Source organism: Phocoena sinus, chromosome 4 (genome assembly GCF_008692025.1).
Source record: "Phocoena sinus isolate mPhoSin1 chromosome 4, mPhoSin1.pri, whole genome shotgun sequence".
Taxonomy (NCBI): domain Eukaryota; kingdom Metazoa; phylum Chordata; class Mammalia; order Artiodactyla; family Phocoenidae; genus Phocoena; species Phocoena sinus.
Window position 1 is genome coordinate 54,242,995 of NC_045766.1, and position 72,089 is coordinate 54,315,083.

The 72,089-nt window shown below is 38.8% G+C and overlaps 1 protein-coding gene across 1 annotated transcript; it reads right to left on the minus strand.

The window, feature by feature from the left end:
* Nucleotides 1-21,738: 21,738 nt before the first annotated feature.
* Nucleotides 21,739-60,237, minus strand: LOC116752614 (acyl-protein thioesterase 2-like). Its single transcript, XM_032629393.1, is given in 4 exon segments — nucleotides 21,739-22,056; nucleotides 22,058-22,659; nucleotides 26,072-26,156; nucleotides 60,097-60,237. Coding segments are annotated over 4 exon segments (1,146 nt in total).
* Nucleotides 60,238-72,089: the final 11,852 nt, after the last annotated feature.

The following is a 72,089-nucleotide window of genomic DNA, read 5'->3' on the forward strand; positions in this document are numbered from 1 at the left end:
TACGAGTTCAGTTTGGAAAGATAAGGTCAAGAGCCATGCCATAAATTTCACTGCCTGACACATCACTGGGGTCATCATTTCAAATGTCAGGGATCCTATGATAGAAAAAGATATAACCATAGACGAATGCCTATTGAGTATGCAATAAAAGTTAGCCTTTGATTTTTTTTTTTAACTTTTGCTTGTGCAGTTTGCCTCTTTATTCGCTAAAGTTTCATTTTGGTGTGATGGAAATAATCCAAAATTAGATGATGGTGATGGTTGGCCAACTCAGCAAATATACTAAAAACCATTGAGTTAGACACTTTAAATGGGTGAAACTCTGATATTTAAATTAAATCTCAACAAAGCTGTAAAGACATGGAGTATAAAAAATAACTTCTTGTTAACTGAGATTTCTGGGAAGCAATAGAGAATAACAAAAAGTGAGAACTTTATAATCTGAGAAACCAGGATATACATTTTGATAGCCATTTACAGCTGAGTGACACTTAACAGCTCTGTCACTTGACATTGGCAAGTTATTTGACCATTCTGGGACCATTTTTCTCATCGTTGCAATGAGGGTTAGTACTCTTCTGGCAGTGGTGCTGCTAGGACTGCATGAGAATATAAATGTAAATGTGCCGGCACAGTCCATGACAGCCGTTCAGTAAACAACAGCTATCATTTTAATTTTATTATTATTTGTAAAACAACAGCACTCATCTATTAAGGCTAATGCAAAGCAGCGTGACAAACTTTTATGGTTTTGAGTGTAGAAACCATAAACTGGAGCACGTCAGCTTTGGTCAGGTCAGAGCTTGCAGTCTGGCCCTGGGGCCACTGTCCAAGTCTTGCCCACCAGTAACACTCCTGTTACTCCTACTCAGACCTGCACATATACAAGCATTCAAACAAAATCATTTCTTGAATAATTCAGCCAGGGGTGTGACACTGGACAAAACCTCGTTATTTTCACTCGCTCTACGGCAAATTTGATATTTGTCACAGAAAATATACCTGACAGACTTGCTTTCCAGGTCAGCAGAGACTTCCATACTCATACAGACTCTGCTACCTTGCATTATTTACTTAAGGAAGTGAGGCAAAGGAAAAGAAGCTAAATTCAGAAACTGAAATTTCCCATGAAGAACAAAAGCTAGCCACTAAATTCACAGGGCCTACATGCTACAGGAAAAAAAAAGAAAAATGCCAATTACTGATGAACTTGAGGAAACTTGCAATATTCTGTCAAAATAAAGCCTGCGATTTTGATTAATTGCTGTATTTCATTTTACTCTATAGGTTTGGCTTTTTATAATAAACACACAAAAATCACCATAATGTAGCAAAAATATTTAAAATTTTAGTATGGCTCTGGCGATATTTTGAAAGGTGTTTCAAACTATAAATTATGAGTGTTTCTTGCATAGTGTTTCTTTCATAGAGGTTCTCTAGTCCACCCCACACAACCACCTAGTGGATAAGTTATTGTTTTCACCATTTTCACCCACTTTTTGTTAATGAGGAATCAGACTCAAAGAGGAAAAGTAACTTACCTAAAGTCACACAGCTAATAAGTGACAGAGACAAGACTCCAGCTCAAATCTTCTGATTGGTGCTATTTTCCCAGAATAATCTCTAGAGGTATTGAGATTTCACATCACATGTCCACTGAATCTCAATATATGGGATTATAAAATTTAAATATGAGGGAAAATCTATGTAAAAAGAGCAAAATAAGCCTGAATAATTACTCTCCCTTTCCCTTAACTAACAAAATAGCAAACAAACAAGCAAAAGAATAATTTTTTTAAAAAAACTACCTGGCAGCAGCCAAAAAGTGAACACTGTCTATGCCCCCAAACTTCAAAACTCCTAGTCAAAGAAGGAAAGATAAGATTTTACACAGAGGGAAGAGGCCCCGTACAAAACAGTGTGGCAAAATTCCTGAGAACTCTCGGGAAATCTCTCAAATACAAAGAAAGAAACTGCGAGAGTAGAGTTTTTGTTCCAATCCTGACTGAGGAGTAATGGAAACACTTATTGGGGAAAACAGGTAAATGAGGAAAATGAACAAAAGGACTGATGGACAGAAATAAAGCCTCTCCAACCACATGCGGACTTGGAAAAATGGGCTAAAATCTACATGTTCCCCATGGGAATGGAAATTCCAACTTCCCAACCAAAAGGAGTGAAATGTCATACAACACATTTCATAGACTTTCAGAAAAGTGTAGACCAAGTAAATCTGGGTACCTCTGCATTTGAGTTCCCCTCTCCCTCTGACAATTCTCCAGGCTACAAGAAAATAGCATTTGAAAGGCCCAGTCTTCACACTGTTGCTGAAGGAGAAAAGACACAATTCTCAAAGACGGTGAGACACTACACCAGACTGAATTAAAGCCTTGCACAGAACCACCCAAGCAAAAGCAAGATGACAGAATTGATATGGCAACTAAACAAAGGTACTGCAGTAAAAAGAAAAGGAAAATCTTTTGTATGATAAAAATCTAACCTAGAAAGAAACATATCCCCTCAGCAAAGAGAAGAAAAATCATCACGCTATAGAACAAATTTTTGAGTATCAACTGAACCAACAGGAACTAAAAACTGATCTTGTATCATGTTTAGAATAAGATTTTTTTAAACGGTGTGAGGGATTACTGACCTACATGTATATGTATGATATTGAGGATCATATTTATTAAAAAATGATATACTGAAAAATTAATATTCCAGACAAAGAGGCACATGCTAATTATAGCAATAGCATGATGTATTTAAACAAAAAGGAGAAAGAAAAAAGAAAAGACACAGAGGTTTACAGAGATTAAGTAGCATATTCAGGTGTGTGAAGCTAGTAAATATCACAGCCAGGATATCTCCCCAAAAAGTGTTAGGGTATTTATAGAATTGCTTCCAAACTGATGTAAGAATTTAAAGACTAAGTGTATCTACCTACTCCATAATCCCTTCTCATGGATAGTTCAAACTAACAACTCCAAAAACTTAAAAAACAAAGTAGGACCCATTGGCTGGGTTTTGTGGACAAAGAAAAAAAAAAGTAGAAATTGATTCAAATTGCCATATTTCATTTTCTCCCCTAGGTCGAACAGAAAGATACATTCATTATCTAGGTGTTCACTCTCTAGCATGAAGGAGCTGGCCAACTGACTGTCATGAACCCAACCCAGCAGCTCTTGAGCCTCCACTTTTGTCTACTTTGCTGGTTCTTACAGGGGGAGTAATTGGACTCATGTTGGGTCTGGAGACATCATCTTCACAACCAAGAGGTATAACCCTAACCCCTGGCCAGGATCCAGATCCTTATAATCCTCTGCCTACACCAAGCAGATCTGCTTCAATCTGTTCTCTGTTCTCCAAGCTGTATCTACCTATCTGTGCACTCACCAGGTTAGATTAGTCTCTGCTGTGATAATTTTTAAAGAATCACTCTCTGTATATCTCCTCTGGGTATTGGTGGGCATTTCTGACTTCTGCTGTCCTCACTTTGCCAGACTGATGACATCTTTCCCATCTAGAAAACCACAACAGCAGTAGCAGTGGACTGGAGCGTGGCGCATCAACAGTTAAATGTTTCCACCAAGATGTGGCACATATGATGACTTCTTGAGCAGAGCAAGTCAACTCAGTGGCCTAATTTCAAGGACAAAGAGAAGTATAATCTCCCACATGCCAAATACTAGAGCAGAACCAAGTATCAAGTATTAGAAGTAAGATCTTCTGCAATCAAAATCATTAACTGAGTTCTGCTTAAGTCCTAAATAGAGGTGTGGGAGTATACTATCATTAACTTAGCTATCTTAAGTAAAAAAAAATTTTAATTCATACCGTCAAGTATTGCTAAACTGTACAAAGTTACATTTGACTTACTGCCAACTTTAAACTAAAGCATGTGTTATCCTAGAACACAATCAGAGTCCTTTTTATGCCTTCATCAAGAAGATGAAATTGTGATGACATTATGGTAGCTACTCTCCATATAAAGACCAACACCTTGCTTCCTTTTTTCCTTGGTCTCTCCCAGATAACATCATCACAAAGAGGAATTTCTAAAATTGAAACAGTTGAAATGAGACACCTAAAGACCAAAGCAAGCACAGGTGAAAGAGAGCCACTTTCTTCTTGTGCGACTTTCCCTGAGGGTTTTGGTCTCTCTGGTAGCGCAGCTGTTATCCACACAGTGGGATGTTGTTGGGATAAGTGACAGTGATAGAAAAAGGAAAACTGTATCCCATATTTTTGAGCACGATATTGCTGTAGCTCAGGAACTTGGGCCAAGTGAACAGGGAAAGTATCCAAAATTGGCCAAGAAAGTGTTTCTTTCAAGGTAGTTTATCCATGACCGTTGTTGTGGTAGTTAATTTTATGTTCAACTTGACTGGGCCACGGGGTACCCAAATATTTGCTCGACGTTATTCTGGGCATGTCAGTGACAGTATTTCTGGATGATATCAACATTTGGATTGGTAGACTGAGTAAAGCAGCTTGCCCTCCCTAAAGTTGGTGGCTCTCATACAATCGACTGAAGGCCTGAATGGAACAAAAATGTGGCCTTCTCACAAGAAAGGGGGAACTCCTCCTGCCTGTTTGAGTTGGGACATGGGTCTTCTCATGCCTTTATACTTGAGCTGAAATATTGGTTCTTCCTGGGTCTTGAGCCTGCCAGCTTTTGGACTAGAACTTGTACCATTAGCTTGCCTGGTTCTCAGGCCTTTGATCGTGGACTGGACTTACACCACTGGTTCTCCTGGATCTCCAGGTTGCCAGCTGCAAATATTGAGATTTCTCAGGCTCCTTAATCATGTGATCCAATTCCTTATCATAAATCTCTTTCTATATACACGCATCCTATTCATTCTGTTTCTCTAAAGAACCCTGACTAATACAGTTGTCAATTGTTTTCTAATCAGCTAATGTTTCCAATGGCTGGGTTATCTAACATAATAACAAAGACGTGTGCACCATTGTTTAAACCAGTTCTTCTCAAACATTACTGTGCATATACATGCCTGGGGATCTTGTCAAAATGCAGATTCTGACTCACGGGACTGAGGTGGGGCCTGAGACTCTGCATTTCTGATGAGATCCCAGATGATGCCAACGCCAGTGCTACAGATCCATGTACCTACTTTGAGCAGCAAAGATGTCAAAACTCCATCTCTACTTCCAAGGAAAGCGACTAGACTTCTACAGGCCTAGCAACCTCTGCTGCATTATTGTCAGTCCCAGGCCCTTTCCTACATCAAGGCAAAGCTGTAGTTAAAAGTATAAATCAGGGGTCATCTGTGAGGGAAATGAATGTCCCTCACAGTAGCTGGTTTCTATTTCCACTGTCAGCAAGCCACAAATTGCTATCTGTCTGTGCATGAAGAAGAAAAATGGAAATGGATAAAAACAAAAGCACTTCCCCTTGAGCAGAAACAATCCACTCTTCCAAATATTATTTTCTGGCTACATAACTGTGACAGGCGGAACTTCGTCCTCTAAGTGGAACTAAGTCCACACTGTGATACTTTGCTTCCTTAGAACATTGCCCTATCAATGCATTCTCTTGACAAGTACCTGAGCTTGTTTGCCTATCTCGGCATAACAGAGAAATGTGCATTTCTGAGCTACTTTTCATGGTGTCAAGCCTATTTATTGATAAGAAAAATTATGCCATATATTAAAATGTCATTTAGCCAGTTTTGGAAAGAAAAGCCTTCATTTGTGCTAATTCAAATACGCTCTCAATACCCATGTTAGAGATTACAGAAAACAAAATGTCAACTCCATTTTCCATTTAGTTTTAAGATAAAAATTTGCAATAACGTGTCCTGACTTGACAAAAGCACTTGTTTAAGCAGTAAATGCTACCATATGTTTACCCAGCAGACACCAGGCTAATGAAACAGGACAATTTCACCACGAATGACAGGAGTCAGGTGTAACCTCTATAAGAGAAAAACACATTCTGTTTTATCCAGACTTCTAAACAGTCAGCCTCGTGATTGGAGGTAGCAGCCCAGGTTAGAAGACTTGGCATTTCATCAGACCCATAACCTATTCTTTGGACTGCCCACTATTTTAAACTGTTTTGTGACAGAAAATATCACGCAGGTGTGAAACACGGGAGTTAAAAGGTGCTTTCACTCACTTTACATTATGAATTCCACCCAGTGAAACTGTTCACTTCTGCTCTTTCCTTTTAACATCATCGTGACTTTCTCATTTCCTCGGCTGCGTTGGTAGGTGTTTTGACACTTGACACTTGTAAAGGGAGCAAAAAGAGCAGAATTTTCTATATAGACATTTCTCTGTTTTCTACTACTGCGAAAGAACTCTTCTGAAAAATCAGATGTTCTGATTAGAGAATTTTCATACATGTGGTAGTAATACATTTAAATAGGTGTACCACTAAATCTAGTCTGTGTACAATGTAACATTCTTTGCTGATCTAAAAGACTCTTAACATTCATGACAGATGTTTGGAAGTACTGGTTAATAGTGCAGTCTAGCTGATTAAGTGCAACAAGACATTTTTACTGAGTGCCAAGGCAATAATGGTACCCAGTTGCTAGATTGCTAAAATAAAGTGAGTTATTGGCCCACATAGGTATTATCTAACACCTGGATCATGCTGTTTCTCATACATAGAAAAATTATTAGCCTAATGAGTTAAGGTTACTTGACACCTTATATACACAGGTTCATTCATTTAGGTAAATTACCTCAAAGATCTGGAGACTGTCTTCAGGGTGTTAAAGTTTCCAGTGTCTTCAGTAGAACAAGAAAATGCATCTGCATCTAATAAAGTAAAGAATTCTGGTGCCATGAAGTGAGTAATGGAAAACATTTTAACCCCAGCATTACACTCCACCCTCTGTCCTACATTCTTACATGAGAATCACGAACACTAATCCATTCTGTCACCCATCCCTCCCCTCCCAGCATCCCCATTGTACTCTGCAGTAAAATATAATTGATTTTAATAATCAAATATAAAAAATATAATTGATTTTTCAGCAAAAATATAATTGATTTTAATAATCAGCTTTTTGTAACTATTTAATGAAAATAGCATTTTACAGCAGTTTTCATTAGTAACAATGTATGAGCTCATAAAAGTGAACTAACATGTACTGAATGGCCACTATGTGTCTCCACTCAGGTAGACACTTTTTATACATTACATGCAGGATCTCACTTAACATCCACTGAAAATCTGTAGGGTAGTTATTAATTCCACTTTCCAGACAAGAAAACGGAGCCTCTGAGAGTACTATGTCCCTGGTCACTTAATTGGTTATCAATAGAGCTAAAATATGAACCCGAGAGATTCTCATAATTATTTCTGTCCTATCGTATTCTCATACATATGGTAAATTAACTAAAATAAAGTATAATTTAACCTACTCTAAACAGTTTGCTTGGTTTACACTGCAAAGTTCATAAATTTAACTGTGTAAAATTTGTTACAAATACACAGATTGGATCAGTGTGGCAGGCTTTCCTTCCTGGCATTCCAATCTACTCAAATTGAGTTGAAATGTTACTTTGACAATTACTAACGTAATTACCACCACTTCCCTCGTGGTCCAGTGGTAAAGAATCTGCCTTCCAAAGCAGGGAACGCAGGTTCAATCACTGGTCGGGGAGCTAAGATTCCACATGCTGCGGGGCAACTAAACCCTCACGCCACAACTACTGATCTCTTGCGCCTCAACTAGAGAGCCCGCATGCCATGAACTACCGAGCCCGCGTGCTTTGGACCCCGCGCGCCACAACTAGAGAGAGAAAACCCGCCTGCTGCAACTAGAGAGAAGCCCGTGTGCCACAACGAAGAGCCCGCACCACATTCTGCATGCCTCAACTAAGACCTGATGCAGCCAAGTAATAATAATAAAGAAAACAAATTTTAAAAAATTACTTAACATAGTATGAAATAAAATGTAACATTTTCATAAATTTTACTCCTTAAACAGAAAACTGCAAAATATAGAACTCCAACTCCCTGCGACATATAAGGCTGTACTGTGTTTTTAGATATACTTAGTGGAATATTTTGAGGATTTAAATAGCACTGCCCAAAGCAATTGAAACTGATCCTAACATACCATAGTTATGTTAGTAACTAGTTAGGTATTTCCATGTAAATGATGCAGTTGGTTGGCACAGATTTCCTTTGCAAATGTCTTCCTTCAGATCCTATAGACAGCTGAACATTTCTCCAGATTAAAGTAAACAAATTGTAATGCCTTTCCTTTTGTTTCACCCCAGATGGATTCTCCCAAAAGAACAAAATCCAAAACAAAAAACAATAGTACCTCCTGAACTCTTGTTAAAAATATGAGTTTTAACACCATTAGCAAAAAGCGACTTTGAGAAGCAGTTTAGCCTTTGTGGCTCTTGCATTTTTCCCTCTTTCGTTCTTTTCCTATTGTTATTTGTTTTCCTTCAGCTTTGGTTCACCTGCTACCAACCCAGGAGTTACCCTCTCCTTTGGTTGCTATGTTAGAGACAATTTTTTATTTATTATTCCTTCATTAAATCAGATATTTATGAATGAACAATAATGTATATGTTTTAAGCTACCTTTTCCCAGTATAAGTTAAAAATGTGCATGGGCACAAGCCACCGACACACTGCTACACATGGGAATCCTTGAGGTTTCTCTCGTGTTTGAATGGTTTGTAAAGTGATCTATGGTGGCTATTGTAGAAATGAGGATCTAAGGATCACCACCTGCAACGATGAAGACGCGGTGAATCGGCTGGGGATTATTCATTTGTATAGTCAATCCGTGAAAAACAGCAACTGCTGACAGTCTCAAGAAATAAGAATTAGTCTAATGGTAGTCAGGCAACGGACAATGAAAATTAAACAGAAAATCTGTAGGGTAGTTATTAATTCCACTTTCCAGACAAGAAAATGGAGCCTCTGAGAGTACTATGTCCCTGGTCACTTAATTGGTTATCAATTGGTTACCACTTCTTTGGGGAAGTGGTTTAATATGCTCTACCCATCCTTCAAATCCTGCCTTTTGTGGGAATCTGTGCTAAGGGGGAAACAGTACATTTCTGTAACTGAACAGGACCCTATGAGGTCTTCCCCAGACAGAACCCCCCTCTCCCCCACCCAGCATCCTCTGCTTTAACTCCTCTCTGAAGTACCTAGATAACAGTATCTTATGCATATTTTCTGAGTTTTTTTCAGATGCTAAAAACTACCACCAAGTGGAAGAAATTAACTACTTGATGATCTTGTGCATGGAGCCACCAGACTTTCTGGTGCCTAAGGATTGATAAAGTTAACTACCCTGTTATCTCAGCATCAGCCAGAGAATTGTGCACTTGCTGATCACATACCCAGGGACATCCCTCCCTCACCTGGCCTTTAAAAATGCTTTGCTGAAATCCTTAGGTGAGTCCAGGGTTTTGGGGCACAAGTTACTCGTTCTCCTTGCATGGCCCTGCAAGAAACATTTCTTGGCTCCAAACTCTGATGTTTGGGTTTGTCTGGCCTCTCTGTGCACTCGAGCACACAAACTTGCATTCAGTAACATTTCCACACGCATACCCTTGCGGTTTCTCATACCTGAACATCTATTGAGATTGAAATACTCCATTCAGTAATGAGAAGGTAAATATGAATGACATATGACTTTTATCCTCAAGAAGTTCAAAATCTATTGGCCAAAAATGAAAAGATCTTAAACATAGGATGATAACGTTTCTGAGGGAATTTTTCTTTCTTTTTTTGTCTGTGTTGTGCTTTAGAACTAGCCCAACTCATAAAACTACTTGTCAGTTTTCCAGGATCATGCAGATACCAAAGCTAATATCTCAGTATTGGTGATATGTTTCTGTAGAGATTTACAGTTCCTTTCCACAAACAATGCCCCATTTGATCTCACAGCAGGCATGGAAAGTAAGTAAAGCAGCAGTCATCCACATTCAAGAAACAAGTCAGAGAAATGAAGTAACTTCTTCAAGGTCACACAATTAAACTATGAAAGTCAGGACTCAAACTGACTATTTCAGGTTTGTTGGTCTGATGTTGTTTTCATTCTTTCTTTTGATACATACCAATTCTTTGAAAATTTTCTTCAATTTTAGATTAGAATCAATAATTAGATATAAGAAGCTAATAGTTAGATTTAAGATTGATACAGAAAATAACCATGTATAGACCACACATCTCCCATTATTCTAGCTTTCTCTAGTCTCAATTTTCCTAATCACTTTGAGAGCAGTAGAATGGTACGGCAGTATTGAACAATGATAAATTGCAAGAGGAAATGTATTTACTGAATTAGAAAAGGAAAATCAGTAGGAAAATGTTTTACATGTGCTAAGAAGCCTTATTTAAAAGAAGGGGTTAATTTGGACATAAATAACTGGAGGTGTTTAAGGTTGTGCTGAAATTACCCTAGTAAGACAAGGGAGAGGAGGCTATGAAATGTTTGTAGGAATGGAGTGAACTGAGAAAACAGGTGGAGCCAGGCTAAGTGAGTAGAGGATTTTCCTTGTCCAGAACCCAGACGATACAGGTTCCCCTCAGCATTGGCATGCTTAAACCTCCCCCTCCACATGATAAATATATTATAATAATAAAATAAATAGTAAATAAAACAGAGCAATGCTTAGCCTTGCTAGCTCCACTGTAGGGAAGGATTAAGGAGAAAGTGGTGCCAGAGACAAGGGATGACATCATACAACTCTAAGAGATTTCTTCTTTTCTGTGCCAGCACGTTTGTTAAATCCCTAGACACCACAGGTCAACTGGATCTCCTACTGGCTTTATCAGTTGATATATTAAGCTCAGGGTTTGGGGCATCCACATTGTTCTTCCTACTTCTTCTATAGGATTGTCACTGGGAAGAACCTCAGGACTGGGAGAAGTTTGGACAGCTTCATGGGTTTGTCACGGGTTATGAGCAATTGTGACAGCAGCTACCTGCAGGTATCTCCCTGGATCTGTTGCCCCCAAGTGCACTCACAGGGTGAAAGGGATTATAAGGCAGAGTTGACAAGGACACCTCAAGTTGAATATCGCCCCCATACTGTAGAAACATGTGTCAACTGCCTTTCCAGGCCACTTTTGTGTTTATCTAGTGGTTCAGAGTCTGTAATGGAAACCATCACAGAGGTGTTTAAATTATCTACAGAAACTCCTGTGACATTGATTTTACCCTTTCTGTGAGCCAGAGTTCAGCAACAAAAACCTTTGCATGAAAGAGCTGGAAAAAATGTCAGAACTCGAAATGTCTCCTGGTCAATGCCCTATTTCCTTAGCACAGAGGGACAGCTTTGCCTTTGTCTATTACCAGATCCGTCCTTCAATTTGAAGCCATCTGTTCCATGAACTTCTGAGACTTGGGCCAAAGGAACTTTAAACCAAGAAACCATTTCACCAAATGCCAGTCAGAGAGCCTGGCATCTGGCTGAAACCTAAAATCTCAGAACATGAGGTTTCAGAAGGCTGAAGCCTTCTCTGGAATTTCACAAAGTGTGGTGTGCACTTAAAATTTTATATTTTATTTTTATTTTCTGTTTTATATTTATATATACATATATATAAATATATTTATATATATAAATATAATAAAATATTTTAAAAATTTTATATTTATTTTCTGTTTCTGATTAAAAAATAATTTGATGTTCATTATAAATAGTTTAAAATATAAAGAATCAGAAAAAGAGTAAAAATGATTCATGATCACACCACACAGATATAACTACTATTACCATGTTGTTATATTTCCTCGTCTCCTTTTATATCTTGTTTGTTTTAAACACTTAGCATCATATTCTTTATACTGCTGTGTATATCTGCTCCTCCCTATGTATTTCCTATGTCCCTTAATAGTGAATTAAAATGTTAATCTATCATAGGGCAGTGCTATATTAATCAATTCTAAACTGATATAGATTTTTTCCAGTTTTGAAGAGTATCTTAGAAAATGTCTTTGTTCATATAACACTTCGTGCATCTTTGATTTCTGCCTTAATTTTTTTTCTAGAATCACAATGACTATGACAATGATCAATGAATACGTATAAAGTTCTGAAATGTTTGCCATATTGACTTCTAGAAAATTGGTACTCTCTCAAAGCAGAGTATGTGGAGAAGGGGCTCTGTCTCATTGTATCCTGTCAACAGAATACCCCAGGTAACTGAAAAAATATCCAAATATTATTATTTTGAATTTTCATTTCATTCTGAATCATCTTTCCGTTTCTCTCTCCCTCTCAGTCTGGTCTCTTAAATGCTGCTTTCTTACAATGGATAATGAACATAAATTCTGTGAAGCCCTGTTCCACAGTCTGCCCTAACCTGGTCCATCTAGGTCTCATCGGAGGAGTTTGTCCAGATTTCCTCTGCCCACTGCCTGGTATTTCAGCACTTCTCAGGAGGGGGAGGTGCACGCATGTCAGTGCTTGGTGACACTCTTAATCTGATCACGTCGAAAGCATATACAAACAAAATTTCTCAACATTTCTACTGTCTTGTAGTTCTCGGCTGTTGCAAGTTTCCTCCTAATTAAAAAAAAAAAAAGTCCTATACATATCTTCATTTGTACTACTTTTAGTATTTTTATACTTTTCATTTGTACTTTATTCCACCTTGAAGGATTCAAGTTGTGGTGTTTTTGTTTTGATAGATCAATCAGTACTTTCTCCCCAGCCGCCCCGCCCCCGTATACAAAGCAAAAAGCAAATTCAGCTTCCCCTGAGGTCTTGCCCCATGAGCACCCCTTCCTTCCTCTGGAGACCTCTCCTTCCCAGAGGAATCTTCTCTTCCAGACATCTACTCTAACCCAGGTATATTCTCAGCTAACCATGACATAATCCCCCGAAGTGTTAGATGTCAACCTATGAATTCGCTGAATCGCTCATGCTGTGCTTCCTTTCACTTAAAGGTTTTAAGAGAAGTTAAAGAAAGATAGCCGCTTTCCAAGATCTAAAAGAATAAAGCTTTAAGGATAAGTAATGGGGAAAACACTTTGGATCGGAGAGCCTTATTTGGCGCTCCCTCAGAACTTGCTTCCCGTTGCTGTCTTTTGAAAGACTGTTATTTTGCCCTGAAGTGTAAATTTGAATCCCAAGTATATCTTCAATTTTCTTAGGCCCTCAGTTCCATAATTATTTCGTTTTTTACAAAGTATCTTCTTTCCGCATAATGGCTAACATTTGCAGTTCTGCTTCCTCCAATTGCTTTCAATTTGTGAGGAAGTTCACTGCCTACTTAATTGGGCCTGCTCTATGAACTTTGCCATAAGCTCAAGCTCATAGCATTTTAAAACAAGAAGGGACCTTAATGGGATCAGATGAACTGCAAAGACCTGAGATTCTGAGAAATTAGTCAATTTACAAAACGACGCAGGTGATTGATGCCCTCCAACACTCAAGCCAATGCTTCTTATTACAATCATATCATTGGCTACGTTGTTATTATTGAAAACTTCCTGTGAGATATATCTTAAAACCTCTTCAAGTGCATTTTATTTCACTTCTATTATTATCATAGCCTCACATTAACCTTTTCCTTTGTAATCAATCCTTCCTAAAAACTCACCCAGCTCCTGTGAAAAGGAATAGTTCCTAGATCGAAAATAAAAGCTACAAACACACAGGTGCAACTGCAGATGAGTCAAAAAGCTAGCGTGCTGCTGCTACAATCCTCTCATCACAATTACATTTTCTCTTCATCATGTGTTGTGCACCTGCTTCTAAGGGACGGGCTTCCAGGAACGCAAATGATTCTTCATCTGAATCCACATTTATTCAGCTTAATGAGCTATATGTATATGCTAATCTCTGAAACATCATACCTCAAAGAGGCATGAGAATATATATATATATATATATATACCAATGTATATTCATTATACATATGTATATATATTTCAATAAAAAGCAAAAGTAGGAAACGGCAGGAAAAACCTAATAGTTCAGTAGTGTGGTATAAAATATGATGGCACCCTTGTTTCTCCTTTGAGCAGAGAGAATGGAGACGTTCAAAACCAAGAGTAGCTTTCCTCTTGGGTTAAGATTTTTTCTTGTATAAGGCACAGGCTTTTAGTCTTAGCAGGTTTTCTTGGGACTAAAAAATGAAACACGATCATTGTCTTTTATGACAAATAATTCCTGTCCTGTTTGACTAAGCAAGGAAATAACATCTTAAGCACCAGGATCACAAATGGAGGAAAGCTAAGCTGCTTAAGAGGAGAGGTCTTGCTTGCGGCAGCAAGCCAAAGCATGAGACCTGTGCAGATCCGATGCCCACACCCTCACCTAAGTAAGAATGGGACTATCTTGGTCTTCAGAATGTTGGCAAGGCAGGAGGGTGTCCCAGGTTTAATAGGGACTGACAGGTAAATGACTTCCACTCCTCCAAGGCATGGGAGGCTGTCTGGTTCTCATTGTCATGGCTTCCACCCTTAAAGAGCTGAAGTTGGGACAATCATGGTCTGACCTCACTGTATGTTTCACAAAGAGACAACTGTGATGAGTCTTTTTATAGGTTACTGTGTTTACACAAGGTCAGTTCATTTAACTTGAGGGATTCGTTTGGGAGATTTAATTAAGAAATTTGTAAATCAGTAATTTGATTATCTTTGCCTGACTTAGAATAAGGCTAACTCTGACATAGTATATGCGTGTCTTAAAGCAAGACTAATTCTTTTTTTTTTAACCTTTATTAAACTGATTGAAATAGATTACTCAGAAAGTAAATTCTGAACCTCGGTGTACTGAACCTAGACAAACTGAACCCTATTTTATGAAATTACATCTTTTACATCATTAAGGAATACATTAAGAAATATAATATGTAAATTATAATCGAGGGATTTGGGAAGATAAAGCATTTTCAATTTACTGAGACTCATTTAAAGACAGAGGCAAAATGGGTTCGAGTTTAGTTCTTCATACCACAAAGATCACTTACATCAATAGAACTCAGAAGTTTATAAACTGGTTCACCTATGCTATTTTCTTTGACTCTGCCAAATATCCTGTAAGTCATCTACAGAAGGCATTTTTATTTCAATTTTAAAACTATAAAAACTAAGGCCAGGGAGGTTCTGTGCCCTCCGGAAGTAAAGCCAATTGACATACAGTGATTTTAACTTACATTGAAGCTTATTGCTTCTAAAGGCAATTCAAGTTTAAAAAAACAAAAAACAAAAAACCATCTTATCCCATTTACAATTACTTCCCAAGTTGTTGATGCATTTTCACGTATATGTATCTCCTTTATTTGATATAAATTCTTACAGAGCTGATCTGGGAATATGTCTTACTCATCTTCGTGTCTTCTCTGCTCCATAGCCTGGTAACTTGCATATATTGGGGGTCAGGGCAGCCCACCTCAAATTATGCCTCAGTGGCATATTGATTATTTTGAATTAGAGTTACATGGGAAACAGCCATTGTAAGAAGGGAACTCTAATCTTCCTCTGTTTCCTTGAAATAAATCTCCCATGTGAAACGTACCCTCACTGTACCAGGAGGTAAAGATACAGCCTCATCACTAGAGACAGGGAATTCAGGACCAAGAAGCCTGTATAAACAAACCCTGTTACTTCCTCACTAATTTACTACCCCTAGCCCAAACTCTGCTTAGATTCTTCACTAATTAAGCACCCAAGCCTAAGTTTCTGTGTCTTGTCAATTCCTCACAAATTTACTGTTTCTGTCTAAAAAGTATAAAAGCTGCCTGCTTTGGCTACTTCTTAAGTCTCATTTCCATGAGACCTCCATATGTACAAATTAATTTTTTTTTCTCTTGTTCGTCTGTCTTGTGTCAATTTAACTATTAGACCAGCCAAAAGAATCAAGAAGGGAAGGGGGAAATTCCCACCTTCCTGACACACACGTTAACTAATCTTGATAAGTTGGACTGTACCTTTAACAGATACTCATGTAATTATTTAATAATTATATGTATATTTTAACACACACACTACCCATCCATTACTATTTGTCAGTGAGAAAATACTGCTTTCTCTACACTAAATCCTTTTTACAGGTAAAGCAAAAAATTACCCAGCTCTTTTTTTATACAACTCCCAGATTTGGATTTTTCAAAAATGAGCTTAGACTGTCTTTTGACGATTTTGTCCCAAATTCTTTTGTCCCATGCATGAAAGCTGATGTTCCTAGTAGATATTTAACCTTCTGCCTTCAGTCAGAATGCGTAACTTATTCCTTAGCATTTAATAAAAGTTTTAATTTTGTTTTGCTATCTTCTATAATCATTTCTTCAGCTTTTTGGGCTGCTATAATAGAATACCATAGGTTGGGTGGCTTAAATAACAGAAATTTATTTCTCCCAGTTCTGGAAGCTGGAAAGTCCAGGCTCAAGGTGCCAGCAGATTTGCTTTCCAGTAAGAGTCCACTTCCTGGTTCGCAGATGGTCATCTTCTTGATGAGTCCTCACGTGACATAGAGCAGTGAGAGAGAGAGAAGAAGCAAGCTCTCTCATGTCTTTCTATAAGGGCACTAATCCCATTTGTGAGGGCTCCACTCTCATGACCTAGTTACCTCTGGAAGGCCCCACCTCCTGATACCATCACATTGGAGGTTAGGATGTCAACATACAAATTTGGGGGGAACACAAACATTCAGCAGCAAGCCTATTAGTGCAATATTTTTGACATACTTAAAATTCCTAATCAGTTAAAAAACTACATATTATTCAGAAAAGTTTTTTTTTATATATTACTGATTTGCAATTAAAATTTATATGACTTTAACTAAAATCCTTAGAAAGAAATATTTCTCTGGCCAAGATGACCTGATAAAGAAAATATAAGGATATACATGCTGGCCCCAAATGTGACAAATCCTAAGATTTTTTCATATGAAAAGCAGAAACAAAAGGGATGGCTAGTGCGAAGCTGCTGCATAGCACAGGGAGATCAGCTCGATGCTTTGTGACGACCTAGAGGGCTGGGATAGGGAGAGTGGGAGGGAGGCTCAAGAGGGTGGGGATATGGGGATTATATGTATACACATAGCTGATTCACTTTGTTGTACGGCAGAAACAACACAACATTGTAAAGCAATTATACTCCAATAAAGATATTTTTAAAAAGGACAAACAAATTTTAAATAATTTGTATGATTTTATGCGGAATTCCCTATCCTACCCCCAGAGAGTGACTGCAGATGAAAGCGACTCTTGTCCCAGCCAAAGGGGTCACCATGCATGATTGTCATCTTTTGGTGACCTCTGCCATCATAAATTAACCACCACAAATCCTGGGCTTCTTGCCATCGTGACTGCCTCTAAAACATTCTCCAATTTCCCTTATAAACTTTTTCATGCCAAAAATAATGAAAAATGGAATGGGTATAGGAATCTAAAAACTAGTTTTGGCTGTTCATAAATGAAGACCCCAATTTGTGGCACACATCTACAACAAGCATAACTTTAATGGTCCCTTCAACTTACCCTTTGTTTCAAAGCCCATTCTCAAAATATAATCATTACAGCCAAATTTAGTGTTTCTATATTGAAATGTGAGAAAGCATTTTGATAAGACTTATAGGGTTGGCAAAAAATCAAATGCTACTATGGTGATACAAAAGTAGCAATATGAAAACATAAAGCCTTGCGTTATTTTAAGTTTCAGAAGCTCGATTTAGCTCAACCAAAGCAGAAAGCAATGTAAAACAATAATAAAGAAACAAACCACAAACAATTTTTAGAAAGCCTGTACTGTTCCACTAAGAAGTATTTCTTTTGTCCTTCTCAAGAATCTTAATGCCTTAGTTTAACAGGAAGGTCTGTCAAATTCAGCACTATTGACATTTTGGCCTGGCTATAAGTCTTTGTCACAGGGCTGTCATGTGTATTGCCAGATGTTCAGCAACATCCCTGGTCTCTATTCACTTGATAACATAACAATAAGAATTCATCTGACATAAAGGAATTGAATTTGAGGACCCTACCGTCCTTTGTACTTTCCTAGGCTATAAATTCACTTTTTCTATTTCTGTCTACTAACATAAACATATCCCTAAACATGACCCTAATTATTCAGTTTCTCACTTCAATACAACCCACCTATAATTCTGTTTAGCCATCTTTTGATGGACACTATTTGTAGCTGTCTTGTCTTGATGGAAAAGCCCTCTTTCATCATCGTGATTTGACATTCTTAGACTAGATTATGTGTCATTAAACTCTGTGGAACACCTTTAAAACAATTTCAATATTTTTCTTCCTCCTTAAAAAGCAATATATGTTCAGGGAATCTGATTTTAAAAATGCAAATAAACAAAGAGAATAAAATTTAAACCTTAAAAATGTTTCCCTGAGGCATCTCACTAACACACTAATAATACGAAAGCCATGCATATGGCCAAATCAGACAGTGTTAAGAGATACATACTATGTAATTTCTGCTTTTATTGGAAAGCACACGGGATGCTGTGGGAGCACACGGAAGGTTTCTGGTCCATATTTGGTTGATCATAAAGGCTTCCTGGGAGAAGTGAGTCCTGAAGGCTGAGAAGGAGTTAGCTAATCAAAGGAACAAGGATGTTGGCATGAGGAGTCCAGGCAGGGGAAGGTAATGGCATGAGCAAGAGCCATGGGATATTGGTAGTGGTGGTGGTGGTGCTGGGAATTTGTAATTGATAAAACTGGTGACATGAACAGGAGAAAGGGTATGCAAGACATTATAAACCATATCAAGAAATCTGGTGTGTCTCCTGAGGGCAAAACAAGAGCCACTGAGAACTTTAAACAGGAGAACTGCATATGCAGATTTTTGTTTTATAGAAATCATCTATTGTGGGGAATGGATTGGAGAGAGGTATTTGTGGGGAATGGGCTGGGCAGAAGCCATACTGAAGCAGTGCAGTGTTAAAAGCCTGTTTTGCTAATTTGGGAGAGAGACGAGAGCGAAACTAAGATAATGACAGTGAAGTTGGAGAAAAGTGGATGGGTTTAGGACATATTTAAGAGGTAAAAGTAAGTTTTTTAAAAATGTTAGTTGCTTTGATACGAGTGCTGAGAGAAAAAGGTGAATCAAAAATAGTGCTCATAAGGGCTTCTGATTTAAATGGTTGGGTCAAATTACCTCACAGAATCTCCATTTCCAAATACCTAACAAATGGAAGCAGATCATCAAAAACTCATTCATATTCTTCACCTCTCTCTCATTATATGTATATATAGTATCATTATGTATTGTGTACATGTATATATAAATATATGTGGAAATATACAAATGCATATACATAAAATAAATTAGCAGACAAACATGGGAAGGAAAACAGCCCAATGCCCTACAACTCAAAGGGCAGCAGCCAAAGAGAAAAACCAAAATTCCTGGAGTAGAACAAAAAGCAAATACACAAAGGCTCCTATCCTGCCCCCAAATGCTGATACATATCAATCAGAAAGATAAAATAAATAATGGTTATTCTCACTATTTAGTCCCAACTCTGGCAGGAGGCCAACCAGTTGAGTAATCTGAAACATAAAACAACTCCTGACTGTTTTACAGAAGTGAAGTTTCCTGAATGGAAGAATGATATGAACGCTAAGGTCCCTCCACAGAACATACCCCTCAACAAAGTACCACAGAGCCTTAAAGAGGGCATTTAACAAATCTCAGGCATAATCACAGATACTGGATGTTTTAACTAAGTACAGCTCTGCAGTCCCCCAAGGCCCTACGCCCACCATCACGCCCTCAGACATGCATGGAATACAAAATGGAATACCCAGCACTCTAACTACAGCTTTTTGGTTATGTGGCATTGGGCACACATTTTATACACAGCGAGATGGTTAGTCAGGAAGCTCTCTACACTGGAACACAGAAAAGGAAAGACCTGGAAAGAGCCACACAGGATGCAAAACATGGCACGGCACACTTGCAAACAGATGAAAGCAGATGAGCAAAAATACGGAATTCAAAAAAATGTTTTCAGCCTAGAAAATATAACTCTCAGAACACAACAGATTCCCTGAAGGGACGATTGAGCCATAGAGCAACTTGATAAGAGTGTTACATCAGAGCTCCACTCAATGTAAAGATGTTAAAACAACAGAGTAACATGCACAGGGAGATTGTAGTCCTTCAGAAATAAAACTACTTCTTTACAGGAAAACAAATAAATAAATTTGAAACAGCAAGGAAAAGTCAATTAACTGAGACAGAGCATGGTGTAAACATTGCAAACACAGATGTGAAAGATAGGTTTAAAGGAATCAAAACTAAATTAATAAACCTGAAGAACAAAGGTCCTCCAACATGGGTACTGCTGGTAGCTCTAAATAGAAAACTCCACAAATGATACAGAAAAGACAGTTTAAAATGTAACCCAAGAAAGTTTCCCAGAAAGGAAGGAAGGAAAAGGAAGAAGGGAAGAGAAGAAGAGACCAAAAAAAAAAAAAAAAAGTTATGTAGAACCAGCCCCCTCAGGCATTGTTCTTGGTACTTTAAATATACTAACTCAGTACAACGTAAATTCTATTATTATCCCCATTTTCAGATGTCAAAACTGAGGCAGAGAGAGAGAGATAAATACCTTGTCCCAGGTCATAAAGGAAGTGGCAGAGCCAGAATTTAAACATAGGTTAGTGTGATGTCAGAGAGTAAAAGAACACATGTTCCAGGAAGACTGGGAACCAAAATAAGTAAATTATTTGAACACTTGAGGCAAAAGAAAGAAAAAAATTTTAATTACCCCTACTGTCTGAATAATCCTAGTGATTGTTCAAATAGGAATACATTTTTTTCTATAATCTGAGATCTCAAACTTGTCCTGACAGCATGGCATCATCTTCCCCCACACCTTCTCTGCTTCTTCACTTAGATCAGAAGCAGATTCATCAATATGAAAAGGAGACATTTTTGAATAATGTCCATGATTTTCTAAAGTACTCCCTAACCCACCTCCAACACCCACCCAGATGAAACATCACCCTACAATGAAGCTGAGAGCCTACAAATCTCAGCTACATATTTAGCGTTTCTGAACAGATTTTTTTTTGAAGCAATTTCTTTAATTTTATCAGAATCCAGACACAACAAGAGTAACACCCAAAACTACAGGGAGACAGGAGACACAACTCCTCCCCACCTGCCCCTGGCTCTAGAGTGGGGACAACGTGGGGTGAGGCAGCTGGGGGTAGACCTCGAGCCTCAGGGTATCCCTTCAGGATCCAGGCCCGCGGGGCCAGAGCGTAAAGCGGAGGCAGGGTCCAGCCCCCAAGTCAGAACGGCTGAGGGGAGGCCCCCTCGAAGGACTCCGCCCCGCCACCCACACTCCTGCGCAGGCGCAGGGAGCCCACAGCCGGAAGCGGGCCCGGGCCACGGCCACGGTCATGATTGAGAAGCAGCTGGAGCGGAGGCAGGACAGACACTATCATCTGGGCAGAATCAGTTGGCGGGAGAGGATGGGAGGTGGGAGGGCCCCAGGGGCCAAAGCCTGAGGTCACAGGAGGGGGCCCAAAGCGGGGCTAGGCAGTGCGGTCCTGAGGGAGTGGGTCAGCAGCTGGGCCCCTTTCTCCCGCTGCCTACAGCCCCTCCAATACTGCTGCCAGGGGGGCCCCCCCTCCAGGGAAATGGATAAGAAAGCAGCCCATCCCCTGCGGCAAACTGCCAGGCGGCTGAAGCCAGGAAGGAAGGCCTAGCCCAGCCTTGGCCTGCCTGCCCCAGAGGCCTGTGGGAAAAGGATGGGTCTAGGAGGGTGAGAAAGGAGCTTGACCGGCTCAGGTCCAAGATGCTGCGGCGCGTGGCGAGTCCCCCACGAGCTGGTGGACCGAGCTGGGGGCCAGCAACTGCAGGTAGCCAGGAGGCAGCAGCTTCTCAAGAAACTCCTTCGCAGCTGCCATCTCTTGAGGACAGGAGCTATGCATGACACCGGGGTAAGTCTTGAACTGGACCCTGGCGGCTGTGACAACGGACCCGAGCTTCTCGGCTGTCAGGGTCCCAAACCGTACGGGAACCCTGGGTTCCAGGTCCCCATGACACTGAAGGGTGGTCAGGTCCTTGGCACTGCCGTTGGCTGCCTGGGGGAAGGCCCGGTAGGGGCAGAGGCAGCCAACAGCACAAGGCCACAGTGCCAGCCAGAGGGTGGGGGCAGGTGAGGGCTGTGAAGAGGGACAGGGCTCCACCCTGTGAAAAGCCTCCCAGGACGATCCGATTGGCAGGGATCCCATTCTTCATCTCATACTCAATCAAGGCCTTGATGCTCTCTGCTGCCTTCTTAATGCCAGCCTTGTCCTCTGGGGCATCTGGACTCAGCCCCATCAGGTCAAACCAGGAGGGCATCGCCATCTTCATGTTGAGTGTCGCAGGGGTCCGAGGCGCATGGGGACAGGTGTACTTGACGTAAGGGAGCCGGAGGGTGGAGAGGGCGTCAGCGCAGCTGTGCCCTGTGTCTCCAAGGCCATGTAAAAAAATAACGGCAGCTGTTTCTTGCTCAGCTCCAGACACAGTGGCAGCATCCAAACAGGGGCACAGACATGCTGTTACCACACATACACTGCAGGGCTCCACGGCTGGGGCCTCCACTTCTGGGGTTTCAAGACCTCTCCAGAGATCCTCCTCTTTCTTCCGCCCAGACACACACTCTTCCCACTCTGCCGCCCTGCCTGAACTGAACAGATTTTTTATCTTCACCTTCAAAGCTGAGCAAACAACCAAGGATTAACAGACAGCTGAAGAAAGCTTCTTTTGTGAAAGAAAAATAGCAGGAAAACAAACAAAACCTAGAGGAGCCAGATTTTACAAAGAAGAAAATGTTCAAAACCTGCCATTAATATCATAAGAGAAATTTGATTCATGAAACAAGAGCTTCCTGGTTTCAAAATTGCTACAAAGCTCCAGAAATCACCACAGTGTAGTAATGATATAGCAGAGACAAAATCCATTCATTTTGAGAAAAAGGTCAGGCAATCCCAATTGAAGAATATTCTACAAAATATCTGATCAATAAACCTCAGAACTGCTAAGGTCAAAAAAACAAAGGAAAGTCTGAGAAACTGTCACAGAGCAGAGGAGGCTAAGGACACATGATAACTAAATGTAATGTGATATCCAGGATGGGACTCTTCTGCTGACAAAGGACATTAGGAAGAAAGTAGTAAAGTCTGGATAAATTGTAGAGTGTAGTTTTTAGTAATATACTAATGTTGGCTCCTTAGTTTTGACCAATGTACCATGGTAACATAAGATATTAGCAACAGAGGAAACTCGGTGAGGAGTATACAGGAACTCTCTGTACTGTCTTTGCAATTTTTTTTTCTGTGGATCTAAAACTATTCTAAAATAAAATGTTTATGGGAAAAAAAATGAACGTCTGACATGATATTCACCTAATGTAGAAAATGGTTATTTCTTGGGGGGCCAGAGGTTGGCGTCTTACACATTTTTCTTCCTTTTTCTTTTTAAAAATATGTTTTACTTTCATTTATGTTCTTCTCTTTATTGTATAAATTCTTTACAATAATCATGTATTTTTTCAAAACCATAACCTAGTTTTCCTTAAAAACAAAACTCAACTGTTATGATGCCCAGGTTTCTGGCTTGGGATACTAGATGGCTGGTGTTTACCATGGCTAACTATTACTGCACTAATACTACAAAACTAACCACTGCAAACTCAGTGGCCTACACTGAACATTTATTTTTCTGGGGCTTCATAAATTGGCTCTGATTGCGTAGGCTGAGCTCCAGACAGCAGATTAGGTGCAAGTCAACTCCCTGTGTCTCTCATTCTCCTTGGACCAGTATCTAACCATTAGTTTTGCTCATGGCAACTGGACAAGACCACAGGAGAATGAGAAGAAACACATCATGCTTCTCAAAGCCTTGGCCCCAAACTGACCACTTTCACTTCACCAACCTCCCACTGGCCTTCACAAGTCACATGGCCAAGCTCAGCGTTGATCAGGCAGGAAAACATATTCTACCCTCTTTAGTAGGGTAGAACCGCAAAGTCACGTGGAAAAGAACATGGATGCATTATAATATAGAAAAGCCATGGAAAATTAAGTGCAGCGACTCAATCTACCTCAGCAGTGTAATTTAATGAGAGGAGAACAGTCATTCGCTACCTATGTTTTTATACAAAACAGGCATCAAACAACTGATTTTGTCCCTTATATGAGATCAAGGGTAGGAACCTGGGTAGTCAGCACCCCTAGAAGAATTAGCCCACGCCCAGAGCAGGTCCCCCCATCTCTTCCTCTGGGAGTGGTGATGAGCGTTCAGATTCTTCCACCCCCTCCCCTTACAACAGAGCTTTAGGAGCAGCAGAACCAATATTGACACTGCTCCACCACGAAGCTTCCCATCAACAAGGATTTTTAAATTTTTAAGTAACTGTGGCTCTCTCCACATAGGCCCGGATCACTTCTTTCCCTTCCTTTTCCAAACATAACTCTTTTCACTTTACAAAGGTATTTGCCTAGAATTTTCATCTCAAGACAATAACTAAACTCTCTAAATGCTGATTAACCAATCAAACTCAACCTCAGTCACTTCCCAACCATGCCACTCTGGGAACATCAGTGAACATCTCTAAGCCTCTATTTCCCATTCTGTAAAAAGAAGCAGGTAACACATGCCCTTCCTTTCTCAAATGGTTATTTTGAGAATGGATAAATTAATTCACTGGTAAGCACTTTAGAATCTCTAAATTGCTCTACAGCTACCTTATGTTCTTATTTAAAAATTAATTTGAGTCAGTCTACATGTTCTAAGAATTATTACAGAAACTTGATGATCTGATCAAAGGGTTAAAGAGAGGTAGGTTTTTTTTTCCTTCGCTTGTCAAATATAATGAAGTGCAGAATTCGGTCTCATCAATTTCTTTTGCCTTCTTCTGACAGCTAACGCCACTGGCAGACATCCAGTAGGAAAAAGTTTTCAGGCTTTGCCCAAAGGAAGCCTGTGATGTTATTCCTAGGGTACATTATTCAGCTTCTAGTAAGTTGCTGTGGAAATTAATATACAGCAGCATATTGCTAATAATTTAAATTTAATGTTTTATTGTTTTACATCTAACCTTATGTTTTTATTTATTAATAGGTATTTTGCATTTTAAATAAAGAAATGTCTTTCATTTTCATTATTCATTTAGTGTTAGTTAAACTGAAGGTTACATGTGACAGGAGTGAAATTTTCTAAGTAATAATAGTGTGGGTAAAACAATCCATTAATATCACTGCATTAACTCCACAATTGGATGTTTGTTACAATCTAGCTATGTGGCTCTGCTATGGATTAGTTTTGTGTACAAAACTGTAGCTTTAATTAAATCAAAGAAGTTGCTAGTTATGCTTTATTTATGGATTTTTTATGCCAGAATAAAACAAAAATAAGTTTCAGTACTAATAAAATATAAAAACTACATTTCTTTCATCTGTAATTTATATGTCGGTAACTGTAATAAGAAGGCATTAGTATTTTTCAATGCCTAGATAATGATGAATAGTTACTTGATTTTTTTTTAACTCGAAAACAAAAAAGTAAATAAAACTATTAATGGCAAATGTAACACTGGATGATTTGCATAATATATATCTTGCTAAATAGAACTTGTGCCATTCACATATGAGTGGTACAGATGGGGATAGGCCTGTTTGATATTTTTAGGGAAAAAAAGAAAAAAGAAAAAATTGTTCCCCAAGGGTATTAATTCTGTTATTGAACTCTTGAAAATAACAACCTCCATAGCCCAAACACAGCAATTAAAGGAATCAGCAGAGATATAAACCAAGGCAGAACAAAAGACCCAAAAGGAGAAGGGTGAGCCCAGTGGGATAAGAGAGAGCTCAGATGAAGACAGGCTTTTCATGACTCTTGCCACAATTACAATAGGCCACTGACATGAAGCCACAGAATGCAACCACTAAGCAATTACTGAGGTGTATATATGTACATCTACATTTCCCTTCCAGTTGTCAGCTTCACAAATGTTTTGTCTGCAAGAAAAGAAAAAACACAGAGAGAAAATGTAACTGCAATGTAGGGTAGAAAAATTGAGAACTAAGTTTGGACAGTTAGATTACCAGTGTAAATATGGGCTCTACCAACCTGCTAGCTCTGTGGCCTTCCACAAGTCACACACCTTCTCTGCTTCAGCCTTGCAAGTAAACAAGGGTTTATTACTAGCAGCGTTCTGTGGGTTGTTACAGGATTAAAAGGTAGAATACATTGAAACACTTTTTAGTAAAGGGGCAAAATAAGATCCTAAATATTATTATTTCGGTTTCAGTATTTGACTTATTTGAGCATCGTTACCTCTAGACAATTCAAATGTTTTGTGGGCACATACATATCGCTGGTCAAATGTGTGTTTTGACAATGTCTGTGTGGTTTGGATTAATATAGGCAGGATTTTATAAGTAAAAATTTTCACTTTGAGATACAGGTAATCAGGTTTCTAAGTTGCTTACATCCCGTGAGTAACCGCCAAAGTTTTTATTTTTGGTTCAGTCAGCACAGTCTCTCTAACGTATTAATTTGTTCTTCACTCTGGCCATTTACAACCCAGTATAAGTGTCTGTTCTGCACAAGAGCCATAAAGAATAACACGAAATCTTGCACAAAATCTTGCATGTCTGGCCAAACGGCTGGTTTGGCTAAAGTCATCGACATGAGGTAACCCATCTGAGACAGCATTTAATTGAACGACAAATGTGAAATACAGGAATTAGTATTAGCTCAAAAGAAAAAAATTGCTTCTGCTCTTTTGGGTTTAGATTATCCAGATGATCTCAGTCAATTCTTGGTTTGGCAAGTAGAGCTAGGACAAATAAATACTGAAATATCCTGGAATACTCCTGACATGTTGTATACGGATCCATTACCATGGGCGTTTCCTCAGAAGTCATTGGGGTTACTGCCTGGATTGCAAAATTGCAGTTTGATTTATGCTATCCAGTTCATTTAATCCCCACTTGCATGAGTAATTGCATTGTAATTCCCACATGGTTACACACAACCCACCAGCCTGGAGTTTGAAGCAGACAAGTAATTCCATTTAACAGCTGTTAAAATAGGGGAATCCACAGGTAGCTCTCATTCAAATGTTAATTGCTCTCAGTGCTTCACTCATAAACCCACCCTGAAGTCAGGTACTTTAGGCTCTATTGAGAGGAGATATAAAAGTAAGATGAGTTACAGACATCCTGACAGAAAAGGAGGATGGATTCAGTCTTGGGTCTGAATGTGCCTTGGCCCTGGAACCAATATCGGCATGGAAATCAAACAGTGAAGGATGTTTGTGAGGCAGTAGTTGTTTCCCAGATGGTAAAGAGTTTGCAAAAAGACTCCTAGGGCCCAATGGTGAGTCAGTCAGAAAACATTTGCAAATTCAAGTTGTAAAAAGAGGCTGGAACGAGTCAATTGACAAACTGCCAAACTATAAAACTATACTGAGTCTGTTGACAGTTCTTTTGGAATACACTAAATGACAAGTAGATTTGGAACTAAATAAATGAACGTGGCAATTTTATTGGAGCTAACCATTTTGAATGTTGCATAGACAATCACTTTGTACATGGATTTTCAGCAAAGTGCCTGGAACACTAGATTATCTTTTACCAGCAACTCTTTAGAGAAATGAGGAGTCTAAGTGGGGGAAAAAAATCAATAGCATGATTCGGAGTGATTCAGTTTGCCACTTTGGACCTCAGTTTCTTCCTCTGTAAAATGAAATGATTAAACTAAATGGGTCTCTGAGGTCCCACCAAGGTTCAATTCTTGGGTTTCCAGTATTTGACTATCTCTAGGGTCACTAAAAAAACAAAACAAGGGGCTTCCCCGGTGACGCAGTGGTTGAGAGTCCACCTGCCGATGGAGGGGACACAGGTTCGTGTCCCGGTCTGGGCAGATCCCACATGCCGCGGAGTGGCCGGGTCCGTGAGCCATAGCCACTGAGCCTGGGCGTCTGGAGCCTGTGCCCCGCAACGGGAGAGGCCACAACAGTGAGAGGCCCGCGTACCGCAAAAAACAAAAACAAAAACAAAAACAGGAATAAGTATTCTTATTCAGATACAATAAAAATGCTAAGCTCTAACTGAATAGGCTAGGGAAACAACCATGATTATCTGCAGGTATATTAGGTCTCAGCAAACAAAGGTACAATTAGAGTCAAACGGGGTGATCCAAGAGGAAAAATGGGGACTTTCTGCAGCTGACCTGCCTCAGAATTCTTAATTCCTTTTGTCCATTCAAACTCAACTGTCCAAATTTAATTTTTTGGTCATTTAATTACATTTATTAAATATTAGTAAATACTTACCATCTGCCAAATACTCTTGAGATGCAAAAATACACACCAAAAACTAATGGCTAATAATTATAGATTTAATTCAGTTTCTCATGTAAATGCACAAGATTTCACTCACATTTCCACTTTCATGTTATGTTGCAAGCACTTCTAGAGGACAGACAATGCATATAAACAGTTATTTTTATAGTCACTCTCTGAATGCCCTTTGTTGATGGGGGTGACACTGATGATGAAGAATTTCATCCCAAGAATTTTCTTATCTTTTGGTACTTGAATAGCTGGAGATTTGAGGAATTCAGTTACACTTATGAAAGTCATCTTGAATCTAGAGACAGATGTGTGTGTGTGTGTGTGTATGTGTGTTTGTGTGTGTGTTCTTCATCAATTTAAAAAGATAATTTTCCAGTATTGGCAACTGATTTTGATGTACTGTGTGAGTTTATAAAAATCTTATTTCATTTATAACATTCATGGATTATTGTCATTTTTTATTTTTAATTGATTATTTTTTAAATAATTGCATGAATATGAAAATAGCAAACATATATACATACAGAAAATGTGGGCTTGCCTCCTTCAAAAAAATGTATAGACTTCAGAATATAGATACATAGATAGATGGATAGATATAATATCCATCTCATTGGTTTCTAATTCTTCTAATATTTTTTCTTTCTCAATTTGCTCCCCTTCCATTCATTTGTTCTATTAGCTACTCTTACTTACTGCTCCTTTCTTCACCCATAGTTTTTGTCATCACACTATTCTAAAAGATTTTCTCAATTTCTGCAAGTGCATCCTCTGGTCATTTCTTGGAGCTACACTGCCAGGATAAAATGAGGTGCCCAAATTTGGATAAGAGGTCAATCTTAGAAGCTCTGTCACAAATGACTGCAAGAAGCCAAAGTGCTAACACACATTCCACTGATTCTTGCTCCTGTCTCCTCCATATAACTTTATATTGCTACAAATTACTCCTCACATGCATTAGAGAGTCCCCAGGAGATATTCAACACATGCTCACAAACCAGTCCAAACTCACTTGATGCCTCTGCTGCTCCACTGGGTCCCATAGTTCTTTCTGGGAACCACCATGCCCTTTCATCCAATGTGAATCCCCTTGTTAGTACAGCTACTAGTACTAGTATCTTCTGCCACCATCAGTGGTGCTCTGGGACCCAGGAGATGCCAAAGCAACATGGTTTTCTATTACCGCATTTCTCAAAATAGCCAGTCCACAATCTCTCTGTTACCAAGAGTAAGGAGGTCCTGCCAGATTGTAAATGAACACTCTTCTTCCTTTATCAAGAATGTCTTGCTATCATAAAAAGAAAAATGTCAGCTGAAGTAAACAGTGTGCTCACTGACATGGTTGATTTAGGTTCTGATTCAAGCTCCTTATGTCATCATGGACCAATTTATAGACTGGCTCCAGTCCCCAGACCACACTTTGCATATCTCTGCTCTATTATGCAGTGAGGAAGAACAAGGCGTCTCCCTACTGTGATCTTCAACACTTTACAGGGTATCTGAGCAGTAATGCTGATGCCCCAGGGCTTGGAGAGTTTCCAGGGAAAGAGCTCTTTTACATTTATTCAAATGAGAGTCACACTTGAGTCCTGTGAGAGGCAACACAGGACTGATGTCGAAACTCATACTCTCCTCACAATCAGCACCCTCCTCCAGTCACTAAGGTCTTTTGCTTAGCAAGCTCCTCATGCCAGATTCTTTCCTCCCTTACGATGAGTTCTCTTCCAAGAGGCTCCTTGAGCTTCATGTAAATGGGCCTCTTCCAGGTCTATCACACCAGATCACCAGACGTGTCTTATGCAACTTGACACACAAGCTTGTAAGCAGAGTGGAACTCAAGCTTGATTCATTCTCAAGGTCACTATTCATTTGTTCACCATTTGTTGAGCAGTATATGCTAAGTAGCACATGGGGTACAGAGGCGGTTAGGGCATGGTATTTACCAGAAGGGACCTGGAAAATAAGTTCTGATAAGGTATGTATACAAATGCATACAATATTACATGAATTCCAATAAGTATAAGGAGACAAGTATAAAATGTTTATAGAAGACAGATGTGACGTGATAAAAGCAGAAAAATATTTGAGTAAGAAGCTACATTTAAGCTAAGTTTTAAAGCATGTTTACGATTTATGATTAGGGAGAAGGGTTAATGGAGAAGCAGCAGTAAGGCGACTGTGAGACTAAAACTGGATGTTTTCATTTGTGTTATCCTGGACTCACTCCACGCCATGCAAAAGGAATTCGGTGATATTGTTCACATTCTGATCTTTACTGACTGCATAAAATAATAATAGCAAATGGTACAAAGGTACTGATGTATCCACTACAATTTTTATCATAATCTTAGCTTATACAATATAAACATTAAAGAAGGAAAGAATATGATTTCTGGTGTTTTGTCAGACCAGTGCTTTGAGGATGTGAATAAAAGGACAATGATGAATCTAAATGGTTTGAAAGCTAATTTCATAGCAGCTATATTTGTGCAAGATGGTGATTATTATCTTGGGAGGCCTTATGATTATTTGAAAGCACTTCTCCTTAAGTCAGAGAAAACTTTTATACTATCAGTAATTTCCTTGCATTTTTTCCCTACTGAACTTTAATAGCTTCCTGTGCTCCCAGTTAGGTTGATTTGGATCTCATTAGCGCATAGTCTAAAAGCTTTTGTTTATAAAAATGAATAATTTGACGAAGAATGGCAATTAGGAGTTGTTTCTTTCAAAGCAATTTCAGTCAGTTTAATGCAAACCACTAGGTGTATTTGATTCCATTTTGAGACTCCTGCTTCCTATTATGTTTCATGTGAACTCAATTTCTCATTGATCCCTGAAAAAAAACAATAACTCACCAAAAACACTACCTCCCATTTCTTGTGGTAAGATGTTTACACATATGAACACACGAAAAGCAACTTTTCTCACATCATTTAATAAAAGATAGTGGTTTCCCAGGGGCAGCTAACACCCTATGAGTCCCAAGGACTCAACACCAGGGAATATTTTGTCCTAGGCTTGCCTCTTAAAAGAAATGCTATTCTTAAAAAAAAAATTAATATATACAGACCCTTCATGGTTAGTACAGGGAAGGAAAATTATTGGAGGGATATCTGAACTACATGGGTCTGCTGTCCCCAAGATCTCCTTTTCCCTTGGGGACTCATTAATTTCCACTGTGGTTATCCTCGGGCAGGATGAAGAGCCCCTTCACAGGGCTCATACCGTGCTCCTTTTGCACTGCCGAGGCAGTCCGACACACTTAAATAAGACTCATGGGAGGTCACGGAATAACAAAAGGAAACCCAATGTGGAGAATGTTGGCTTTAGATCACCTGACTTGTAAGGCATAGCTGACTCAATATGGTCTCAGGCCATGTGTATCTTTGTATGGCCTCAAGAAGAGAGGCATCTTGTCTAAATCCCTCTCTTCCCAGTAAAATGGTGAAGATATAGAAAGACCCCATCTTTCACTGATCAGCGAGAAGGTATAGTCATCAGATGCCTTAAAGTCGAACCTGAGGGAGTGAGTTTAATCCTTCCCTTTCATGCAACAGCACAGCAGTGCTCAAACTGCAGTGACCATAAGTGTCACTAGAGAGATGAGTGAACATGAGAATCTACACAAAATTTGATTCTATAGAACTAGGGTGGTACCCAGATAATTGTATTTTAACAGGTATCCCAGGAGATTTTAATGCAAGTTCTTTGAGTCACACATTGATAAACTCTATACTAGAGACCTTGCTATGAGTTTTCCAGATATTTATTTTCTGGTTATTGTCTCTGGGAATGACCTCCAGGGAAGGCCAAACCTTATCCCTAAGTCTCAGCACGGTCTAAGTTTCAATAGGCTTAACTGAGCATAAAGATCCTTTCAGAATGATACTCAATTACATATATATGAGACAGACGTAGGATAATACAGGTTCTTCTATATAGGACCTGCCACTACCTTTCACTGGGACCTTGAAAAAGGCATTTACCTACGTCCCTAAAATGAAAAGGTTTGGCTAGATCTATAGTGTAGGTATTTACTCCAACATACAAAACACATTTATTGAGTGCCTACTATGTGCTAAGCACTAAAGTTTCCAACTCGTTTCTTCAGTGGGGACCTTTCAAATTCTAAAACTTCTACACACCACCTTCTCCACATGATTGCTAATAGATTTCACATTCTATCAAAGTAGAAGAAAGTATCGTCAAATCGCTATTATGGTTTCAGGAACACTTTAAAATAACTCCATTTGATACTATTCAAAATAGCATTTAAATTGGTTTGAAAACTAGTGAGAAAGAGTACATATGAGATATTTTACTTCAGCTAAAGAAAACGATTGGTGTCCATATGGAATTACAGACTTCACACCACAACCCTGAGATTCCCCTGAGATCCACAGCCTGTAGCATGGAAACCACACAACTAGAGGCTCTTCAAGGATTTCAAAGATCCCTAAATTCCAACTTACTGATACTCTAAGACTGAGACTATTAATAGGAAATATATTGGTAAGTTAAGAGTTGTTAATTAAATATTAATTAAATTTTTAATTAAAAATTATATAACCCGATTTCCTTCTTATTTCTTCTTTCAGAATGTCAAAAGCTGGCTGAGAATGGACTAAAATTCTCAAGATGCAAACCACTCAGTTGTAAGAAGAGGCATTTATGACAAGCGTACATAGAACCATGAAATTAGCTTGATCAGTTTTATTTTAATTTACCTTAGGCCATACTAATTGATTGTTTTTTGATTGGCTTATGCCTATAATACCAAGCCTAACTGCATTAAAAGTATTAGAGTGACATTCTAAGTGTCCTTCTATTTTCACGATTATTTCTGGGAACTACAGACAAGAAGCCAAGTGGCCCAGTATCATCTTCATTACAATTTGGTCACCCTCAACCTTGGGGGAGCAATTTTGTCTATATCAGCACAGAGACTAACAATCTGCACAAGTTAGTCAATTCAGTTAGAAATCTCTTAAACTATGTTTCAATTTATTTTTATAATAATGTAAGCAAACACCTAGATGGAATCACTTAGTGTTTTGTTTTTTTTTTTTTAACTGACTGTGTTAGGTGTAAATCTGACCACCGTGTTGTGGTCTCCTTATGAGCCCTGAGCACCTGTCATTCAATGGGCCGATCCCGATGCCCATCAGAGCGTCTGCACATAGCAGATGCTTCACAAATTTGCATTAAATGAATGAATGAATGAACCAATAAAGGTAAATGAATGCTTTTCCTCTGTTTACTTTGTATCATTTAACAGATAGATACGTGCACTTTCTTTTTTTTAAGCCTTTACGCTTCCTATGCTTTGGTCTTAAATATCATTTAGCGACCAGGAAATTTTAACATTCATTCCTAAAGTACCTATCTCGCTCATCAATGATGTCTTACCTGCTGAAAGAATTCAGCTCCATACTCTCTCCACACAAATGCAGGTCTCTTGAATTTTACTCCCACTAAACTGAACAGAAGGTCAATTTATTTAACAGCAATCCATTGAACACCAACAATTAAAGGGGCAATGAAGGACAAAATAGAGCATTCAGACTCAAGCCCTATCTGGAAGATCTTAAAATGTAGTGGGAGAGAAAGCACTTATACATAATAAATACCTAACAAAGTATTAATAAACGCTACAGAAAAAGTACAGGTAAAAGTGTTACGAAAAGTAATTAAATCATCTATAGTTACTCTTAACTGGACTTGCGTAAAGGCTCAGAGAAAATGCCTAAGAAATTCAAGCCAATTTCAGTAGTCCTATTTCATCTGTTCTTTTGTGAGCAGAAGTTCTCACTGACCTTAATGTTAGGTGATTCACTATTTATTCACAAGTCTCTACTCTTTCATTATAATACATAAGTGTGTAATTAAGTGTCCATGCCCAAATCCAAGAATCTCAAACTTCTTTGCCTGAAATTGTAAGCCCTTAATTTTATACTCACCTGTCTATCTACCAAGATTCCTAATATAATAAATTGAATTTAAGCCACAACTGATACTCAAATGTTAGATGCAGTCTTGGTAAGTCCAATGTAATAGTGATTACTTTTCAGTAGTGTGCCAAACCTGTATTGTTTGTAAAAGTAGTCATCTGATCCATTCATTTTAGGTGATAGCATCTGAAGACCTTTTATTCCCAAAGTTGAAACTTAGTTTGTAGCATTTAGAGGCAGGCCAATTACCTGATATAGCTTTTGGTTTTTTATTGTTCTTTTATTTATTTATTTTTGGGGGTTGGTTTGGAGCTGTTTATTGACTCGTCATTTAGCAGACCCATTTGGGGTAATAAGTGGTGTGGTCTTAACTCCTTTATTTGCTTTTTTATTTTTTATTTTTTTGCGGTATGCGGGCCTCTCACTGTCGTGGCCTCTCCCGTTGCGGTGCACAGGCTCCGGACGCACAGGCTCAGCGGCCATGGCTCACAGGCCTAGCCACTCCGCGGCATGTGGGATCTTCCCGGACCGGGGCACGAACCCATGTCCCCTGCATTGGCAGGCGGATTCTCAACCACTGCGCCACCAGGGAAGCCCCTATTTGCTTTTTTAAATTGTACTTTTAAAATTTCAATCTCTATGTTACATTAGGAAGATGCAAAACAACTTATTTTTCTAAGCACCACCAGCGTTTTGCCGAGTAAGATAGATATTTAAGGGGAAGAATTATTTGTGACAAAAAATCCACTAAAATACACCTGTTACCTCTCAAGTTAAAGATTAAAGGATTTAGATAAATATGTAGAGGTAAGAATAATACCAGAATCCAGCACCAGTGCCATTTTTGTGTAAAAATGACTGATAGTAATTTACATCTCACACTGGATACACAAAATGTTGTCAAGCCTGATTAATACTAAAACTGATGGTATCTTTTTCAGTTTAATAACGTGGATGCCAATTACTCTACCTGCTGTGATTAAGGAGAGGCCACAAAACATATGATAATTACTAGATACGACTGTGACAAATTTTTTTACTGGCCTGAATTTTTCCAAATTGCTAAGATAGTTTAAAACTATTTAATAATGCCCTGAATGCAAACAATGTATTTACCTGAGGTAGACTCAGTCTTTAGGAACCTGAAGTTTGGACAGTTTAGGGGATCCCAGGAGGGCCTGGGTAAAGAACACAAAATTACTAGTACAAAATCAAGTACAGCACCTTGAAAGGGTCCAGATCAAGAGAGAAAAGCTGAAGCATGCACACCCTCAGCTTCATGGTGATTCCCTCTGACCAAAATTTACAGTTTTTTACAATATGTTTGGCTTTCAAACCTCGCCATACAGAGGCTCAGTTCTCCTAGATAATAATAATATAATTATTATTATAACAATAATAACATGATTATTCCTATGAATTGTGCCTGATGATTTCTACAGTCTTTTTTGCCAGATGCTGCTGGTGGTCTAACATAACTGGGATTCTTTTTTTTTTTTTTTTTTTTTTTTTGCGGTACGCGGGCCTCTTACTGTTGTGGCCTCTCCCGTTGCGGAGCACAGGCTCCGGACGCGCTGGTTCAGCAGCCATGGCTCATGGGCCCAGCCGCTCCGCGGTATGTGGGATCTTCCCAGACCAGGGCACGAACCCATGTCCCCTGCATCGGCAGGCGGACTCTCAACCACTGCGCCACCAGGGAAGCCCCATAACTGGGATTCTATGTAGAGTTTATCCTGCTGGTAGATAGCAGGCTTAAACTTCAGAAGAGATGAATTGCATTGTTAAATTATTATATCCTTTCTTTCTATCTGGAAAAAGAAAAGTTACAAAATTGTACAGATAACCATATGTTTCAGAGAAGCCTAAGATTTTTATTATTATTGAAATTAACTTAACAAATATCAATTCAAGCTTTTATCTCTAGATACTTTGATCAATAAAACGAAAAATTATGATTATGCATGCATTTGGCCTTTCTTTAAATCTAGCTGGCCTAAGTCTCCAAAAGATCTTTTATAGATTGAAACTAGAATTTCCCAAGTGGATTGATTTATTCAAGAAAATTAAAGCAGTGCAGAAAAGAAGAAAGTTATTGAATAAATTGTCTTGGTTTTTAATCAAAGATAGATAACTGTTTTCCTACTTTTAGTTCTAGAGAATAAGGAAGAAGGCCTTGTAACAAAAGGCTTTCTTGACTTTTAATAGTGGAAAAGAAATGATTGAATACTATTCTCTCCTTTAAAATTCGTCCAAAGATTTTTCTCAGAGGCCAGAGAGTTTTGATAGATTTTGTTTCCCCCCACTTAGCTAGTTCCACCAAGTTTCAAGTCCTTTTCCCTCTGCCAATTTAAGTACCTTAATCCATATTTTATTTGAGTCAATTTGTTTCTGAGAAACTGGTGAAGAGTCAGCATAAGTATGTGCAGAAAGTCTGTACGTGTGTTCATATATATAACAGTCTGACCTCCACATCCACAGGCTCCACATCTGCAAATCCAACCAACTGCAGTTTAAAATATTCAGAAAAACAATTCCAGGAAGTTTCAAAAAGCAAAATTTGAATTTGCCAAGAGCCAGCAATTAGTTACGTAGCATTTACAACTATCTACATCTCATTTACATTGTATTAGGTATTAAAAGTAATCTAGAGATGATTTATATGGGAAGGATGTTTGTAGGTTATGTGAAAATACGATGCCATTTTATATAAGGGACTTGAGCACCTATGAGTTTTGGTATCTGAGAGGGTCTTGGAACCAATCCCCTATGAATACCAAGGGCTGACTATACATATACATACACACACACACAGAGAAAGAGAGAGAGATTGTGAGATATCTCAGGGTGGGGGGGGTGGCTGGGAGCTGAGGCTCCGGAGGTAGGATCCCAGGGAGAGGACTGGGGTTGGCTGCGTGAACACAGCCTGAAGGTGGATAGTGCGCCACACCTAGCGAGGACAGAGTCCGGGAAAAGGTTTGGAGCTGCCAAAGAGGCAAGATACTTTTTCTTGCCTCTTTGTTTCCTGGTGCTTGAGGAGAAGGGATTAAGAGCGCTGCTTAAAGGAGCTCCAGAGACGAGGGCAAGCCGTGGCTACCAGGGCGGACACGAGGGACGGGCATGAGACGCTAAGACTGCTGCTGCCGCCACCAAGAAGCCTGTGTGCGAGCACAGGTCACTATCCACACACCCGTTCCGGGGAGCCTGTGCAGCCCGCCACTGCCAGGGTACCGGGATCCAGGGACAACTTCCCCAGGAGAACACACGGCGCTCCTCAGGCTGGTGCAATGTCACCCCGGCCTCTGCCACCGCAGGCGCGCCCCGCATCTGTACCCCTCCCTCCCCCCGGCCTGAGTGAGCCAGAGCCCCCGAATCAGCGGCTCCTTTAACCCTGTCCTGTCTGAACGAAGAACAGACGCCCTCAGACCACCTACACGAAGAGGTGGGTCCAAATCCGAAGCTGAACCCCAGGAGCTGTGCGAACAAAGAAGAGAAAGGGAAATTTCTCTCAGCAGCCTTGGGAGCAGCGGATTAAAGCTCCACAATCAACTTGATGTACCCTGCATCTGTGGAATACATGAATAGACAACGAATCATCCCAAATTGAGGAGGTGGACGTTGGGAGACTTTATATGTATATATATATATTTTTTTCCTTTTTCTCTTTTTCTGAGTGTGTATGTGTACGCTTCTTTGTGTGATTTTCTCTGTATACTTTTGCTTTTACCATTTGTCCTAGGGTTCTGTTGGTCCTTTTTTTTTTTTTAGTATACATTTTAGTGCTTGTTATCGCTGGTGGATTTGTTTCTCGGTTTGGTTGCTCTCTTCCTTCTTTCTTTCTACCTTTTTCAGTCAATTTTTTTATTAGCTTTTAATTTTTTATTTTTAATAATCATTTTTTATTTTAATTTTTTCTTCTTTCATTCTTTTTTTCTTCTGAGCTGTGTGGCTGACAGGGTCTTGGTGCACTGGCTGGGTATGAGGCCTCTGCCTCTGAAGTGGGAGAGCCAAGTTCACGACATTGGTCCACCAGAGACCTCCCAGCTCCAGGTAATACCAAACAGCAAAAGCTCTCCCAGAGATCTCCATCTCAATGCTAACACCCAGCTCCACTCAATGACCAGCAAGCTACGGTGCTGGACACCCTATGCCAAACAACTAGCAAGACAGGAACACAACTGAACCCATTAGCAGAGAGGCTGCCTAAAATCATAATAAGGTCACAAACACCCCAAACACACCACCAGATGCAGTCCTGCCCACCATAAAGACAAGATCCAGCCTCATCCACCAGAACACAGGCACAAGTCCCCTCCACCAGGAAGCCTACACAACCCAATGAACCAACATTACCCACTGGGGCAGACAACAAAAACTATGGGAACTATGAACCTTCAGCCTGCGAAAAGGAGACCCCAAACACAGTAAGTAAGCAAAATGAGAAGACACAGAAACACACAACAAATGAAGGAGCAAAGTAAAAACCCACCAGACCAAACAAATGAAGAGGAAATAGGCAGTCTACCTGAAAAAGTATTCAAAGTAATGATAGTAAAGATGATCCAAAATCTTGGAAATTGAGAAAATACAAGAAACGTTTAACAAGGACCTAGAACTAAAGACCAAACAAACAATGATGAACAACACAATATATGAAATTAAAAATTCTCTACAAGGAATCAATAGCAGAATAACTGAGGAAGAAGAATGGATAAGTGACCTGGAAGATAATATAGCAGAAATAACTACTGCAGAGCAGAATAAAGTAAAAAGAATGAAAAGAATTGAGGAAAGTCTTAGAGACCTCTGGGACAACATTAAACACACCCACATTCGATTATAGGGGTCCCAGAAGAAGAAAAGAAAAAGAAAGGGACTGAGAAAATATTTGAAGAGATTATAGTTGAAAACTTCCCTAATATGGAAAAGGAAATAGTTAATCAAGTCCAGGAAGCACAGAGAGTCCCATACAGGACAAATCCAAGGAGAAACATGCCAAGACACATATTAATCAAATTTTCAAAAATTAAATACAAAGAAAAAATATTAAAAGCAGCAAGGGAAAAACAACAAAAATATACAAGGTAATCCCCATAAGGTTAGCAGCTGATCTTTCAGCAAAAACTCTGCAAGCCAGAAGGGAGTGGCAGTATATATTTAAAGTAATGAAAGGGAAAAACCTACAACCAAAATTATTCTACCCACCAAGGATCTCATTCAGATTCGATGGAGAAATTAAAACCTTTACGGACAAGCTAAAGCTAAGAGAATTCAGCACCACCAAACGAGCTTTACAATAAATGCTAAAGGAACTTCTCTAGGCAGGAAACATGAGAGAAGGAAAAGACCTACAATAACAAATCCAAAACAATTAAGAAAATGGTAATAGGAACAAAATATTGATAATTACCTTAAATGTAAATGGACTAAATGCTCCAACCAAAAGATATAGACTGGCTGAATGGACACAAAAACAAGACCCATACATATGCTGTCTACAAGACACCACTTCAGACCTCAGGACACATACAGACTGAAAGTGAGGGGATGCAAAAAGATATTCCACGCAAAAGGAAATCAAAAGAAAGTTGGAACAGCAATTCTCATATCAGACAAAATAGACTTTAAAATAAGGACTATTAAAAGAGACAAAGAAGGACACTACATAATGATCAAGGGATCGATCCAAGAAGAAGATATAACAATTGTAAATATTCATGCACCCAACATAGGAGCACTTCAATAAATAAGACAAATGCTAACAGCCATAAAAGGGGAAATCGACAGTAACACAATCAGAGTAGGGGACTTTAACACCCCACTTTCACCCATGGACAGATCATCCAAAATGAAAATAAATAAGGAAACATAAGCTTTAAATGATACATTAAACAAGATAGACTTAATTGATATTTATAGGACATTCCATCCAAAAAGAACAGAATACACATTCTTCTCAAGTGCCCATGGATCATTCTCCAGGATAGATCATATCTGGGGTCACAAATCAAGCACTGGTAAATTTAGGAAAATTGAAATCATATCAAGTATCATTTCAGACCACAATTCTATGAGACTAGATATCAATGACAGGAAGAAATCTGTAAGAAATACAAACACATGGTGGCTAAACAATACACTACTTAATAACCAAGAGATCACTGAAGAAATCAAAGAAGAAATCAAAAAAAATCTAGAAACAAATGACAATGAAAACACGACAACCCAAAACCTATGGGATGCAGCAAAAGCACTTCCAAGAGGGAAGTTTATAGCAATACAATCCTACCTTAAGAAATAAGACAGAGCCTGTGCTCCACAACTGGAGAGGCCACAGTAGTGAGATGCCCGAGTACCACAAAAATAAAACAAAAAAGAAAAAAGAAACAAGAAACATCTCAAATAAGCAACCTAACTTTACAGCTAAAGCAATTAGAGAAACAAGAACAAAAAAACCCCAAAGTTAGCAGAAGGAAAGAAATCATAAAGATCAATCACAAATAAATGTAAAAGAAATGAAGGAAATGATAGCAAAGATCAATAAAACTAAAAGCTGGTTCTTTGAGAAGATAAACAAAATTGAAAAACCATTAGTCAAACTTATCAAGAAAAAAAGGGGGAAGACTCAAATCAATAGAACTAGAAATGAAAAAGGTGAACCAACAACTGATACTGCAGAAATACAAAGGATCATGAGAGATTACTACAAGCAACTATATGCCAATAAATGGACAACCTGGAAGAAACGGACAAATTCTTAGAAATGCACAACCTTCTGAGACTGAACCAGTAAGAAACAGAAAATATGAACAGACCAATCACAAGGACTGAAATTGAAACTGTGATTAAAAATCGTCCAGCAAACAAAAGCCCATGACAAGATGGCTTCACAGGCGAATTCTAGCAAACATTTAGAGAAGAGTTAACACCTGTCTTTCTCAAACTCTTCCAAAATATAGAAGACAGAGGCACACTCCCAAACTCATTCTACGAGGCCACCATCACCCTGATACCAAAACCAGACAAGGATGTCACAAAGAAAGAAAACTACAGGCCAATATCACTGATGAACATAGATGCAAAAATCCTCAATAAAATACTAGCAAACAGAATCCAACTGCACATTAAAAGGATCATACACTGTGATCAAGTGGGGTTTATCCCAGGAAAGCAAGAGTTCTTCAATAAACACAAATCAATCAACGTAATACACAATATTAACAAATTGAAAGAGAAAAACCATATGAACATCTCAGTAGACGCAAAGAAATCTTTCGACAAAATTCAACACCGATTTCTGATAAAAACCCTCCAGAAAATAGGCATAGAGGGAACTTGCCTACATAATAAAGGCCATATATGACAAAACCACAGCCAACATCATTCTCAATGGTGAAAAACTGAAACCATTTCCACTAAGTTAAGGAACAAGACAAAGTTGCCCACTCTAACCACTATTATTCAACATAGTTTTGGAAGTTTTAGCCACAGCAATCAGAGAAGAAAAAGAAATAAAAGGTATCCAATTCGGAAAAGAAGTAGTAAAGCTGTCACTGTTCGCAGATGACATGATACTATACATAGAGAATCCTAAAGATGCTACCAGAAAACTACTCAATCAAAACTAATCAATGACTTTGGTAAAGTAGCAGGATACAAAATTAATGCACAGAAATCTCTTGCATTCTTATACACTAATGGTGAAAAATCTGAAAGTGAAATTAAGAAAACACTCCTATTTACCACTGCAACAAAAAGAATAAAATATCTAGGAATAAACCAACCTAAGGAGACAAAAGACCTGTATGCAGAAAATTATAAGACACTGATAAAATAAATTAAAAATGATACAAACAGATGGAGAGATATACCATGTTCTTGGATTGGAAGAATCAACATTGTGAAAATGACTCTACTACCCAAAGCAATCTACAGATTCAATGCAATCCCTATCAAACTACCAATGGCATTTTTCACAGAACTAGAACAACAAATTTCACAATTTATATGGAAACACAAAGAGCCCCGTATAGCCAAAGCAATCTTGAGAAAGAAAAATGGAGCTGGAGGAATCAGGTTTCCTCACTTCAGACTATACTACAAAGCTACACCAATCAAGACAGTATGGTACTGGCACAGAAACAGAAATATAGATCAATGGAACAGGATAGAAAGCCCAGAGATAAACCCACGCACATATGGTCACCTTATCTTTGATAAAGGAGGCAAGAATATACAGTGGAGAAAAGACAGCTCTTCAATAAATGGTGCTGTGAAAACTGGACAGCTACATGTAAAAGAATGAAATTAGAGCACTCCCTAACACCATACACAAAAATAAACTCAAAATGGATTAAAGACCTAAATGTAAGGCCAGACACCATCAAACTCTTAGAGGAAAACATAGGCAGAACGCTCTATGACATAAATCACAGCAAGATCCTTTTTGACCCACCTCCTAGAGAAACGGAAATAAAAACAAAAATAACCAAATGGGACCTAATGAAACTTCAAAGTTTTTGCACAGTAAAGGAAACCATAAACAAGATGAAAAGACAACCTTCAGAATGGGAGACAACATTTGCAAATGAAGCAACTGACAATGGATTCATCTGCAAAATTTACAAGCAGCTCATTGCAGCTCAATATCGAAAAACCAAACAACCCAATCCAAAAATGGGCAGAAGACCTAAATAGACACTTCTCCAAAGAAGATATACAGATTGCCAGCAAAAACATGAAAGAATGCTTAACATCATTAATCATTAGAGAACGCAAATCAAAACTACAATGCGATCTCAACTCACACCGGTCAGAATGGCCATCATCAAAATATCTACAAACAATAAATGCTGAAGAGGGTGTGGAGAAAGGAAACCTTCTTGCACTGTTGGTGTGAATGTAAATTGTTACAGCCACTATGGAGAACATAGTGGAGGTTCCTTATAAAACTAAAAATAGAACTACCATATGACCCAGCAATCCCACTACTGGGCATATACCCTGAGAAAATCATAATTCAAAGAGTCATGTACCACAGTGTTCATTGCAGCTCTATTTACAATAGCCAGCACATGGAAGCAACCTAAGTGTCCATCAACAGATGAATGGATAAAGGAGATGTGGCACATATATACAATGGAATATTAGTCAGCCATAAAAGGAAACAAAATTGAGTTATTTGTAGGTAGGTAGATGTACCTAGAGTCTGTCATACAGAGTGAAGTAATTCAGAAAGAGAAAGACAAATACCGTATGTTAACACATATATATGGAATCTTAAAAAAAAAAAAAAAAAGGTTCTGAAGAACCTAGGGGCAGAACAGGAATAAAGACACAGATGTAGAGAATGGACTTGAGGACACGGGGAGGGGGAAATGTAAGCTGGGATGAAGTGAGAGAGTGGCATGGACTTACATATACTACCAATTGTAAAATAGCTAGTGAGAAGCAGCTGCATAGCACAGGGAGATCAGCTTGGTGCTTTGTGACCACCTAGAGGAGTGGGATAGGGAGGGTGGGTGGGAGGGATATGCAAGAGGGAGGAGATATGGGGATATATGTATACGTATAGCTGATTCACTTCATTGTAAAGCAAAAAGTAACACACCACTGTAAAGCAATTATAATCCAATAATCATGTTAAAAATAAATCAATACATAAAAATAAAGATGCCATATAATTATTATGTAATATTTATGTTTCAAAGCATCTTTGTAACTACCATATTAATTAGTGGAAGTAAGACTCCTTGCTGGATGGTAATTGAAATTCTATATTTGGAGCTAATTATTTAAAAACTTATTTTTTTACTCATTATTTAAACATGTTTTGAATGACAACTGAAGGCTAGACACTACACTATAGGTGCTACAGATACATAGATAAACTGTTCATAGTTTCCTCCCTCAGCAATGAGCAAAGCCATGAAAATAAAAGTTGTACATGGATGGACCTAGAGATTATCATACCAAGGGAAGTAAGTCTGAGAAAGACAAATATCATATAATATCACTTATATATGAAATCTAAAAAAATGATACAAATGAACTTATTTACAAAACAGAAACAGACAGACATAGAAAACCAACTTATGGCTCCCAAAGGGGAAAGGGGCAGGGGATAAATTAGGAGTTTGGGATTAGCAGATATAAACTACTATATATAAAACAGATAACCAACAAGGTCCTGGATTTCTCTGGTGGCACAGTGGTTAAGAATCTGCCTGCCAATATAGGGGACTCAGGTTCGAGTCCTAGTCTGGGAAGATCCCACATGTTGCGGAGCAACTAAGCCCCTGCGCCACAACTACTGAGCCCATGTGCCACAACTACTGAAGCCCGTGTACCTAGATCCCGTGCTCCGCAACAGGAGAAGCCACCGCAATGAGAAAACCCCACACCACAACGAAAAGTAGCCTAGCCGCCGTGCACCGCAACAGAGTAGCCCCCGTGCGCCACAACGAGAGAAAGCTCACATGCAGCAACGAAGATCCAATGCAGCCAAAAATAAATAAATAAATAAATAAAATTTATTTTAAAAAAAAACAACAAGGTCCTACTGCATAGCACAGGGAACTATATTCAATATCTTCTAATAAGTTATAATGGAAAAGTATATATGTATATAACTGAATCATTTTGCTGTATACCAGAAACTAACAAACACTGTAAATCAACTATACTTCAATTAAAAAAAAAAAAAACAGTTGTAGTGTGTGTTAGGTAGAAAAACGTCCCCAACCCCCAAGTTGGCCATATCCTAATCCTGTGAATATGTTACACTGCCTGGCAAAAGAAAATTAAAACTGCAGGTGGAATTAAGTTGCTAACCAGCTGACTTGGAAATGAAAATGTTATGGATTATTTAGATGGATCCAGTCTAATCGCCCTTAAACATGGAAATAGAGGCAGAAGGTTATGTCAGAGAGATGAGACATGAGAAGGACTTGAAGTGCCATAGATAGTTTCAAAGATGGAGGAATGGGACCAGGAACTGAAAAATGTGGTGGTCTCTAGAAGACAGGAGGGAATAGTCCTCACCTTATAAGCCAGCAAGGAAACGGGAACCTTGGTCTGATAACTGCAGAGAACTAAATGCTGTCAATGACCTGAATGAGCCTGGAAGAGGATTCTCCCATGGAAGAGCCTCTAGAAAAAGACACAGCCCATCTACACCTCGATTTTAGCCCAGTAAGAGTTATGTACACAATTATAATAAATATATGCTATATTATGCCACTAAGTTTGTAGCAATTTATTATGGTAATAAAAAATTAATATATAATGATAAGTTAATGGATACATTAAACAAAAGATTATGATCTAGTGTGGTACGAGCTGAAGAAATATCTTAGATATCATGTCAAGAATTTTAGATTCTATAAGCAGTAAGTAATAAGGAACCATTAGGAACCTCTAGCTGTTGTTGAACCACAGGAGAGAAAGTATGTATAACTTCTTTTTTGGGCTACGTTGGGTCTTTGTTGCTGCTCACGGGCTTTCTCTAGGTTGCAGCAAGCAGGGGCTACTCTTCATTGCGGTGTGCGGGCTTCTCATTGCGGTGGCTTCTCTTGCTGCAGAGCACGGGCTCTAGGCACACGGGCTTCAGTAGTTGTGGCTCGTGGGCTCTAGAAGGCAGGCTCAGTAGTTGTGGCGCACAGGCTTAGCTGCTCCGCGGCATGTGGGTTCTTGCCGGACCAGGGCTCAAACCCATGTCGCCTGCATTGGCAGGCGGATTCTTAACCACTGCGCCACCAGGGAAGTCCCTGTATAACTTCTTCTAGATAGCATTTCCCCAAACCACAATTTCTCCAAGTCCCATTATTCCTGGAACTTAAAATAGGTAACACCTATGGTTTTTATTCTTAACTTGTTAAAGAGAGCACTGTTTAGCAAATCTCTCTACTACTAAACATCTGAGATGGGGCATGGAAAATGGCTAAAGTTTTCTTGTGAATTAGTTCTCAGGATTTTTCATGTGAAAATCCATGCTCATAGTGAACCTGTGTATTCACTAAATTAAACACAAAATATTTTCTATTTGAGTTTTCCAGTTAGAATAAAGCAGTGCACATAGCAACTTATTTTCTTGTTTTCACTACTGTGAAAATCCCTGTTTACCTATATAGCAAGCATGCCTCAGGCACTAGTTCTTATTAAGGCTTATATACCAATGCAAGTTTGAGAGTTTAAAGGGGGCCTCTACAGTGATGTCAATAGAAAGAATATATCTGTTTTTAGCTTAATTAGTGAATAGATCATTCTCCCTGCTATTATATACACCACTGAAAATTTTAGGGAAAAAAGGCCAATCCCAATTTTTGTAGCTGAGGAGAAGCAAGGCAAAAGGCAACTCAAGATAAATTCAGTTTAATTTAAGTGACAGAAGTAGAGTTTTTAATACACCAACATCAGTATCATCAGAACAAATTTGAAAAATGCCTTCTACATCCTACAGGGTGATTTTTAAACGTTACATGTTTACTTTTTATGAAGACAGTTGGAAATAGAGTTTACTACCAAGTCTACATGGTATGGCCAAATTCACCGGCTAAGCGGATTTCCAATTTTCTCTTGTCTTAGTAATTGGCTGCAAGGCTAACCGTCAGACCGCCTGTGTGGTAAGCCAATTTATTCATCAAGGATATATAAAATCCTGGTTCAACTGTGTCTCAGTATACTTCTTGCAATTGCCTGGCTGTTAGAAATGTATGTCTGGTTTATGACTGGAGGGAAGGATTTGGGTCTTACATTGCAATTACTATCCTGAATCAGGATGCTTTAGTCGTCTACAGCAAGACAGTCCAACAGCTGGCGGAAGACCCAGCCAATAAGGAAGGACAAGTATTTGGGAGATGACAAGGGCAGAGGCTTGCAACAAAAGTTCAGTTTGGGAAGTAATTACTTCCTTTAAAGATCGAACAGTCTCTAGTTACAATTGAGGCAAAATATTTAATGGTTAAAATATTTAATTCTATCTTAACAGCTTCCTAACTGGCCTACTTGAATCCACACTGGCCCCTTCCAGTTTATTCTCTACGAGGCTGCCTGAGAGATCTTACGCAAGGTGTAAATTTCAACAATGCTTGACAGAGTTCACCCTTCAGCCTAAAATCTTTCAATGGCTCCCCTTTCCCTTGGGATAAATACAACACTCAAGAGGCTATGAGGCCCTGTAACGCCCACCTCTCCACCCCATCTTATTTCACCCTTCCCCTTGCTCCCCAGTCATACAGGCCTTTGTGCCTCTCATACTTGCTGGGCTGTCTTCCGCCATTGGGTCTTTACAAACTGTTTTCTCTGAATGGAGGACTGTTCCCTCCCCTGTTGCTTTGTCAACTCCTACTCACCCTTCAGGTCTCAGCTCAAGGAACATTTTCCCAGTTGAAGCCTTCCCTGACCTCCTTAAGTGAAATCCTATTTTTCAGATTCATACCCTCATGTACCACCTTGTTTCACTTTTCATTGTTGCAAACTGACTCCTTCCTGTAATTATTTGATGTTATTTATCTCTGCCAATAATGGTAAGCTCAGTATTTTTTGCTGTTTTTTCCCCAGAACCTAGAAAAGTGCCTGAGACATAGACATAAAAAGTATTTGTTAAATATACAAACAGATGAGGTAAGAATATTTTCAGAGATTTTTTTATTACATAACTTCTGTTATACATTGTTAAGCCACTATCCTCCATGAAGAAAATGAATATATCATCTAGCATAATGCTTAAAACATTCAGTTGTTAATGCAAGTTTAAGAAATAGAATTAAAGTCATATAGGCAGAATTGTATTTATATAGAGATCAGAAAAATGTTCACAATAGTTAGCTTTGATCGGCGTGTATGTTAAGAGCAGAGACAAAGAATACCAGTTCTCCTACCTATAGTAGCTGACTAAAGGGCACAACATAGAGTGTCTTTACAAAGTTTCTGAGAGGTTGGGTTGTACTTAAGATCAACTAATACTAAGAATGACATTTAGTCCTAGAGCAGGGGTTATAACTGGATAGACAAGTTAGGGATCCATGAATCTAAGAGTTAGAATATATTTCATAGATGTACAATTTCATTCGCCTGTTTTTGCAGGAAAAAACACTAAGCCCAACAAGCTTAAGAAATATGTCCATCGTCACATCCCTGCTGAGGGTCAAATAGCTGGAGGCCAAAGAGCATATTTAGACATTCCTGAATGGTTTCTATATATTAAATCTGTACTGATTCTATAGGGAAGTGGATTTTAAAAGATTCACACATACACTTGTGCATGTGGAAAACATTTTCATAGATATTATTTGGCAGATATGTCAAAGAATTCAAAAATAGAAACAGGTTTTCTGAATTCTAAAAACATAATAACCAAGACTATTTATTAGATCCAAAACTAAATTTTAAAAATATATATATACAAGAAAGTAAATATAATCATAACTTGGCTGGAGGGTAAGCAATATTAATATAGTCATAAAAAGTATGCAATAATTATTAATTTAACCAAAAGTGATGATATTACTATTGGGATGACTGAAGAAATGTAAGAATGGATAACGTCAAAAATTGACAAACCTAAGGCTTCCCTGGTGGTGCAGTGGTTAAGAATCGCCTACCAATGCAGGGGACACAGGTTCGAGCCCTGGTCTGGGAAGATCCCACATGCCGCGGAGCAGCTAAGCCTGGGTGCCACAACTACTGAGCCTGCGCTCTAGAGCCCGCGAGCCACAACTACTGAGCCCGCCTGCCACAACTACTGAAGCCCGTGTGCCTATAGCCGGTGCTCCACAACAAGAGAAGCCACCGCAATGAGAAGTCTGCGCACCACAAGGAAGAGTAGACCCTGCTCGCCGCAACTAGAGAAAGCCGCACACACGATGAAGACCCAATGCAGCCAAAAAAAAATAAACAAAATAAATAAATTTACTTTTAAAAAAATTGACAAATCTAGAAATAACAGTATAAATACCTTATGTAGAAATGTGGAGATAAGTATACAAGTGTTTTAAAATATTGCGTCTGGAGAGTGGAGTGGGTGGTAAAAGATGGTTGGAACAAGGAACTGGCGTTTTTCTTAAGCTTTTCAGCACTTGTTTTAGTTTGGGTCTACTTAGGAGAAAGAAGCTGCACAGTGATTTGAGCAAGAAACTTTAATACTGAAAAAATATTAACTATAACAAGGTAACAAGTTAATGGGGGATTAGCTACTAAAGGGTAAAGAAGACTCTCGAGAATATAAAAATAGCAGATGTACAGAGAAGCCACTATTCCTAGGGCCAAGGCAGAGAACCCAGGAAGGAAGAAATCTGAAAGACACCCCCCATCCATGGCTGAACTCTAAGCCTTGCTTCTGAGGGTGCAGCTGGGCTCTACTGAATGGTGTAACAGGTCCATGAGGGGCTGCATTGGCAGGATTCACTGGGAAGCCATCCTCTGGGCTGCCAACATAAGCCATCTGCAGGGAGGTGCCACAGAAGTGACACTCACCAAGAAACTGTTTTCTGGAGGTGTCTCAGAACTTGCTTGAAAGTCACTTGAGGGGCAGTGCTAGGAACAGGCATCCACAGAGAAGTGCCAGACCTCATAACTCACTCTGAAGCCACCCGAGGGTGTTCCAAGGAAGCTGTCCATGGGGAGGTGCTATTCTTTGGAACTTGCTACCGAGGTTCCAGAACTTTGGCGTGAAGAGGTAAAAGGAGAGCCATCCACTGGGAGGAGCAATGCCAGTTACTGGGATTCTGATCTCGGAATGTTGTGAGAAGCTGCCCGTAGAGACATGGCATGCTCTGCAGGAGCCCAGGGAGAAGCGCAGGTCAGACCAGAAAGACGGAAGCCCCTTCCTCCTCTAGCGTCTTTCCAGAGCACTCCACTGATAAAGCTTAATCTCATGCTGTGTGCAAGGGAGAAATATTTAGTCCAGCTCTGTTTTTGCACAGCAGGCAATGAAGAGTGGACTTAGAGGCAATACGCTGATAACCGGAATATTACTTTTTATAATTTGTTAGATAATGTGCATTGATATAAGTCAAAACTAATCTTTTAAAAGCAACTGCTAAGAAAAGGGCAGCTTATCTGAGGACATAGAATGTTTCTTCTTCTTTGAAGGTAAGATTTATTCACCTTGCTCCCTTTGAATTTGGCATCTATAGGAATTCATGTTATCATTCTTAACGTGTGCCTATTGATGCTACCCTCCCATTCCCATTTATATTTTCCCTGCTCTTGATTCTCTGTTCTTAAATATATTTGATCATTGTTTTACAATATGCATATTTGAAGGTAGTCTCAGTAGCTTACAATAAATAAGACATGGTCCTTGATTTCCAGACGTTTATTGTCTGGCTGAGGTCATAAGACAAACTCACTGAAAACAATTAGGGAAAAACAAAGTATAGAACCTTATTTAGTGATCAATTTTGCAGGACAAAAATTGGAGTTCCCTGAAGGGAGAATATCCAAATTGTAACAGTCAGTAAAAACTTCCTGAAGACTTCAAGTGATCTTTAAAACAAGAATATACACTGAGGGAAAGCAAAGGAGAGGCACGGAGAAGACCCTGACTCACCCCACAGGGAGTTCCTAGGATGGTGAAGATCAGCGTTTGGTAAGCTGACATCCATGACTTGCCATGGTCTGGCCCCACTGGCCCCTTTATCATTGTCTTTGACCCCTGTTCAACAACAATTCTCTATTCTTTTACTTTAGCTTATCTATTGCCCTGAACACACCTTATTCATATTTCTATTCAACACTCTTCTCACATCTTCTTCTTGGAAGTCACCTTTCTTTTCCCTCCTCATCTGTTTGAGTGTTGCCCATCACTCAAGACCAACTATTCTGGCCTACGGGGATTTCTCCCTTTTCTGAACTTCTATAGTACTTAATTCTATACCACTCACTTGAAGGTCATACTATCTTGTGGTAAAGTAGAATAGTGGAGAGTGCGTAGACCTACAGTCAGAAAACTTGGATTCAAATCCTGGTTCTCCAACATTTTGGTTCCATTCCCTAACCTCTCTCAGTCTCTATGTTTTCACTATAATTTAGGGAAGGTGATACCTTCTTTGTAGGGCTGTTATGAGGACTGAATGGTATTATATACGTATATGTGCCTTGAAAATTTTGCTGAATGACAATACACATACAGTTTGTTTTAGTGTTTGTGTGTGTTTCCACTCTATCTAGGATATACACTTAGAGATGGTACGATATCTAATAACTGTTTGTATTCTCCTTAGCACTTAGCACATTTCTCAGCACATAGTAGGCACTAAATAAACACTAAATGATTAAAACCCAACCAGTTTCTGTAAAAATATAAAGTGAACCCTCTGCACTATATTTGCTTAATCTGTCCTTGTTTGTACCCATTAGATGCATCCAAGTTACAATATTCGTCACGGCAGAAATTACTGGTGAAAAACTATTTGAACTGTTAACATCTGTCTTGGCTCTGTCAAACTCTGGGTTTATAAAAGCAGTTTGGAACTCACGAGCTGTCACAGCAAGAACACTCACTTGATACATTTTACAGATAGCCATTGCTGGTAAGTGTTCCTGCAATGAAGTACTCAAATAACTGGTATGACTAGGAATGCCAGTCCCGGATCAGTCAAGTGGGAAATCTTAGGAAATCAATTTCACCAGCAGTTGTGGAATTCCTAAATTTTTTTCTTTCAAAATATAAGTCATGTCCAAGAGATTCCAAACAAACTATATTGACAGAGCAGTTCCTGGGTAGGGTGGGAAGGGGCAGAGCTAAACAGAGGTAGAGGTGGTGTTGGTTCTGTGATATAATGTAAAGAGAACACACTTCGGAGCCAGTCACGCCAAGCACAAATCCCAACTCCATCGTTTACTAGGATCTTGGCATCAGGCCTTCTTTAAACTTCAACATTTTTCTATATAAAATGGCAATAATGCAGTTGTCATGAAAATTAAAAATAAGTTGCGAAAGCACCTAGTACAGGGGACTGTGTGGAACTTCAGTGACGAGCACTGTGTGTGGTTAACTCAATAGGATGAGGTGATATTTGAAGGTTTGCCTACAGACCTACTCCACAAAATTTCCAACATACTGGTGCAGAAAGTAAGCGCCTGTGTCATGGCCTCAACAAAGACTCATGGCCCCACTCCTCATTAAGTACCTTTCCCAGGGTCATAGACTCAGTAATTCACCTTAGCCTGGGCCTCCTGCATTCAAGACAAGCTCTGTGATAGCTGTATTTAACAAGAGAAACCTCCCTCTCCCTCACCCCCGTGGACAACTCGTTAGAAATATCACTTAGCACCCACAGGGTGAGCAGTCCTCTATGTGACACTCTAATGGATTCAGTTATGATTAGCCAGGGTCTGTGCTTTAAAGGTAAGGATGATCCTTTCGTTGTCCTCACTGGGATACTAAGGAAAAGGCTGGAAATGAATTTGATGAGATCTGACATGTTATCCCCTGAAGAACTTAACCTCTAGGAGATTCTGGTAACATAGTTGGAAGGTTAAATGAAATTAGATTTGAGAAGCGCTTAGCATCGTGTCAAGCACATAGTGATCAACAGTAGCAACAACATTATTAGAACAAGTAGCTCCTAAAAGGACAGAATCGCCAGAAATACCAACCCTAGAAGCTGCTATAAAGGGTTATGCATTACTTTAATTTTATTTTTTATTTTTTTAACATCTTTATTGGAGTATAATTGCTTTACAATGGTGTGTTAGTTTCTGCTGTATAACAAAGTGAATCAGTTATACATATACATATGTTCCCATATCTCTTCCCTCTTGCGTCTCCCTCCCTCCCACCCTCCCTGTCCCACCCCTCTAGGTGGTCACAAAGCACCGAGCTGATCTCCCTGTGCTATGCGGCTGCTTCCCACCAGCTATCTATTTTACTTTTGGTGGTGTATATATGTCCATGCCACTCTCTTTGTCACAGCTTACCCTTCCCCCTCCCCATATCCTCAAGTCCATTCTCTAGTAGGTCTGTGTCTTTATTCCTGTCTTACCCCTAGGTTCTTCATGACTTGTTTTTTTTTCTTAGATTCCATATATATGTGTTAGCATACGGTATTTGTCTTTCTCTTTCTGACTTACTTCACTCTGTATGACAGGCTCTAGGTCCATCCACCTCACTACAAATAACTCAATTGCGTTTCTTTTTATGGCTGAGTAATATTCCATTGTATGTATGTGCCACATCTCCTTTATCCATTCATCTGTTGATGGACACTTAGGTTGCTTCCATGTCCTGGCTATTGTAAATAGAGCCGCAATGAACACTGTGGTACATGCCTCTTTGAATTATGATTTTCTCAGGGTATATGCCCACTAGTGGGATTGCTGGGTCGTATGGTAGTTCTATTTGTAGTTTTTTAAGGAACCTCCGTACTGTTCTCCATAGTGGCTATATCAATTTACATTCCCACCAACAGTGCAAGAGGGTTCCCTTTTCTCCACACCCTCTCCAGCATTTATTGTTTCTAGATTTTTTGATGATGGCCATTCTGACCGGTGTGAGATGATATCTCATTAATCATTAGAGAAATGCAAATCAAAACTACAATGCATTGCTTTTAAATTAGACTGCTTTTCAAATGTTAAAGTGGTAGAAGGGAACAAATAGAAAACAGTTGTGGTAAGGTAACTGTATGACCTTCTTTTACTATCAGTGGCTGACTGCGGGAGCTGCCTTCTACCGCTGGCTGTGCTGCTTGGGCTAGTCGGTGAATGTCACCGAGACTCAGTTTCCTTTTGTAAAATGAGGCTGTTGGAATAGAACTATTCGGGTTGCTTTCAGCTCTGCTCTGCTCTGCTTCTTAAACGTGGGATCTGTACTGGTGATGGTAAGAAGAAAGCTCTGTGGTGGGAGAGCAGGGGCAAAAATAGGGACAGAAAATCTTGGAGCTGAGATTAAAAATGAAAATGCTTTAAGGGAGTAACCAAGCAATATATTTGCTTGGAGGCATGGTTTTTTAAATGTCTGCCTACTGACTGTGTGACATATGTGCTTGAACAGAGTTCCTGTAGCAAGTTGACAATGATTTGATTTTCTCTGTTGTCTGACACTCTAAATTCTTATTTCCTAGGTTACCATAGAGCTCTCTCTAGCCGATGTCACTCAGTGAGTTTTGACTGTGTGGGCTTAATAGGATGCAAGTTCGGGGCAATGCTGTTGACTCCCTATCCCTTCAAATTAGATGTTCTCCTAATTCCCGAAAATAAAATATCTACAATGCTACTAGGCACGTCTTCGACTTAGTAACCTCTCAAAAACGTAGCCCTTCTATTTCTGTCTGCTGAAGACAGGAGGATGTATTTTCCTATTATGAAGCCATGTGTGCAAGGGGGCATGGGGAGGAATATGCTGGATGTAATGGGCCAAAATCTCAAGCTAGAGCGGAGGCAGGTTTCCTCAAGGGAGCCTCCAAAGACAGAAGTACAGTGTGGGAGGAAAGCAGAATCTCTCAGCTCAGAGCAGGCAAAAGAAAGCAGCCACTGAAGTCAACAACAAAGAAGACAGAGAAATGGTCCACTCTCCTTCCACCCTTTCTTCTACCAACAGGAATCCCACCCCCTCCAAATTCTACTCAGGATTCCCGTTTCCGCTGCAAGTTCCACATACATCTTATTAGATGGAGTGTGTTTGCTAGGAGGGCACGTTTATTCCCCACTCCTCCGGTTCCCTGGAGGAGAGATTGCCCCCGAAAGCTTCTGGCCTCTTGCCCTACCTTTTCTCATCTCCAAGGAGGAGTCATCTGATTGGTGAAAGTGGGAGAGGAATCCAGCATGCACAACTCAGCTTCTTGCATGCTCTGTCCTCTTGGGAGCAGCCTTCCCACAGAGGAAGGACTTCTGCTTCTGCTTCTGCTGAAAGGCTCTGCCCTGAGGGGAGGCTGAATGACTCTGTACTTCAGCATCAGGAAGCCTGCATGTGGGCAGATAGAAGCCACACTCTCCACCATTTTACATGCAATGAACACATCTTTCCTACCCATCTGCCTTGCTTCACTATTTGTTCAGAACACAGGTGGGGAGGGGCGAGTTACTGTTGCTTCTCCCCAGTCATAAAATTTGACTGATGTACATTCTAGTGGAAAATCTGCTATGACGTCCTCAGCCATTTCTTACTGCAAGAGTCAGCTCATTTCTGTTGGTTCCTTCCTTTCCCATTGTCTCTTATTCCCCCAAAGCCACGTGCTAATCCATGGGATTGATTATTAAGGAAGCCATCTGTATGACCCGGTGATTAATAAAACAGAATAGTCTAGAACAGAAAAAGATTAGCTTCATACTTAATGTGTTTCAGCCACCAATTTAACCAGAATAATAACTGCTTGGGATTGAACCCCATTGTAGCGGAAATGTGGGCTGAAAATAACTCTGTATCTATCCATACTGGCTGACCAAATCACAGAATTTAACTAGTAGGAAGTATACATAGGCTGAATCCACTCTTTCTTTTGCATTTGAAGTACAGTGACAGGCACAGTATAGGGTTAAAAGTAGCATGATTTTTCACCTTGGTTTTGTCACTGATCTTTCACTGAGCTGTTTATCACAGCTAACAGATAACCCTTCTGAACCCTGGATTTATTTCTATAAAATGTAGATAATAATAAGTACCTTGCAATATTCCAGGAATATTAAACTATATAATGCATGGGAAAAATATTTATATTCTTTAATATGTATATATGACTATGAACTGCTAATATCATCAATAGAGATACTGAAAAGAGACAGAACCTTACATGTCAAAGGTCAGATAAGCCACTTAGTGTCCTGTCAAGAGAAGAGCCCGTCTTCTTGTCTTCTAGCTTCTAGTAAAGTTTCTCAAAGTGAGGTCCAAGGACTATTTTTAAATAAACACATTATTTTTAAGCCCCACTCCAGCTCTAAATCAGAATATCTACAGGCAAGCTCTGGAATCTGTATTTTAACAGTGAATACTAAGTTTAGGAAGGGACCACTACATCTGGTCCAAAAGTGTTTTTAATATTACACAATGTTGCATTCTCATCAATTATAGACGTTAATTCTCTCCTTTACTTGAAAACATCATAAAAGAATCAGTTCAGTCAAAACATTTCCCTCTATTTTGAGCTCCTTGGGTCACTCTAAGTATTGATATATCTCCTCACAATTTAAAAAACAACTTTCAAATTCCTACAACCAAACATCTCCATCTTAAACTTTCCACTCTTGAAATGATAATTCTAATATTTATTTTATCTCCTTTAAAATTCAGTTTGGAACTCTCAACCCTTGGGCAGCGAGAGGCCTGGATAAGAATCATTAAACCACAGCACAAACTATAATAAGTATAACAGGTGAAACCCAATTATTACAAACTCCATAAAACTGCCACATGGTTATATTCTAATAGAATTGGGTTATAGGAAACACAGTGCCAGAAATTAGGCCCAGGTTTGTGGAACTTGGAAAGCAAAGCAGCTTCTTTGAAGTGAATTATTCAGTGAAAAGAAGTGCTTTGAATAGAATACGGATACAAAGGCTGTATCATGTAGGCTAGGCTCCAGAGCTTCTGGGTCATTCTGTAGGCACTGAGCATGCCTGGCCTCAGACTGTGAAGAAGATGGGAGCCTTTAGAGCGTGCAGAGGAGCAGTGAGACGTGACTTTCATTTTCACAGCACCTCGCTGTCTGTGATGTTGGTACTAAGGTAGAAATAGGGAGACCAGTTCGAAGGCTATTTCCATAATCTAGTGGAAGATGGTGGGTAGCAGCAGGGGAAGGGATGAGAAGCCATCAGCCTCTGGATATATTTAAAAGGTAGAGCTGACAGGGTTTGATCCTCAAACTCAATTTAACTGAGCATTTGTCCAAATGGAAACGACTCTGCTCTACAAAACATTTTTTAACAACTTTTATTTTTCAAGGAAGTAATCTTAACCTTAAAGAAAAATGGAGGCTAGAACCTAACAAATATATATTAACACAGTATAACATAATATATGTATCATATGTTCAATATAATACAGCATAATATAAAACAATATATATAAACACAAAATACATATAATCTACTCACATATGCAACAAAATATATAGTCTACACGTGTTCTTAGTGCAAGCATATTATTAGGTTGGCCAAAAAGTTCGTTCAGTGAGTGAATATGTTGTTCAGTAAAGTTCTTGATGAAAATGAAAAATGTTTTTTACTTTTTACCTAAAACTGAACAAACTTTTTGGCCAACCCAATATAAGCTAGGTAGGTATACTCTCAAATTTACTTAACCAAATTCAGTTTTGTTTAAAACCATGGTATTCTAAAAGCTCCAAAATATAGCTGTTAACAAATAGTTACATGGTTTTGCCATGGTCCCTTTCTTGGTCTATACATTTTTTTTAAATATCCAGTTTGAATTTTTCTCCTTTAAACCACCTCTTTGCTCTCAGTGAAGCAGTTTTTCCTCCCTTTCTATTTTTCTTCTGTAGGCTCAGCTTATCTTGGTTTTTGAAACTGATCTTCCACTCACACACATTTCCCCTGGGAAACTTCTGTTCCACCTTTCACATTGCTGACTAGTTTTCTTCATCTTCCCTCCCTTGTTTCCTTGAGCTAGCCTCCTATTGGTGGACCAGTCAGGGCGGACTATTTCCCTTCACCCAGGAGGCTTATAAAACCATCTCTGCAAACTAACTAGAGGTTCTGTGATTGAAGTCAAGATATCAGTTGAAGCTATAAATAAAATGTAGCACTCAAAGCTGAAGCAGTGTTTCTGTCTTTAAGTTCTTCAGCAGGACACCATCATTTCATCTCTTCTACACATCTTTTTATTACATTGCATTTTAATGTTCAACAAATAAGTGTGTTTTTTTTTTTCAACAAAAAAATGTTCAAATAAAATGCTGAAACCCCCTGTGGACACTTTACTGTGTATTCCATCTATTTTCTGCTTGGAATCAGGATATTAGTTTATAAAATGGTTTTCTCAAATGAAATTACGGAGTAAACCAGTGTGATTCAGGCATTCACAATTGCATATCAGCTTCCTATCGTGGAAGGATTAAATGTGATTTCAAACAATAGAAGCAATCCCAGGAAGAAATTACACAGGTGGGTGTGTTGATTATGTCACAATTAGGCTCTGGGTTAATATTCCTCAGCAAAGATCTACTGATAACAGCTTTATTAGAGCCATGATTATTCTAGGAAGATCAACTTTGATCACTTGGCTATCCAAATTTTGCTTTACCTTTGAGGCTCCTCTGTGTATATTTTCATGTCAGATCTCTTTTCTTGTTTTAGTGGAATAATTTTGCTGTAGGATTGTCAGTACAGTATAATATGCTTGGTTCTTACCATTTTGTATAATTGCACAAGGCTTGAATTCTCAGTCAATATTGTTTCATAATTACGCTTGTCATGAAAGCATGGCCTAGTTATTATTCTCACAATTTAAAACAAGCACAGAGAATTAATTAATCTGTATATAAGTAATTCTTTTTTAGTGTAGCCTATGACTGTATTACATTCATTCATTTTAAAAAAATGTATAGATTATACCTACCATGTTATCAAACACCTGAACAGAAAATAAAACCTGTTAAACATCCAGGTGAAGAGAAAATTGCTCAGATATTCTAATGAATGTTTCCATTTCCATCCTATCTACTATCATATTTGTTGACATTTGTTCACAGTCAAAGTTTCTCTATTGTCCACACCTTCCTCCTCTCAAATATGAATCATAACGAATACTTATTGCAATCAGAATTTCACTGATAATAACTAACATCTGTAATTGCTTACTGTGGGTCAGGCAGCATTCTAAGTGCATTCCACATATGAACATAGTCATCACACCAACCCTAAGTACCACTATTGTTCCCACTGTACAGATGAGATCACTTGGCCTTTGTCCGAACTAATAAGTGGCAGAGCTGTGAGCTGAAGCCAGAGAAATCTGACTTGCTGCTCTCAGCCCTGCACATTATCAATCCCATCCCACCACCCCGACCCTGCCAAAGAAGAGGGTGTGGCTCCAGTTTGAGGAGCAGTGATTTAGCCATGTTTTTAAGAGTGCCATTTTGAAAAAAATAAATAAGTATTATCAAACACAGGGGTGGAGACTCTAATCTTTCTACTTTGGGGACTTGTGGTCCAGGTCAGAATTCCTGCATCCCTGCCATATGATATTAATAGCACCACAATATAAAGATGACTTCTAACAGTGCTGACAATGACTAAACAAACTTGAAAATTCAGGCAATTACACAGAAAGCATAACCAATACCCATTTCCTAAAAAGGGCAAAGTAAAAATATTTAAATTACCAAAATAAATTGGTACCTAAATTCCACAGAAAAGTCTAAAATTAATTGTGCTTATGTTGAGTTCTTATGGTCCTAGAGCCATGGTTTATACTCTTAAGATCTAGGGCCAAAATACTGCAGAAAGAAAAATCATTCTTTTAGCCAATAAATATTAGATGAAACTCATTAGGCACCAATTGTATGTCAAGAGTTATTATAGACCCTGAAGGACTGAACTACAGCATGCCTGATTAAAACAAACAAACCAACAAATGTATCCCTAACCTAAGTACAGCCAGGCTAACTATTTAACATGGAATTTTTATGTTTAAAATTTGTATCAGGAATTTTACATCACTACAAATGCAACAAACACTGAAAACAGAATCCCTTCTTAGATTGCTAATAGTTTATATTAGTCCCTCATTGCCGCCCCCCCTGCTCCAACAGCTTTGAGACCCTGGAGACACAGTTATAAGCAACACAATCTCTCCTCTCAGTTGAACATGTGGAGGGGACTCCCTTTCTGGCTGGCAGAATTTCACACAGCGTTTTCTACTTGAATGCCACCTTCTCACTCACCACTTTCAACACGTCCTTGATTGGCCCAGTTCTGACTGCCCCTTCATAACTCCTGTAGGTCATCTCTGTGCCTATTTTCATCCAGCCCAGCTTGATCCGTGACTGCTCCCAGGTTTGTAGGCATGGACTCGCCCAGTACATGTGCTCCTCTGAACCCTATCTGACCCACTGTAGGCATCCAGGCTCTGCTCCTGGGCACGCTTCCCACTGGGCAGGCACCTGGCTTACCATTTGCTTGGCTTCCCTTGCAGCCTGGCTACTCTCCTCACACCCACCTCTCCTCCCACCTCGCTGGGCTGGAAGAGTGTGCATATAAATCAGTGTTCATTTGTTGACATCCATCAACATTTTGCACAAAAATATTCCACTTTCTAAGCCAGGAAACAAAATGAAGCCAAAGACAGGCTTAAAGGGTAATACATTCTTATGTTCTTTACAAGTTGAAGTTAAGAGATTTAATCAGAGTGGTTTGCTCTTTTATCTCTATTAGAGATATTGAGACAAAGTTTTAGAAAAGCTAAATGAATAACATGCTATTCAGATCACCACAGGCGATCGAGAAGGATGCTGTAAAACCCAGTTTGTAAATCTCCAAATGGTCAATTAGCAGACCAGTATGAGCAATGAGTAGACCTTACAGCCTTTCCCAAGCAAACATGGTAATTAAAAACAAATTACTGTATAGCATGGATGTGATGTTTTACAGTGTACCCCACCTGCCAACCAGCAGCTAAATTTATTCCAAGACTGTCTGGCCAATTAGCTGCTTCCCTATTGGGTGACTCAGGTTCCCTGTGTGAGCACCATTTGCAAGAATCCACATCAGATTGGGCCTTTTGTTCTCAGAAGGCAGCAGAGCTTCCAGGAGCCGGTCTCTAGACTGGATGAATTCTGCCTCGCTCACAGAATGTATTCTGTGTACTCACTTCACAAGGGCCTGGAGACATTCAAATTTCAATACCAGAATAGAATCCCCAGGTTCTAACAAGAAAAGAATACTATCACATGTTTTTCCTACAGATAATTGTAATTAGGAAAAGAAAAATCAAACACTGGGTTTTGACAACTTCATCAAGGGACTTTGGCAAAAAACTCAAGTAGAATGGCTAATATTTTCTCTTACATAAAAATAAATCCATGAAATCAGGTCAAGTGAAAGTTACTGGTTTATTCTATAATTGGTTTTGCACATGTGTTTAGAAACACAGAAAACTAGAATTAAAAGAAAAATTTTGTGCTTAAATCTTACAACTGACGAAATTGAGACCCAAGGTCATATAAAGGGGGAAGCAGAAGAAAAGTCTAACATTCTCTCTACTATACTATACTCTGAATTTAAGATGGTGTATTTACTCACGATATGTATAGATTCCATGTGCATAAACACAGACCTCTAAATAGGTCTTCACATGCATTTTTATGTGTGACCCTCACCTTCCGTAGTTAGGACAGTCCAATAGTAAACTATTTTGTTAAAAGAAGCACTCTTACATTATGTCACAGGAAGACCCCAGCTACACAGATATAGAATTTTTCTTTTTGTAAATCTGGAACATTTAATCATCCATTCAATGAGCATTTTACTTAACATTATTTGTATGACAAGCATAAATGTAGTGAATCTTATGGCAAAAATCACAAATAGGCTTTGAGACAAAACCAATTATCAGCAGCTAATTTCTAATGCTGTGTTAAGAAGGATTCTGAGGATCTGTCTGAACTGAGAATAAAAGAGTGATTATATATGATTTTTACCGACCATAATGTGCATAGGAATGGTAGCAAATATGTTACTGAGATGGCATGCCTATTGTAGGACTATTCTTCCGACTCCAATATTCCCTACAGATTCTACCTCCAATGTTTCTGTTTAAATGTTTGCCTGAAGTTGTACAAAAGAAGTGGTTGCTTGTAAATAATTGCTTCCCTCTTTGTTCCAACATAAAAAGAAGAAATGGGAGAAACCATGGAGTTAGGATGGAGGTGGTAGAGACTGAGGGTGATTAAAAACAGTCTGTTCACCAGGAAGGTGGATCCTGAATCAGAGCTTCCTGGCTGCAGCTGCAGACCCCATTCAAAGTGATTGCTTTGCTTTAGCTATTGGGAAAAATATGGAGTATTTTGGAAAGGTTCTTTATTACAAAACTTCCTTTATGACTTATAATAGTGATTTATTGAGAAAATTCACTCTTTCCTCAATGACAAATGCAGTCCAATCTTCAAGTTTATAACATTTTCTGAGTAACTTATGAAATCAATGAACCTTTCTTCATCAAAATGAAATCACAGGTATACATTAAGTATGTGTTTAAACTGGAAAGGAAAGAAAATCAAAATGGTTCCATTATTTCCCTGTTGAAAAGGCTTTTGTAATCAGTATACGTCTTTCAATGGTGGTTTCTTTAATCATTTGGTTGGTATAAAACCATAAGTGACATGCCCTCGAAATCATGAAGAGAAGTCAGGAAGTCAATATTAAGTTCACTGTAAGAATATGATGAATTTGCACTATTGTCTGGTCTCATTATTTTCTTTGTCACAAAAATGAGTTATCACAGAATTACGATATCTAGTACGTTCTTCTTTATAATGCATTCTTATTCACATGACAAGAATTACGGCAAGAGGAGAAAATGGACAAAATTAATCCACCCACATGACAGAAAATACCACATCAGATTAACTTGTGACAGGTAAGTATTTTTGTGAAAGCATTTATTGATAGCATCTGTCATATCAGTCTACCTACGTCAGTTCTTTACGTGCCCCATCAAAGATCTATCACGAGTGGAACCCTAGGAAAAACATCTTCTGAAAATGGTTTAGATGTAAAGAAAAGAAACGGGTCATTTTGTACATGATCTTCAGAGGAAATCCCTAACTAAATCAATAATTTGGATTTTACAGCACTCCTCCTGAACAAATTCCATCCTATTATCCCTTTTTTGAGAACCTCCTACTTCTGGATTTGGCAGAAAAAGTTCATTTGCAGTTTATATATTAGGGAAAGAAAAGGAATAGAAAGATTTCAAACAATAAATTAATTCATTTCTTAAGGTACATTTGCTTTCTACTTTGGATCTAGGTAGTAACCAATATAAAATATTCTTACAGTAATAGATATAGTATGTATTGTTTAACTAAATCAAATCAGCTGAATGTGAAAATGCAATGTAGTCATTCTAGGCAAGAGAGAAATGATGCTGAGGATCAGAGACAATAGGTGACTGTAATTTATGTTTGTTCATGTATGAATAACTCTGATAAAGGTAGCCTAGGATGAATAATGTAGAGATTTTTCAAAAGCAAAACATGCAATGATGTGCGATGAAGTAGAGAGATCACCAAGCATAGACCAAATAATTATCTTCAAAAAATTAGTTCTTGGGAAGCATTTACTCTGGAAGTTCACTAAAGTCCAGGCTCTGGACCACAGCACTATAAATTCAGAAGTTTATGCATGCTTTCCATACAAGAAAGTTCTCCAAGACTTGTATGTCAAACCAGAAGACCAGTTTATTGTTTGTTTTGCTTAAAATGATTACTGTACTGAACCAATTCATTTTCAATGGTCCATAAAAGTAGATAATATATGTTTTCTTAAGGTACCAGAAAACTAAATGGAAAAAATATTGCTACATTTCTGTGTGGGGGAAGTCATATCGCTAAAGAGAAGTATGACAACTTCTCCATCATGCCCCTATTAACTCTCATTTGGATATGGATCTAAGGTAGATGATAAATGAGAAAAGACACACAGAAGCTAATCAGATCCCCAGTGATTATACAATTGCAGACCCAGCAGAACACAAGCTCCTCAAGCAGGGTTCTCATTGACTGATGCTTAGAATATCTTTCCTGGTCTTCCTTAGTCAGAAAATGCAATTTAGTACAGTATTATACTTTCATGCCAGATTATATACCCATTCGGTTTTCTTCTAAGGTGAACACAAGTAGCATTCAGCCCAAGTGCCATTTCTGTAAGAAGGTATGAAACAGGTGTGACAAATTTATTATACAAGCAGTAAACACCAGATTTTGAAAGTACACAGTTGCAGTTCAATCCTGGTTTTAAGAGTTATTCTAATGTCATTAAAACACACAAATAAGACATCTACTCTTCCAGGTAGATTTATCCAATGGGTATTTACCATTATAATTACCTATGTCTTGTGGGGAACACACACTAATTACCTGACCTAAATTTAGAACGAAAGTTTGGGGGCTGGAATCATTATCCTGAAGACTTGTCTGTGCTTCAATGAAAAACTGTAATGAACTAATCAAACGAAATTGAGCGTAAGTGCCTTGGGAACTGCTTAATATTTTTAACCAGTAGAACAATATAGCTTCTAAAGAAACTGGCATATTCATTGTAAACAATTAAATCTTGGAGACTGACATTACAGATGCATATGCTCTGTTAAAGTAATTTAAGATTACCTTTCATGCTAAAAGAACAGCACCTTGTAAATATGCGATTCAATTATCTAAATCATTGTCTTAATACATTATGAGAAATGTATTAATATTTCAACACCAAAAATAATAAAGCAGGCCACAGTAGTTATTTCAAATACAGTAAATGTAATAAAGCCCATTTCAGCAATTCTACACTGAGAAAACTTAATTCTGAGGTAGAAATCAGGCGGATTCATACACTCATTACACACAAGCCTACCATGACGAAACACTGTGTGTCTAAGGGGAAAAGAATGATTTAATTAAATCCTTGAATTTATATCTTTTATAACCATACAAATGTTGACCTTCTCCATCATTCTTACCACTGCAGATCTGTGTTGCTCAGCTAAGGAAATAATGTAGGATACCACTATGACTTGTTATACTTCTGGACTTTTCTATTTTGATAATCCTTTACATATCTTGAAACACGTGGGGCTATTCTACCACTGGCAATTACTTTTTTTTTTTTTTTTTTGCGGTACGCGGGCTTCTCACTGTTGCGGCCTCTCCAGTTGCGGAGCACAGGCTCTGGACGCGCAGGCTCAGCCGCCATGGCTCACGGGCCCAGCCGCTCCGCGGCATGTGGGATCATCCCGGACCGGGGCACGAACCCGTGTCCCCTGCATCGGCAGGCGGACTCTCAAGCACTGCGCCACCAGGGAAGCCCGGCAATTACTTTTTAATAGAGTACAAGTAAATCATTTTCACATTGCTGTTCGCCCTAAAATTACTCAGTCTTACATTTTTGGCTGAGGATGGTGAGGCTTATCCTATTCATTTTGAGATAATACATGTCACTTAATGACTCCTCCTTCCCCTACACCCACTTGCTGCCAGGCAGACATATCTTTAAACTTGTCCTAAACCCAGTTCCATGGTTTGAACTAAGAGTGCTTAACTGCCTTCTTCCTTATGCATCTCTATGCCACACAGTCTCCCTCATACATCTCCAATCGCCCTCCATCTCCAATTGTCTTCATTCTTGATGAAGAACCAAACTTCTTTACTAGTTTCCATATAGAATTCACTCACATTAAGTATTCAGGACTCATTAGACTTGACTAGGGTTGAGGTAGGTCACTATCTCCTGCCCTCTCCTTGTTCTACCCAGTCTCTTTTTTCCATCATCTCATCTCCCCCTCCCCCCTCAGGAGCAACAAGCAAAACCTCCCTCTGACCCAGCAGTGTAGCTCCACCCACATCTAGGCCCTTTAGTTCTCAGGTCTCAGCTTCTATCTGGAGAAAATATCAAATCATGTTACCAAAAGCTCACAGGTTCTCCCCTCTCAAGAGGAATCCTATCGAGACTTAATCTTGTTACCTTTCTATCACCCATAACTCCATGCACACAAATGCATTTCCTTAAGTGTGTATTGAATGAACCCCCGGGAGCTCACACAAAGCCGCCTAATGTGTGCAAGTGCAAGAGTCCTGATACCGATTTCCTGTTATACTGGTTGTGAAACCTAGGAAAATAACAAAGCCCTCAGACTCTCACTTTCTTCATCTAGAAATGGGAACAATATAGTTGCATTAAATCAGAAACGGGTTGTGTGCAAGGAAGTACGAGAAAGAAAAATAACAGTTCAAGTAAAGCATGAATTCTATCCGCTATTTCACTCTTTGCAGTTATGCACACAGGCAATAGTATGAAATCTACGCTGAACTCGTTATTCATGTGTGTTGGTTAAATCCACGAAAAGAATGGGGAAATGATTTCCTGGCCTTTGACAAGGTGGCCCAGTAAGCCGTTGTGATGACATATCTTCAACATTCTCAAGAAAAATAGCAAGGAATTAATAGGCAGTCACTGAGAAACATTGACTAATGGAAAATTATAAGAACTGATAAAAATCCTCTCTACATAATGATGATGACAACCAGGGAGAGAGTAGTCTGCTGGGTGAGATCTTTTTTTTTTTTTTTTAATTTGTTGAATTATCTCTAGCAGGGAAATACTGAATGATTTAATTTCTGAATGTAGTCTCTACTGAATTATATACAAAAACATTATTATAGGCATTATACATGTATTACTTGCATTATTGAAGGATTCACTGTAGAATTTGTTTAACTATATTGGGTCTAGTTATATAACATTTTATTTATGTACAAATTTCCAAGAGTACATCTAAAGACTCAGAGAACTAGAAAAATACATACGGTCTTCTAGTCTCCTCCCTTCATTTCCAGCTAAGGAAACTGAGATATAAGATAGTTGCACTGCATTGCCCTAAGTGTGAATAATAATTCAAGACTCTTAACTGCTAGAGTAAGAGATTTGTGATTCTTTTTCATCTCTTCCATCAGTGATTCTCAACACTAGCTACATATTAGGATCAACTAGGAAGCATTTTTAAAATGGCCATGCCCATGAGTCACCCTAGAGATTCTAAGTGAATAGGTCTAGGATGGGCTCTGTCATCTACATTTGTTTTAAATCTCCCCAAGTGATTCGAATATATAGCCAGAGTTGAGAACACATTCTGTATGTAGTGCTAGGCTATTTACCCTTAAAACTCCATGTAACTGGAGGCACAAGGCAAGGAGTGAGGAATATACATTGTGATGAAGTTTATCTTACTGTCCCCTGGAGAGCATACCTGAAGTCTGACCCCTAATTCACTGCTTCTCAGACCACTCTCAGTGACCTCCATCAAAATGTGCTGTTACTAAAATCAAATACTCAATTTCTTCTCTTAATTCAGAAAACAATTTTAAGCCAGTGGAATACCATGTTCTCCATTTAAAGTTTTTCTTCTATAATCATTTCTATATATGACAGATGTTAGAGATCATCTATGCTAAAATATAGCATAAGATGATATCTAATTAAGAAAAACATTTTCTATTTATTTCCTTTAAATTTAGTATAGCAATATTTTATTATTTTGCTTGTTGCCTAAGAAGCACCATGAATTGCAGATATATTACCTTCTAAACAACATAGAAAGCACTACATTAATTCATTAATCTGTACCCCTACTTGATTTCAGTTTCCAAATCCAGAAATTTTGTAGTCCCTTTGACTAAAACAATCTTTAAAATAGTAGATACTGAAAAAATACTTATTGAATTGAATTTATTTCCTCTATTATAGTTTTCCAGTAATCTGTTGTTGAGATATTTCTAATTTTTCTATTCATAATTTTCTAAGCTTTGTCTCATTCACTTTATCTTCTCTCTAAAAATCCTAGTTTAGCCAAAATTTGAAAAATAAGCTAGAGTGACTAAATAAAAAGATAAGCATGTACAAAGCTCTGGAGTTAAAAGTGAAAAATTGCTGGTTTAGTAAACAAAAGACGGATGTTAAGTATAGTGCATGAAATGAGAGAGAATGTGAGTGCTAAGAAATGAGGCAACCATCTAACTACTAGCCTACTGTCAAGATTGGATGACTTCCTATGTCAGCTTGGGGTTTCCTTCTTATCTAGCTAGATCTTCCCATGCTAAACGTTGCCCTGATCATCTCTACAGCCATTGAATTTGGCTATAAGGTTCCTGATCTATACCAGCTGCCAAATGACAAAGTCCTAAAATACCACTTAAAATTTTTTGTTCAAAAAATTACGTAAACCCTCCTTTGCTGAGTTTTAAAGTGCTACAGACTAACCCCAATTTACCTTTCACCTCCTCATTTTCACTGGTGAGGAAAATGAAACCAAAGTCATAGAGTAATGAGTAGCAGCAAATACTCTGTCCAGGATTTTAACTTAAACTATGTCCGTCCCACACTTCTAGAGAGTTTTATTAAAGGGACAATGTTGTGGTTATGCTGGCATTTGAGTTGGACTTGGCAGTCATTAGAGCTAGGAAAAAGAGAGGAAAAAAACTGAGCTAAAAAAGATATTCATTTCATCCACCTAGCAACCCTAGTATTCTGGGGAGTATGGCCCTGCCCTGCCCTACAGGCCTGTAGTTATTGTGAAGACAGCATATTATTAGTCATGATCCTGCCATTCTGGCTACAGCTGAATGATCCAAACTGGACCGATTAGAGCCTTTCCCAGGATATATGGACTTGAGACCCAGTAGGTGGAGTGGTTGTTGGCCGTATTTCCCACAATGCAGACCACATCTAGAGTAGGAATCAAGAATGATATGAACAAACAAAGAAAAGCGAAAATGAGAGGCAGAGAGATTTCTGAAGGTATTTAAGTCAGGGACTCATATTTATGGGGCCTACTGCTTAGTGATGCTTCCCACAGCTTTGTTGTTCTATGAGATGGCCCCGTATATTTTGAATAACTCCCATCTTTTGCTTAAGTGAGTCCATTTGAGATGTTGTCACTTGAAATCCAAACAATCCTAACTTATACACACACTTTGAGACATGAGCTATTGCAGTGGCAGCTCAGGATCTGAGCAGATGGCAGTCCTTATTCCTTAGCAGCAAAGCAGTTGGTTCAGCTATCACTGATTGTCTTTTGAGTGTAGGCTATGTGCTCACAAAATCCAGAGCAACTAAGGACAAGAGACCTAAATTTAAAGAAACTGGAGAATGTTGGCTAACTTTTATAAACTGAAGTATGGTGTTAAGAAAGAAAGAAAAAAAAGGCCACTGCAATTTGATCCAATTGAAAGCAGGACAGAAAAACTGCAGGAGGAATCTAAGTTTAAGAGAAATGCTTGCTATCTACATGTTTGAGATCAATGACTATCAGATAATCATATATTTTTATGAATAAGAGAAGAAAATAGATCTCCCACCCTAAAGGTAGGAGCCTGTAAATACTGGAAATGGGAGTGGAGAGGGCTGAGAAGAGCCAGGGGACTCTGGGAAGCCTGATCCTCCTTGTGTCTCCAAGTGCATTACTCTCTATAACTCCCGTCTGCCAAAGACAATGATGCTTCTAACTGGAAAGCAGTTTTGGAGCAGCAACTTTCTACTTTAAACCTGCCCAGCCTCCTCCACTTTTGGTCTATTCACGGTTGGCTGCGTTGTTAGCTGCAGAGAAAGAACTCCCAGGCACACTGTTTATAAAGCAGAAGCCCAAGGGCACAGGTACAATGACCTTGGGCTTGACTTTCAAGGGTAGATGGAATTTCAGTAGACAGAGAGAGAAGCCTAGAGAGAATAATCAAGTCAAAGGATGAAAAAGTCCATCTTTTGTAAGAGGAGGAATGATAGTCCAGTGTGACTGAGCAAGGTCTCCAGTACTTTTCAGAGGCCACTCCAAGGTCTCCTTTATTTACTTCTGACTTCTTAGCCTCCTTCCTTATAGACACATCTAATGGAACACTGACTACTGGACAAGTAAAGTGTGGCTATAATTCCTCTTAGAATACTTCCTGGTTTCCTTTACAGTCAATCCCCATATTCTTATTGGTACAACATATTTCCTACAAAAGAGCTTGCCAGGCAGCGTTTTTCTTAATTATAATATATGGAAACAAAAAAATACAGTTGCCTCCATCTCCCCTTCTACTACCCACCTGCACTGACACTAACAAACACACAAAAATGAATGTATTTAGATTAATTTTTATTGCAATAAGAAATGGTTTCTTAAAAAATACCTGTAAATGACGATCATTGAACGTGCTCAAAAATCAAGGGTCAACAGTATCCTGAATATATGTATATATTAATAGCTCTGCTCTTCAATTAGGTAGCCAATAGTCTTAAGTGCCTATTTAAATTTAAATAAAAATTTCACCCCACAGGCACACTAACCACATCTCCAGTGCCTAACTGGTACATGTGGCTAGTTGCTACTATATTAGACAATATAACAGAATATTTCTATCATAAAAAATGTTCTATTGGAAAACATAATCAGACCAAGCACAAGCCCTGAAATTGAGACTGTGATTAAAACTCTTCCAACAAACAAAAGCCCAGGACCAGATGGCTACAAGGCAAATTCTAGCAAACATTTAGAGAAGAGTTAACACCTATCCTTCTCACACTCTTTCAAAATATAGCAGAGGGAGGAACACTCCCAAACTTATTCTACGAGGCCACCATCACCCTGATACCAAAGCCAGACAAAGATGTCACATAGAAAGAAAACTACAGGCCAGTATCACTGATGAACACAGAGGCAAAAATCCTCAACAAAATACTAGCAAACAGAATCCAACAGCACATTAAAAGGATCATACACCATGATTAAGTGGGGTTTACCCCAGGAATGCAAGCATTCTTCAATATGCGCAAATCAATCAATGTGATACACCATGTTGACAAATTGAAGGACAAAAACCATATGATCATCTCAATCGATGCAGAAAGAGAATTCGACAAAATTCAAATCCTTATGATAAAAACGCTCCAGAAAGTAGGCATAGAGGGAACTTACCTCAACATAATAAAGGCCATATATGACAAACCCACAGCCAACATAGTTCTCAATGGTGAAAAGTTGAAAGCATTTCCACTAATATCAGGAAGGACAAAAGGTTGCCCATGCTCACCACTATTACTCAAAATATTTTTGTAAGTTTTAGCCACAGCAATCAGAGAAGAAAAAGGAATCCAAATCAGAAAAGAAGAAGCTGTCACTGTTTGCAGATGACACAATACTATACATAGAGAATCCTAAAGACGCTACCAGAAAACTACTAGAACTAATCAATGAATTTGGTAAAGTAGCAGGATACAAAATTAATGCACAGAAATCTCTGGCATTCCTATACACTAATGATGAAGAATCTGAAAGTGAAATTAAGGAAACACTCCCATTTATCACTGCAACTAAAAGAACAAACTGCCTAGGAATAAACCTACCTAAGGAGACAAAAGACCTGTATGCAGAAAACTATAAGACACTGATGAAAGAAATTAAAGATGATACAAATAGATGGAAAGATATGCCATGCTCTTGGGTTGGAAGAATCAACATTGTGAAAATGACTCTACTACCCAAAGCAATCTACAGATTCAATGCAATCCCTATCAAACTACCAATGGCATTTTTCACAGAACTAGAACAACAAATTTCACAATTTATATGGAAACACAAAAGACCCCGAATAGCCAAAGCAATCTTGAGAAAGAAAAATGGAGCTGGAGGAATCAGGCTCCCTGACTTCAGACTATACTACAGGGCTACAGTAATCAAGACAGTATGGTACTGGCACAAAAACAAAAATATAGATCAATGGAACAGGATAGAAAGCCCAGAGATAAACCCAGGCATGTATGGTCACCTTATTTTTGATAAAAGAGGCAAGAATATACAATGGAGAAAAGACAGCCTCTTCAGTAAGTGGTGCTGGGAAAACTGGACGGCTACATGGAAAAGAATGAAATTAGAGCACTCCCTAACACCATACACAAAAATTAACTCAAAATGGATTGAAGACGTAAATGTAAGGCCTGACACTATAAAACTCTTAAAGGAAAACGTAGGCAGAACACTCTATGACATAAATCACACCAAGATCCTTTTTGACCCACCTCCTAGAGAAATGGAAATAAAGATGAAAATAAACAAATGGGACCTAATGAAACTTCAAAGATTTTGCAAAGCAAAGGAAACCATAAACAAGATGAAAAGACAACCCTCAGAATGGGAGAA